Raw genomic sequence first — 70,709 nt, 5'->3', positions numbered from 1 at the left:
GAGAACGAGTTAAACGTCCGCAAGAAAATTACGATGGAGGAACAACGGTTTGTATTAAATAATCTCATGTGTGTGTACGTAATTTTGGAATGTTGCGTTTGCAGTTGTCACTTTCGACTTAGAATTGGGGCGATTCGTTGTGCTTGATTGCCAACTATTTCATTTGTTACCCAACGTCCGAATTTTCAAATCGCTAGATCCAACTATTTTTCGTTCCTCGTAACTGGTAGTTAAGCAAACGGTGGTTAGAGTCTACCCGTCGAATATGTCAAGCGACGGAGACGTGCTTCGGTAATTGATCGACTTTTCCTGTTTCTGTATTGAAAAACTCACATGGAACAAGTTACGTTGGAATTGGATAAACGAATGGACTTTGGTTTAGAGTTAATCGATGTTGCAGGTTTTTAATTTTTTTGATATTGTTGCGCCACTTCAAAAAATTCGAAAAAATTTCTGAATATGGAGGAGTATAAAAGACATCCTCTGCCAAAATTCAGTGAGTGACACCTTTGAAAAAGGGTTAAAAAAAAAAAAATTTAACTTTCTTTTTTTCGCTAAAAATTGGTTTTTCGTTTCAAAATCGTGATCACATTTTTTTTCACACCTTAGACTCCTAAGAATTAGGAAAAAACTCATCATTGATTAATTTTGAATTGTATTATAAAAATAAAAATAAAATCTAAGAAACAGATTTTTTTGAAAATCTCGAAAACCGTTTGGGTTAAAGAGCTAAAAATTTAGGTGAGTTATTTTTATTCGATGCCAAATCGATCCTCCAAGTGCGAGTCAAAAAAGCCGCGGGGGCAGATTTCCCATATTAACCCGGCTATACCCTTTAACGCAAAATATGTTTTTCGAATTTTTTGATGTTAAGGTTCACGCGATTTATTTTTATAACTTCTCAAATTCTAGTTTCGGTGGAATATCATCGAGGTATACTCGTTAAATTGTTTTCCGGAAATATCTAATACGGAAAAATTGACCTTAATTTCTTGCAAGCAGTTTCCGTTTATGCAAGATACTAGACACATTTAAAATACAATATCTTGATGTTTCACCGTGAACATATAATTACACCAAAGTTTCAAATTGAACCATTTTTTTTTCAAGATAATCGATACCAAAATGTCAGGTTCGAGCTTTACAGGAAACATGTTCTCATTTTTCGTTTCGTGACGTACGGATCTCGTTAATTGTAAGATGTTGTTTTATTTGGCGCCTAGGAAATATCAGAAAATTTTGCATTCACCGATTTATACGCGTCTTTTACGCGTCTCTTATGGATTTTCGCGGTGTTTTTTGGTCAAAATCAATCGACGCATTGCACAATCTACTTTATTTATTCTAAACGCAAATCCGTCTGTCGACGAAATACCGCGTACAAAGAATACCAACTTACACATCCTCGTTTGCGAGTAACCGTACTTCGTATAGTATTCTGTTTCTTGTAATATTAATCAATTTTCGGTATACCGAAACTCTTAAAAACTTTTTCAAGACTCTTAATGTTTGAAGCGTCAACGAGACTAGATGCCACGAAAGTTGCACCAGATTATATTGTTTCGATTATTCTTGTTGATTGATATGCAATTACTAATAAAAATTTCTACTTTCATTAGAAAGGAATACCGCTTAACTCCAGACCGAACATTTTGCCATCGATTATCTCTAAGAAAATGATGAAACGCGAGATTTCGCTTGGAGTGTACGTGAACGATAAAATATTATCAAAAAAAAAAAAAAAAAATTACTGCAAAATTGGCGCACTATAGGTATAACACCTCGAAGAATCGGTTGCAGATAATTGGTGGTAATTTATCCGTCCTGGACGTTTTCTGAATGAAAATAGGTGAATGTACCGTAGGGTGTTTCAAAAAAAACAAATTTTTTTTTTCTTATGGTGTCTAAAAATTGATAGTATACCTAAAAACAAAAATTTTTGCGCCAATATGAGCTCTTAATATCAGTAGTAAGGTTTGCCTCTATCCATTTCTATATTTTCCATTTAAATAACACGAGAAATTTTTTTTTTTCATTTGTAAATTTTTATTACTTTGGAACGGTTCATCATAACGACAATCTGGAAAAAGGGGTTTGTAGGAAATTTCACGCTCTACAAAAAACGTCTAAAGATCAAAGTTCCTCAGATCAACCGTTTCAAAGATATCAGCGATCAAAAATAACACTACTCAAAAATTTCAAATATATTCCAATAAAACTGAAAAAAAATATCTTATGCCCTATTTATATTATTTTTTATGTAAAATTACTTTAATTCTGTTAACCTGAGACTGTAAACTTTTTTTTTTGCTAATTAATTCAATACTTAACGCACAAAAAGCACAAATACATAAATATAAAGGTTAAAAATATCACATAAATGATTTTTGTGCCTTTTGTGAGTCAAGTATTGAAATAATTAGCAAAAAAAAAAAGTTTACAGTCTCAGGTTAACAGAATTAAAGTAATTTTACTTGAAAAATAATATAAATATGGCATATGATATTTTTTTGTAGTTTTATTGAAAAATATTTGAAATTTTTGATTAATGTTATTTTTGATCGCTGATATCTTTGAAACGGTAGATCTGAGGAACTTTGATCTTCAGACGTTTTTTGTAGAGCGTGAAATTTCCTACAAATCTCTTTTTCCAGATTGTCGTTATGATGAACCGTTCCAAAGTAATAAAAATTTACAAATGAAAAAAAAATTTTCCCGTCTTATTTAAATGGAAAATAAAGAAATGGATAGAAGCAAACCGTACTATTGATATTAAGAGCTCATATTGGCGCAAAATTTTTTGTTTTTAGGTATACTATAAATTTTTGGACACCATAAGAAAAAAGAAAATCTGTCTTTTTTTGAAACACCCTAACGTACCTCTATGGAACGCTTGAGGAAACTAGCATGTGAAAAACTGAACGAAAATTTCTCCTAAACTGTGACATGGAAATATCGAAAAAATATTTGTCCTGCATAGTTTCGAATTCTTAATGTAATTCAATCTTTCTATCGAATTCGTTCACTCAGAAAATAGATAAAATGCAAATATTGAAAAACAACTTTTTTTTTCATTACTCGTGTTATAATTGCTGGCGACACCTAATACTTGGCATGAACAAGTGTTTCGGTATGAGAGTATTCCGGACCAATTTTGAACGTGATCCCCACACGAGACGACCCGCCACTCTAAACCGATTACGATGTAATTAGTACCCTCGAGGTCTCTCTTGAGTGGAGGAAATAAATAAAAATCGCGTGGCGCAAGATCGGGGGAATAAGGAGGGTGTGGAATCGGTTCACACTTCAGCTTTCTCATTGCCTCTTCAGTTGCGCGCAAGGCGTGTAGACGAGCGTTGTTATGTCGCAAGATTATTAACTCCAGGCTGCCTCTAAGTCGACAAACTCGACATCGGAGGTGTTTTAGAGACTCTAAACCTTGCAATCAATAATCTTGCAACATGACAACGCTCGTCCACACACCTCGCGCGCAACTGAAGAGGCAATGAGAAAGTTGAAGCCTGAAACCGATTCCACACCCTCCTTATTCCGTCGATCTTGCGCCTCACGATTTTTATTTTTTTCCTCTACTCAAGAGAGATCTTGAGGGTACTGATTACACCTCGGACGATGAGGTGAAAGGAAATATCAAGTCCTGGATTCGGGAAAAGTCGGAAGAATTTTTCAGCGACAGAATGAAAAAACTTGTTACACGTTCGGAGAAACGTGTTAGTCTTAACGGTGACTACGTTGAAAAATAAATGATTTTCAGAATTAAGTATTGTACTTTGATTTACTTTAACCGAACTTGTTATTTCTTTTCGTTCGCGTTCTACAAGCATGTGTGCAATACTTTTTCGTCTACTCTTGTACTTCGGGTGGTTGAAGTTTAAAACACTTCAAGCCGAAGTTGCAATTTTTTCTGTTGTAAAAATTTTATCCAATTTTCGCAGATTCGGATGAAAATGAACTGCGAAAAAAATCTGGAATAAATTATTTATCCGTAAAAATCGGCGAACAATAATTAAAATCATTAGTAACCAAAGAACGCTTTGATTCTTAAACGTTTAAAGTTCGGTTTCAATGAAAAGCCGAAATAAAATTTTGAACATCGGCTTCGCTTTGTTCTCGTTCGTGGTTAGAAAAATATTGTTATTTATCATTATTTATTAATAATATTATCACTCAGCCTTCACGCTATTTACAATTTTCAAAGATTCACCGTACATTATTGTAATTTTTCGTAACCCTTTTTGCCGTTTCGGGAATTATAAAATTTTCTCCGGGTACTGCGAGCTACATTTCCACTGATCCGCATTCACGTGATGCAACGTTTACCGGGCTACAGCTTTGAAAGTATAAATTCCACGGAAGCGTGCCCACAAAAAAAGTTATTGGAAAATTTCGCACTCGACAAGTTGGTGATGATCATTTTTGCTTTTTCATCATCCGTAAACTATACATTTCGCAATAACCATGTTTGGAGAAGTTTAACGGGCTATGAAACAAAAAGTTTGCATTGAACATAAAAAAGTTTCGGATAAAAGATGTACAGCATTTGATTATCTACAAGAAAGCTCCCCGCTGTTCTTGTCGTGAAATGCGCAATCCACGAGATATTTGATAATAATACGGGTTTTCCAAGATGGAGGCTGAAGTTCGACATCTTCCACTTTGCCAACTTGAATTTATAGTCAGGGGACACCCCCGAACATTTCCCAAAAAAAATATCACTTCTGTAGAAGATCGCCGGAAAACAGTAGCTGGCTCCTGTACTCTAAGAGTGACTATCGTGCGTGCATTTCTCGCTCTCTGTCGGAGTCCGGCGGGTTATTCGGATCGACATTTTTTGTGAGTTTTTTACACACATGATCCTGAGGATTAGATCGATCGAATAATTTTTGACCAAGCCCTACACCTATGAGACGACTCCGGTAATATTTTGCGCACCTTTAACGACGTCCGGCGCCACTTTTCCACCAACCAAAGGGTCTCTCAATATTATTATAGAATTAAGAACATCGATACCTACTACAACATCGAAATCGCATTTGTTGATTGATTTATTAAACCTCTTTACGGCTGTGTCGTGCCGGCTTCGACGAACGAAACGTCGGGAAGCCAGACTTCCGAATCAATTAACAATAAAGTTTACGCAAATTAATTACGTGGCAATTTTTGTTCCGTAATTAAGCCGGCTTTTATCGCCGTCAGCGCTCCGACTAACGGTTAGTTGATATTACAGGACAGATTCGAAGTCCAACGATGCGGTTAGACCGAAGTATTGTCGGAATTTGTCACAAAAATTCACGAATTTCTATTTGGACCGAGGTATGATCGTTCGACCACGTCCACGATTTGAAAAATTTGATATTTTCTTACCATATCACGAATGCGGAATTCATTATTTATTATTATTAGCAGTTGTTATTGACCATCAACGATTTTTGATAGTACAAAATCTTTCCTCTCGCACTTATTCTTTCACAGTTTTGTTCCATCGGAGACAATGAATATTAGAAATATTGAATAAAAGAATGATTTTCAGAACGATTAATATTAGGCATTCGATTGACAACGAAGTATTTGCACATCCGTAACCGAAAATTTACACCAACTAGCACGTAATTTTCAGGATCGAAAAATCCTGCTGTACTATAAAATTTTAGCGTTTTCGGTTGTGAACCCAACGCTACCAGTGACGAGGAGTACAGCAACTTTACGGCAGAGATCGTGATTTTACCTCCGCAAATGAGGTTTACCCAACAATCATCATACGTGAAGATCTTCTGCTGCCTCGTGCTGTTTCTGGTGGCTGTAATGGGAAATTTTACCGCCTTAGTCAATCTGTCGCGCAGAAAGCACCAAAAGTCTGCGGTATCTCTGATGATGGGACATCTGGCAGCTGCTGACCTTCTCGTTACCTTCTTCATGATACCGCTTGAGGTCAGTACATGTCTGAATTCCGTTTAGCCCTTTACTCGGAAAAGAGGCTGATCCACGTTGCCGCCGGTGGTGGAAAATGTTAATGTAAAACAATTCGGTCAAGAATGCTTCGCGAGGAGCAGCGAAAATGGGTGGGAAAAGATATATAATTTTTTTTTACCATTAGGAGAAAGGGTCGTCAGTTCACTCCAGCTCAAAGCTTGAAAATTTTTATGCATAATACAGAATTTTTCAGATTTTTGAATTTAGTCGGTCAATATGTTCGGTTTTGAAAATCGTATATGACTCGAATCGATTCGAAAAATTTCTAAAAAAAAGTTGGTCAACGTGGAAAGTCAAAACAATCATATAATAAATCGCTAATCAAATCAGAGAGGTCAAGGTTCAGACCCGGGTCGATTTGGTAAGAAATGCCCCATTTATAAAATAAATGAACATTTTTTGGCTCGGCGATTTTCCGGGGAAGATTCGAACTTCGGTTGCAGGTATCGCACGGAAAGCCGAGATTTTCCGCAATCTTGTCACTCCTCCTACAGACACTTAGATTCGTCCAGACAGGGGCCTAACTTGTTCTAACATTTTGGCCTCCGATAATTGTTGTAAGTCACTGTTGTAAGCGCTGTTACTAGGCCGGACTACAAAGTGTCTAGGACGAACAAGTGTCTGGAAGGAAAGAAACGGAAGGCAAAGAAGCGGGGTCCGACCACCCTTGAATCAACCTGTCGCCCGATTTAATATTGACAGCACTCGTATGTCGCAGGTGTGATAATTAACAGCATCGCAGTTTATGCGGTCAGAGCAGCAGCGTGTTTCACACGGTCCCAGAGGTTTTCACAAATTGACGGATACAGTTTTTGACAGAAAATAATGCACAGCGTGGTTTGAGCTTTGATCGCTCCGACGTACGCCCGAAGCAACAGAATCGATTTAGCTTTACCTCTAAATACGTACCCGATGTGTGAAACGTCAACTGCACTCGAGCACGAAGTTCTACAGCCGAGTTACATTTATAATTGGTTTGTCGCTTACCCTGAGCTTTCGGAATAACACAATAAACGAAAACATTCCTTCCGTAACTGATTGATTCCAGAATATTACACCCGTAATTCTAATTCGCAAAATAACTTACGTCAGAATACAATTTTTAATTCATTGGACCGTTAGATCATTTGGTTCTTTTCCAGACTTACTTCGTGCAGCGAACGCATCTACGGAGGGCGGGTAAGGAAGGCAAATAACCCCGGATTTCCGAACGATACACACTTAACTCGTGACGTTACCCAAATTCCATTGGATCACAGTTTCTAAATTGACACGTTCTCGACGAGTGATATCGGCCTCAACTGCAACTATCGGCGTCCATCCTTCTTTCAATCAGCCAATCAACGAGCAGACACAAAAATTAACACCTAGCCAATCAGCGCACGAATGGATTTCACAATGCATGCGAGCTTTGAATTAACACAGAGAGTTTGACACCAAAATTTTTCGAGATCGGACAAAAGTGATCAGTGTTTCGCGCAGGATAGAAAGAAGGGAGACGAAGTCGAGAAGGAATGCGTATATGCGAAATATGTCAATGCCGGGTTTCAGGCAGCTGGGATGCTGAACGTTGCTGATGCGCTTCGTTCGGATTTACTTACGGAGCTCCTTGATTTCTAACAATTACACCATCGTGAACGAATCTCTAAATTCCAGGGCGGATTTCATCTGATCGTTCAGTGGTTGGACGGTAACTTGGCCTGCAAGTTTTTCCTTTTCCTTCGTGCTTTCGCTCTCTATTTATCGAGTAACGTCCTGGTCTGCGTCTCGTTGGACAGGTCAGTGGATCGATATTGTCACCACAATTATTTTTTCCTGATCTTTGCTGTCCCATTGCCAGATATCTCTGTCGGAACGAATAACGGAGGCCGGTTTGCGAAATACCAATCTCAAAATTGAGAACAATGCAAGAACTTTTCAAGTGGTTACATTTAGCGATAAATTCACCAAAGGAATAGCTTGGCATTAGTATATCAATAAATAATGCACAATTTTGTTTTCATGAGCCGATTTGATCGTTTCAGGGGTGAAAATCACGTGAAAACTGTTCATCCCTAAAAAATAAGGGTATACGTCTCCTGAGGGTAACAATATTGAGCATATTATCGTTTATTTAAAGTGGATATTGTTCAATTGGTTTCGTATAGAAATTTCACGTTAGTATTACAAAGTCCGAAAAATTTCGTTTATGGGGATGAATCTTAGCGGTGGGTTTTACCCCTTAATCGGCCAAATCGGCTGCAAAAACGAAAACAGAAAAATACGTCTACAATGCTTCTCGATGTGCAACATATCGTAGAATGAAAAAAAATCCTTGAAGTACACCTCCGGTACTTTCCTCGTTCGTCGTGCCTGCTTCACGTTTTATTAAAGAGAAACCAACGCGATCTGACTGACTTGAAGTGATTTAATAGTAATACGGCCGAAGCGGTGACGGTTCGTTTTCGTTATCATTCAAATTTCTCCAATTTTTAAAACAACGGATAACCGTTATCCTTCGTCTTGATATTTTTGGCAAGGGTCAAGTTTCGCAAAGAGATTTTTGAACTACCAACGAACTCAACAAGTCTTTGCAGTAACGATCAGCTTACTTTTCACTACAGGTACTCCGCGATTTTACACCCTCTGAAGAATTACGACGCCCGTCGTCGCGGCAAGATGATGCTGTGTGGTGCGTGGATCTGCAGCTTTTTCTACGCACTGCCGCAGGTGCGTTTTTCACGTTTTCATTCTATTTTTTTTATTTATTCAGGTCTTTGTCACGCGATTAATCCGCGAAAATTTATAGCGCTCCTCTGATGTAACTTTCATTCCGGATATGATTATCTGCGCTCGGCGAGTACTGTTTCTTTTTTAACAAAATCAATGAGTAGACTCTTTTTGTTGAAAAATTTTTCAAAACAAGGTAATATTCGTTGCGAATACTGAAATTATTCAACACGTTGACTGGCAACTACGAGTTATCTCGTTATCTCGTAATTACTGTTACATAAGCCAACTACGAGATAATTCGTATCATGTTTTTTTAAAAACATTAGTGAAAGTTTTTAATAATATAACTTGATCAAATCAAATTGGCTATCTGGACCGGAATCGTGATAGATTCCGTCGCAGTCAACGTGTTAAATAATTATCTTGAGATTGATAAATAATTTCATTGAACAAAGAATACATATAAATATAAAATCTCGAATTTGATTACCTAAATTTAATGAAATTATGTTTCTTCGCGTGTTATCCTCAAAATAATGAAACAGCTTCGGGTACATTCAACTGGACTACTTCACACGGTTTACTAAATCCGTTCGATGGATAAAGATTGGTTGAATTTACCAAATCTTGAAAGTTACCAGTTGAATACCGTAATCAAGTGACATGTCCACAGAATGTTTTGTTGGCAAGCGGTAAAATACTGTCAGTGATATCATAGATCGACAGAGTGAATGTTTAGAGACAATATCCTGCAGGTCCTTTTCTGCAGGAATATCGTTCTGCAGAATCCAGTCTCACCGAATAAAGTGGGTTTCAGTGTTGATTCTAAAGAATCCAGAATTACAGAAATGAATTCTGGTGGGGGATGATCGTTTCTTCGGAGTTCGTTTTAATAGAAAAACTTCACTCAAGCAAGCTGTGACACCTTGAAGGATAGAATAAATTAGACATATCGTTATGCAACTGCGGCAGTACTAGGATGTTCAATAGAAACGCATTCGCGCAATTGACAAGGGAAACTGCACAAAACCTTGCCCAGGTGTTGCCTACATGTACAAGTGCTTATTGACTCACTAGTAAACTCTGTTTTTTCGTCTGTGTCATTATTCACTTCGCACTTATGTAGATTCTGTACTCCTTATTTGTTAATGTTACCAATCCAACTGAAATACGAACGAAACACCGGTTCAATGTTATTAATTTGACGATTTTTCCGATTTATATTTTCTTCTTCGATTTTGACGTACTTCAGCAACGCCTCCAATTTTAGGATGCTTGCACTTATTTTTAAAAAAGTAGAACAATATGTCGTTTCTTACTGATCAAAAACTTCTCCTGTGTGTACCCTGGAAAGTAAACAGTAAGTGTACTTACTGTTATTTTCTGCTGAGCCGCAGCTTTTCATCTTCCACGTTTCATCTCATCCGGAGGTCACGGGGTTTCCCATGTGTCGTACGTTAGAAACGTTCACCAATCAGGCGGGGGCGATCATCTACAATTCGGCATGCCTGTCCGCGACGTTCGTAATACCGCTGGTAGTCATTGTTTTCGCTCAGATAACGATATTCTACGAGATAGACGGCCAAATTTGCGCGAACGAACAAGGTTGGTAAACCGTTTACGACATTGGTGTTCCTGCATGCAGTGGTGCACGAAATTTAATTATTTTAGGCTTAAGCTTGGAGGGCTGCTTTAAACAACATATAAATTAGTCTAAGTAAACACTGCTGACAACTGGTTTTACGTTGTTTTTCTGTTCGGTTGAAGTATCCTGTGAATTTATTTACGATGTTACGTCACTCTGTGTAACCCAGTCCTACACGTGAACCAAACAGACACGATACGCGAAACACTTGGAACTGAAGTTCTTCGGAAGGAAAATTCATTTTGGCAGATTTTTCTTTGATTTCATGCTTATTTCATATAGATTTTAAAAATACAGTTTGTACCGAAACATGGTGCAGAAAATATACCTGAACGAGTAAAAGAGAATAAAAGTACAAAAACGATACCGATTCTACAATTTTAACAGTCAGTTATGAATTGAATATCGCGGGACAAAAGCACGGAAAACTACGCGGATCAGCTTTGCCATATCCACGCGGTGTGATAGGATACAATGCCTTCTCGGAATATGAAGGGACAAACGAAGAGACGATAACAAACGGTAACTACCTCACGAATCAACAATCCGCGCAGCTTCCTTGTTTATGAAAACAGTCGGAACTGATGGAGATGGAGAACTGTGGGATGTGAAAGGCTTTATACCACAGTTTCGATGCGCATTTCGAAATACGGATCCTGAACTACCGCGTAACGGATCTTATACGGCAGTAGCACGGTCTTACATACAGGTCTGGTAACTCCGGCACTTTTAAGTGGTAGGGGGTGTCACCGTTAGTGAGGCACACGGTGTTGTTTCCTATCTATCCGCTAGGGGCGCCATTGGCCCGGGGTATGATAGATATAGATATATACCGATAAGATAACCTGCTCATCGAAGTTTTTGACAGTTCATAACTCAGTGTAAAGTGTGTAAACGGTGGATCATCTACACAGGATCTCAAACTGTCTTAAAAGTTGCGAGCCCTCGCTTGATGTTTATGGATTTTATTGACTTAAACATTTGAGGATTCCGTTAAAATAAAACAATTGTCACGCCTGCCATGGAATGCTAGTAAACATCTCAATCATTTTTTATTCGCATCTCTCTTCATTTTTGAGTGTTATTCAGGATTGTTGATTCCGAAAAATCAGCTGTTCGGATCTGATTTATGATTGGCTCACCCCGAGGGGGCAGCGCTGCAGACGGCGAAGACGAGAACCACGGTTTTGCCTCATTATCTGAGTCATTCCCCACCCTACTAGTTACCAGACCTGTATGTAAGACCGTGGGCAGTAGTGACTTTTGTTACGCGTGGTTCAAGGTGAGGACCTCAACTGGCGTCAAAGTGACTTGTCATACTTTTCCAGAAAAAATGTTCTACGTAGCGCACTCGTCAACTATTTTCGCCTGTAATGTATAATAATTTCAGTACTTAAATATTTTATTATCCCGACTGCCAGAATATCAAAAAAGAAACCTCGAACTAGATATCTAAATTTTTTTGTAAATTTGTGCTTATCCTCAAGTGGATAAAAGAAATCCGTGAACGAATTGTTCCTAGATGGCCAACAAAGGGTTAAGCGCCGCCTGATGATTCCAATCTGAATGTCAGAAAAAAACTATTGCTAAAATTTACGCACGATATCGGAGAGGAATCTGTCTCTTTTTGCGTTCAGTTATTGCCAGACTGACATCAGCGTTCGTTCCTACTGATGCCAGTATGCACTATAGAAACTGTTATCATTGTGATCAAATCATGATCGTGATTCGTGATTCGTCAAGCGGTTGGTACGCTGCATGATGTAGGCTTATGGAAATATGACATTCTCATTCATTCGTCTTGGATAGTAGAACAAAAGTTTCTCCAATGGCAATACATAATTAGGACAGAGTAAATCATCCGCATTAATTCGCAAAAATCGTTGTTAGAAGAAATAATGGAAGTCAAAATAGTCAATACCTGGGTGTTAGATTAACTGTTCGTTTTCGTGTGTATGATTTATGCAATTTTGCGACGAAATACATTTCAATACAAGGAATCCGATTAGACGGTGTAAAATGACGAACTGAAAGATGTTCGATACGGTGGTTGAAAAGTCCTCGTATAACCAAGGCAAATTACAGAGGCTGAATAGAAAGGCTGAAAGAGAACTGGTGAAAGAGTTTTGTTTTTCTTTCCGTCGAAAGATTATTTTTGTACTAGACAGCTCTTTTTACACTACTGTGTGAATTTCATATGTGTTGGATGTTCTTTTGCTCGCTTGCGTAATGGCGCATTTGAGGAGCACAAGACCAATATTCGATTATGTCACACCGACGTGCTTATGGTCGACACCGATCGCCACCGTCATCATTCGAAGACATCATCTCGGAAGTTCAATTGGCATATTGTAACGCGCAACTTTACGCGGATCCTTGTTCGCATCACTGTTTGGAATTTTTTCGATGCGTGCAATTCGACTCCGTCACTTTGTTATAACAAACGTGGAGTCATGTAGACAAAAAGACGAAGAAAACAGTCAAATCCTTATGAATAATCGCATTTCAAGCGCATTGACGAATTGAAGGTCGTGGTCGTAATTCCACCTGATTTCAATTGCGTGAATGTGTACGTAATTATTCTATCGGTCGATGTAACACATTTTTCCACGTTCCAAGCGACAGAACTTCTATGGATCTGGTGGTTCGGATCAAAGACAAGACTACATTCAACTACACAGATAGTCTGAATTATCACCTCAACTTATTGAAAAGATTTACCATTGATGTGAAATTTGTGCGATTTTATATCGCGAGCATGAGTGAGAGAATTTTCCGTTGATTTTAGCGCTTGTTATGTTTGAACATGGGAAAGTGTCGTGAAAATTAACGTTATTGACTCCTGAATCGGATCCTCGAAACGTTTGAACGAATAAATTTAAAAGTTATCCGGTATCATTTCATGCCAATTCGGAAATGTTATATTGACACACGCCTAGCGTTGACTAACTTAAATTTGATTTACAAAAAATTGCCACACTGTGCATACCCACGAATGGTTCACTATACTCTGGACTCAATATTGTTCAAGTTTAACCCTCAAATACGTCTGAAATACTCTCAAATTGTGTTTTGAATTTGAAAGAAGATAAACATCGCAAAATAACCGTTGAAATGGAAGTGATGTAAGGTACGTACAAGACCGTCATATACCTCGAATCATTTTTTTGTTTGTTCAAATCGTGAAACACACGTGGCTTTTATTATTCAAAACCCATATAGGTCTAATAACTAAGGCTATACGGTACATATCATCACTGTTTCCTAGAAATTCGGTCCATTGAAAAAAAGTTAGGGATTTGAAAGACCCGGTTCAAGGTACAACACTCTCCCATACCCGCGAGTTCACATTTTTCAGTTTCCTTGATGATTTCTCGAAATCAAACGATCATTACCGTTCTGGAATACAAAGAAATAGGAGAGTTTGTGATCGTTCTTAAGTTAGTCAACAAATTGAATCTGTAGCCTGCAAAATCTTCTCTACACTACCATCCTCCAATTGAGCGTAACTGGAAAATCTCTTCAAAGCAATCGGAATGATCACGACGCTTTTTTTCACCACCCGTCAAGACGGAGCTACTTTAGTGTGAAATTTCTCAGATACTGGGGGACCAGAGATGGGGGACGGCAAGAAGATCACTCTCCGTAGATCCAACACTTGCTCTATAGAGCAGGCGAAGCGCAAAACTTTGCGTATGACCGCCACCACGGTACTCATATTCACCATTTGTTGGGGACCGTACGTCGTGACGATATTTTGGTGAGCGACACGATTTCCATTTTCTACGCAGTTTCTATTACGAAGCAATACCTTTCAGTTGTTCATACTCGTGTGGTTTGCGTAGCGCATTAGGATATTGGATTTTCGTTTAATCAATTGCAACATAAAGTTAACCATGGCCAAGAACATCTTTCTCACGATCGATGTATGAATTCTTTACGAAGCTTATCCCTCGTGTTTACTTACTCTCATCCCGAATGCTAGTTTTATAGGAAATCACCTTCGCTCGTATGTAAATGGGTATAAATTTTGTGACCCGAAAAACGGCATGGTTCGATTTTGAACATCTATCAGTCCCGCGTGGTTTCAAACGAATGCCCGAAATACGAGTGCGATCACATTGCGTTTGCTCGGATAGATTGGCAGTCTCACTGATACTGGAAAACTAGCTTTACATCGATTTTCACTCATCCAGTTGAAAATAATCAATCGCATGCAGAGGCGATGACTTCACTATCTTTAAGACACGACACCGCTTACAACGAATGTTGGAACAAACATTGATCTTTTCGCGATCTGATTTTCCTCAATTCTTTCTTCAGCACAACCTTCTCTGCGTTCTGCTCTACGCGTTCATAAGATTGAAATGAAAACTCACCATTTGACATCCAAGAAGTAGGGGCAAACGCGTCTTTAGATTCCTTTCAGAACCTCCTCAAATAACGAATAATAAATTTTCTCGGGAACTTGGACAGAATTGATCAGATTCAATTTATCAAAATTTGCAACGTTTCGTTGGTTTTATTTATTTTCCAACTTCATCAGGCAAGTTTTGAGGTTAAATCGTCGTTAAAATCCTCTGGTCCATAACATCCAGTCAAAATTATGTTTAAATAAGACTAGACAGATACATACATTTTTGTTTTTTTGATAAAATTATAAACTCATTGTGCCAATAAATTAATTTGAATAAAATGAAATGGACAAATATGATGATGGACAAATACACATGTCAAACGTAGTGACTCTTAAATCACAGACTGTACTGTATGTATCTGTCTAGTCTTATTTAAACATAATTTTGACTGGATGTTATGGACCAGAGGATTTTAACGACGATTTAACCTCAAAACTTGCCTGATGAAGTTGGAAAATAAATAAAACCAACGAAACGTTGCAAATTTTGATAAATTGAATCTGATCAATTCTGTCCAAGTTCCCGAGAAAATTTATTATTCATTACATTTAACATGGATGAGAACCAAGATTTGGACTCCTCAAATAACATTATTCTGCTTTGAATGCGGGAGAACGGTTCGGTTCAACGAATTGATATCTATGACGAGATGTTCTCTCACGATATTATGAAGGAACGGTTAAACGCTGCCCACCCGACCCCATTTATGATCGATGTATCAGTTTTTCTACAAGTCAAATTTGGCTCACATTATTATCCTGTTCGCAGGTCCATATTTAACGAAGAAATTTTCGCATGGATGCAGGACTGGCATTGGAACGTGTTATTTTTCGCAGCAGCACTGCCACCGTGCCTGAATCCTTCCTTGAATGCACGAAGGGAAATAAATTAGAGAAATATATATCTTACGATATTCCAATATTGCCAACAAAAACGCTGGAGTTGGAAAAATATATGTCACTCAATGTTCTCAATACTGCCTACCAAGACGTCAGAAATTACGGAAATTGATGTATCATTAACGATTTTACACAAAACTGCCAGCAAAACACATACACACGCGCGCACGCACTGAATCCTAGATTAATTGGATTCAGGTTATCGCTACACTTGGCGTTTTGTTCTCTTTCCGGCCCAACTTTCGTCCCCTCTTCCACGTCCCATACTTCTCACGAACCAACTACCCGCAACAAAATCGCACATAATCCACATTCGGTTCCACAAAATCAGACGAGAGAGATTTTCATACGGAAAGTAGAAGCATTACACAAAATTCGAATCACGGTACCATCAGAGACAAAGAATATTCCAGGAAGTTCGGAGTAGATGTCGGTTAAAATCACCCGAACGCACTGACACATGACCCGAAACAGCGTCAAACCGAAGATCGATCACACGAACATACACGCACGAGGGAAGAACCCGAACAACACAGAATTTCCACGAACATCCAGACATACAGCATCCATACAACCGTCGCACGCAGGTACACGAACCGTTCATAGACGACAGAAATGTAGTGAACCGTGAACCAAGCTTATTGGATGCACCTATTACAGAATAAAATCGCGGAGTAATGCACAGAAAACGCATGCAACTGAGGCAAATCGGATCAGTAGATATCACGCACATGCTCGACATTACACTGATACACGAACAAAGACGTCGGCTAACACTGATGCAAAACAGACCGGCTCCGCCGACAATCGGAGCACTCACAGACATTGGCACGAATAACCGAAATTGCGAACGAATACGGAATCCGATAGATTTTGAGAAATCGATATAAAGTAATACACACGCTCAAGAACCGCGCATATACGACATTCTGGCAGTAGATCCCGCACACGACTAACTACCAATGAACACATATCAAGCGATTACTACTAATACACAACCACCAACGTTGGCCATGTGAACTATACAAACATGTGAAATTGGTACGTGGGTCAACCGAACTAAAACACACGTGAATTTGTCGAAAACCTACGAAAATGAGGGATGGGTGACGAGCTAACGGACGAACAACTATCAGGCAATTTAAGTCCGATTTTAGAAGGGGACGCAACAAGTTGTTGCCGCTTAAACCGCGGTATGTGGCAAACCGCGCAGAATTCGAAGCAAACTTGTTATACAAATTCAAAGATTCGCAATACAGAGACAGACTAGAACACAAAATACGAAATCACGTGTAGGGAGAATTTCGAAAAATCACACCATACCTTATTACACTCGGAACATTATTTGCAGAGCATACACCGCAATAGTAACGCAACAACGCTGCGAAACGACACAACGCTGCACGCAGAAAAGGAACACAGGGACTACGATATGCGGAATCACCGCCTGACGAAAACGACGAGACACAGCGCAGATCCGCAAAACTGCGGCCAAGAAAGTGATATAACACACACAGGGCGCAAGAAATTAGTTTGAGAAAGTTCCGAGGTAAGATTAATCTAGAGTAGAGAAACAAAAAGTACAAAAAGCAACACGATCTGTGATAGGGAAGTAATTTCGAGTTATAGAATTTACGGAGACCAGCTCGATAAGCTGAATTTACACGAACGGAAAACATAGCATTTTGACACATAATTTACAAAGAACAGGAAGGGGACAATAAAAACACACGGACGAGATTGAACAATTCGGAAAATAGGTTTGAGCAAACAGCAATTAGTTTAATAGATTCAAGTACACGAACACACAAAAATTAAAAATAAGATGAAACGTAGATAGATTCAAGGCGCATGCGCACACGCATCGAATAGCTGACTACTAACTGTCTTTCTCCCCTTCACAGATTGGCGGAATGGCACACCAACGGAGAGACGGAAAAAGACACCTCGGAATATGGCAGACATGCAACACAGCAACCACACTCATGATCAAATTTACCATCGAAAGACACAAGGCAAAAGGAAGACATCTTACGTTATCAAGCACTTGAACCTATGTTAATTAGATTTAGTTTAACGCTACCGACCGGAGCGTGGCCGGTCGCCACGAGGGATCTACTCTTTGTAATTTAGTTTTAAGGTTTTGAAACGACACTCTGCTTCTCGCCCCCTCTTCCACATCCGATATCTCGTACGGCCCGTACGAAACTACCAACTACCCCCTGTAATGTTTTGCGATGATACAAGTACTGCCAAAAAAAAAAAAAACTAATGAAAATAACAAATGCCGCACTATGTTCAAAGTACTGACAACACTTCTCTCAGAAGCTAAATTGTTACTTTAATGACAGTTAAATAGATGGATTAAATAATCGAAAATGTGTTATAAATCAGGTGTATCCGATGAATAAATATAATGTCAATGTATATCATGGACTCCACCCTTTATCTTCCAACGGCGATTTGATTTGCCAATGTAGTCGACGACGGCTTGATCACTCATCAATTTAGGCCTACGCCAAATTTCGAGATTTGCAGATCGCCAGAATTTCACGTCGCTTCACGAAAGAGCATGTCGATGAAATTCATTCGGTTCTAAAAGTTTTAACCCTTCCAGTCACGAAGTAGGTTTTTTTTTTTTTTTGCACGAACAATTCCAGATTTCGCATGCAATGTAAAAACAGAAAGAGGGAAAAAAATATATATATGAAAAAGGGTCCTACTATAGTGGCTCGTGTGACTGAAAGCGTCAACATGATTTCTAAGAGATTTCGATAAATTCAAGGGACATTGAAGACTTTACTGCCGGATTATCATAGGTTTGCAAAGACTTTGCAAGATTTCAGGGGATCTCAAGTGATTTTAATGACTGTAACGTGATTTTGTAGATTCCACGACACGGGATAATCGAAAAGTTTCAAAGGATTTCACGGGATTCGGGAGGATTTCTATATATTTAAACAAATTTAGGGTCAAGTTTCTTTTTCAATTCATGTGGGTTTCGCTTTCCCAGTAGCAATGTGACAAAAATTAGTAGGTGGCCATCTCTTTGGGCGTGGCTCATTCCGCTCCACCTTCCCACACATATTATATATATACATATTTTCGAAGGCTGAGAACCAATAGGGCACAACTCACGAAAACTAGGGGATGAGCCAGAATTGGGGCGTTTCTCCAACTACAACACGGAATTTCCGGAAGTCGAAACTCAAGCAGGCTGCAGCCAGAAGGACGTATAACCATTTTCATGTCAAGAGGAGAAAAATAAAATGCGATCCAACTTGTTTCCCGAAAACCATGAAATAAAATTATGAATGCCGATGTATGAATACCACAGAAAACGAAACTTTCGAACTCTCTCTCGAAAATTTTAATTACAAAAATCACACGTTGAGTTGATAGTGCCAGCGTGTGTATAGAAGAAATATGTGGGGCATTTTTCGTGTGATTTATCTGAACCAAAGTCCATATCATATAAAAATAAACTTTGCCACATGGTTTTGTCAGTCGATACGAGGATGTAGGAATTTACTTATACTTTTACTCCCAAGTCGTTCGGTCGTTGGAGACCGAAAAATATATTTCAAGATCGACAACGTCATCTTCGGATTTCCCGAAAGTCGCACCTGAATTGCTGTTGAAAATTCTGCAGAATACATCTCCTCCCATGTAAAAAAAAAAAACTTGTTCAAATTTGAATATGGGACTGAATTTCGTGCGAAAAGTGTGAATTTTTTTGCTCAATCGAATCCGAAGAATGAAAAAACCCCAACCAATTCGAATTTTTCAGTACGTAAGAGCACTCCGCTGAACTAAAGGAACCAAAGTACCTACACAGTTTAAAGCTCCGTTTGTTTGATGGTTCCTACTTCCTAAAGATCGATCAATATAATGTTTGTATCCGAAGAATACAGTTTTAAACTGATAGCGCCATTTCAAATTCAGAATTTGGATCGACCCATAAAATCATCAGAAACTATAGAATGAACAAAACTTTGGATCGTGTACTTTGGCTCCTCTAAATTGGTCGAGTCCGCTTTACGTTCTGAAGAACTGATGACTTTTTTTCTTAGAAATGAAGTCAGCAAAAAATTCGTGGCTTCCAAACTAAATTTGGCCTAATAATGAAATTTATTTACGTTTTTCACACTGACAAAGAAATGTTCTGAAATTTACAGCAAAAAAATGTAGTTTCCTAAAAATTTGGAAAACTTAGATAATTCTGATTTTTTATCAATTTTCAGGAGTGGCCATACTGTTTTGTGTATTACAGATTTGAAATTCACTTCGAATTGAAACTTTTTGTCCGGAGATGATCAACGGCCATCATTTAAAATCCACCTTGAATTTCGTCGCATCGCGAATGTGATTATTTACTTTTATTCATTCATTGTCCTAATTTTTTGATCATCTCACTCGGCTTGTCATCGTAATTATAATTATTTACTGAATAATTTGACAATGGAAAGGTAGTTGGACCGCTCAACGGTCGAGTGTGAGGAAATACTTTGAAACGTAACCATTAATGTGAAATAATATAAGACGTTTTAGTTCGTAGATTGTTTAGTATTTAGGGGATTTAACTCATTCTGAATGAACCAATGATTAATTCACCGTACGATTTTCCTTAAACTTCAATCGTGAGTAGAAATAAAGGAAATCTGTTACACGACAGTTCTTCGTCTTTGAAAATACCCCTCGTACATGTAAGATGCAGAAGGATAAACTGTACTCTATGATACTGAAGTGAATTCAGATTATGCGTAGAGATATTTTTCCGAGGATCGCGGGCTACGGATCTTGATGCGTACAATGACCTATTTCTTTTATTCAATTGGAGAGATTGTGCACAGGAGTTTTATCCGCTTTACGATTGAACGGTCTGGATGAATTTGAAAAATAAATTCCGCACTGGAAGCTGGCGACACCCACTCGGTCGAGGATGCGGATATCAGAGAGCATAGATGAAAATAGGATCTCGAGACGACGTCGCCATGACGATCGATGTAAAAACATCCGGGGGATTGAAGGAATTGCAATACAGCCGATTTAACCGTCTCTGATTTCTAGAACGTCGGTAGGAAAGGAGGATATATTGGGAAATAACACGTATTGAATTGTTTGAAAATATGCGGAGCTTCGTGAGTGACTTTGAGAAGTTAACCTGAACAAATATCACGATTTGACGGACGTTAATTTTGATTCTTAGCTTCCAATTAGCTGATTATTATTGATCAATCAACTTTTCAGGCACTTTGGACGATTCGTTGACAACGATTCCGTAAAGTGAATATAACGAAACTTATTCCAATCGCACGTTCGAATCTGAATGGTGAAAATTTCATTTGCTTAACGAGTTCGCACATTTTTAGGTATAGCCGGTTAAAATGAGCTGATAAGCTGATAGCGACGTCTGTTATCACGGCTGAAAGTTTGAAAACAGTGTCTTTTCGCAGTCTGCCGCCATGTCTTATAAAGTTTGATTCCTCGCCATGCGTTCGACAACGATAAGAAAGAATTCAAAAAAATTCACGACCTACCCTGAAAGTCACAGTAACTAATTCGATTAGAGATCATCAAAAAGCACGATGAACCCAACCCTCCGAAATTAAAAGTGCAAATATGCAATCTTGAATACGAATAAAGCTGAACGAAGCAGTAATATTAAACGCTAAAACTTGCGAAAGAGTTGACGTTATTTAATTCCGTTAAGAGCTCATCGATCGCGTTGCTCCACTGTCAGTAACAATTCTTGACGTTTTTGAATTTTCACAAGTTTCGTGGTGTACAGTCTTGGGCTAGTGAACTCCACAGCCCGCAGCAAAGCTCCCCGTATGTTATTGATATACAATATACCTAGATCCACGGAAGAATTGAATAAATTATGACGGAAATTGTTGAGAAAAACATCAAGAAATGCACGTGAATGGTGCCAGAAGTTCTGGTTCCACGTAACCAGCTCGGTCATTAAAACGTCACCACGCACAATTTATTTACCCTGCGAGAAAATAGTCTAAAACAAAATCTATAAATTCGCCCTAATTTCAGATTTAGGTGTAATGTAACGAAGTTGTGTTCACACCACTTTCACATCCTGGCACGCTCGTGCCATCATGATACTTAGTCATCGTCAAGTGTTTAATTTTTTGTCCGTATCTATACGGCTGCTGTGTCAACTAGTATTATTGTGTAAATGGTAAATCTCGACACTTGAAAACGAGAAATCCTATTCAAGATGTATCCGCTTTTCCATCCTTTATACTTTCCTGTGAGATTTATTTGGAACGACGTTTGCTCATTACGAACAGAGGACCCTTTTATAACTTTATGGTCAATCCTAGATTGCGCTTTATTTGTTAGCCCTATTGTACACTGTAAAGTTTGTCGGGTTTCTCGGGAGCTGCTGGTTGTTGGTTCTTTGCAGAAAGATGTTAAAAGTGAGTTTATTTGTTAAATTCGGGCTATCTCAAGGAAACAGGGACAAGAAAGATAGGTATTGCCTACTGAAAGAAAACCTGGCGCAGTAGTGGACTGCATTTCAGGGGGGGAAAAGACACGGAGAGGAAAATGAATACGCTGTAAGGAAACAGTATGAAAAGCGAGGCGTGTCACTATCAACGTCAGGCGGTCACGACGTTGCTTTATGCACTTCGTTTTCATTTCCTCCACGCGTTCCTTGATCTCGAATAATAACGCTACCTTGAATAAAAGAATAAATTTTCGCACGGTATTGCTTTCAGGTTACAAATATTCAAACCTTGTCAAAATCTCACCCTTACTACAAAAAATTGTCATTAGTTTTTTTAACTCTGAACACTAAAAATTTTCAGGTCCTGTTAAACGAAGCAACTTATTTAAAAAATTTTATCAGTACTTTGAAAAGTCTTGAATCGACGAAACATCTTCGTATGTTCATCGTGTCGCGAATTCAAATACAGAAGATGTAACCTGAGTCACATTTGAAACTGAGAAAATTCAGGATAGACTTTCATTCTTGCTTCGTATTCTAAATTGCTCATATAATTCTTACCGATTGGAATCCAATTAGGCTGTCATATAATATCCCGACTGAATTGCTTCTTCCGAAATGTCTGTAAACACTTAAGAATTCTCCTAACTCATTCCTGCGTTCTTCAGCAGCACGCCCACCTGTGGGTTCAATTCACGATTTTTCACCACTGAACAAGTTGAATTTCGTAGAATAGCGCTTGGAACGTATGAAGATCAGACTCTGCAAACAATTCCTTTATTAAACATTTTTCAAAAGCGGCAGCATGTTTTTTCCAATTGTTATTTCCGAAGCAATTAAACCGTCATTTCAATAGTAATTATAAACTGCAGGAGGAAAAATCTGTTGTATTAATCTCGATTAAAATCCAAAATTTCGTTGCACAGCATTTAGACGATTAAGTACGCGTGTCGTTGTTGCAACAACGTCAAATTATGACCAGTTCAATCAGTGGAAATAATTTACGAATGACTCGTACATTGAGGCAAAATGGTAAAATGAACGAGTTTTTCTGACCACAACTGCTAACCCAATTTACGTTTCATATCGAAAGCTGCGTTATTAATTACGATAAAATCTGAAAAACCAACAAACTGCACTGTAACGGGTGGGCGTGAAATGGTAGAATGGCCGTACGATAGAAGGGTCACAACTATATAAATACTATAATTATTGCAAAATTTGCAAATTTGGAAGGTTGAAATATAGAAAACTCAAAAGGTCGCAACGCGAAATATAGAATGCCCAAGTAGAGAATTATTAGCATTCTTACGATTCTACGTTTCGGCTTGATATATTCAAAGTCCTTCTGACCGTTAAATATTTTCACTTTTTACACGTTGACATTTATACAGACGTTGAGTTTCGTGTAATACGTTGCATTCCTGTATTGTGAAATTCTACGAATGAGATCTTGCAACCCCGCGAAAATCGCGCCCCCGCCTATTGGGCGTTTATTCCAGTTTTTTACCCCCACCTGTTGCAAGCATCACCACCGGGTCGAGATCATGTTCCACGTATCGGTGAGTTTGCGTAGACGATAAGGACGCGAGGGGATGAAAACCAGGGAAATTGGAGTATCAGTTGTTATTCGTTGCGTGCGTCTCTGTGGCACAACACTGACAAGCAAAGAAGCTCCCCTTGATCTACGCGATTTGAGTGGCGGAAAAGTTTTCAAAGTTTTTGCGGGTTTTTCCTGATCGCGGTTACAGCTGCAGTTGCACTGTGCGTATTTCTTTATCCATCGACATTCGGTAGTTGAGAAAACTTTTCATCCCCCGCGGCGCGGTTACGCTGGTGTGATTTTTAAGGTGAACGTGAAATCTGTTGTCAACGCTTCAATGGAAGAACAACGGTGCGTCTAACAATAAGTTAATCTTACGAGTCTGTAAATGTAATTTACGAATATTGCATTCCCGAAAAAGAGAAAAAAATAGAATTCTTGTGCAAACTATTTTATTTGCTGCGAAGCGTGTGAATCTCGAAATTGCTAGGTTTCATTTTTTTTTTTTATTTTTCATTGTTCCGAGGCAGTGTCAAACCAAATAGTTGATTCAGCCTATTGATCGAGCGTTTCGGGCATTATAAAAGCAATTGAATAACTATCGTATTCAATCATCCCTTTTCCTGTGCCGGAAAACTTTTATAGATCAAATGTATACGCAGCATTACAATTGTTTGTAAATTTAGGAATGAGACAAAATTTATACGATTTAGCTACTGCAGAAGAAATGTTGAATTATATCCAACCTAATTCGTGTAGGTAATTAAAAATGATAAAAAGACATTATTATTTATAAGAATAATAATAGTTGATAGCCTGAATATCCTTTTTCTATAATTCCGGTTGCTGCGGCCATGGTTCCATGGTTTCTTGTACTTCGAAAACATATGGCAAAACAATTTCATATCGTTTTTGTAACGAGCACTGAAATGCACAGCAAGAACTTAAAAGTGCACCCACTGCCGCCTAGTGTATAAATAATCCTTCGATGAAAATGTAAAAAATTAGCCTGTGTGTTAAGGATGTAAAGGCGCGTAGGTCGAAATTGTGCTAGGTTAATGAAAATTCTACAAATTGTTCTCACTTTTATTTTAAACACTTTGTAAAATTTGAAAGCGTTCGTCCGAACCATATCGGAGGTATTTTACATGGTTTGGACAATCGCTTCCAATTTTGTCATACAGCCAGTTGGAAAAAACGCGTAAGCGCGGAACTCGCCTTTCATGCTTGTCAGAAATCACTCACTTTCCGCACTTGTAACTTGAGACTGAAAGAAAGTTTTGTGCTGGACGGAGTTATTTCATCCTCTCTAAAAAGTCATCATCGTTGTGTCGCGTTATTCTCAAACGGGCTTACAAGGAGAAAGATAAATGCAGATAAAACCAAGATCGTGTATTGTTGATAAAACGAAGTATTTTATACCGATCGCATGAAATCTTTTAAACGTCTCTGATTGACAATTTTCACCCAACTGTAGCGCGTAGTTTTGAGAGTATTAAACAATCCCGTCATTTGTAAATATTTCAGCATCTCCGGTTGCGATTCGAATTTGACCAACGACGAGAACTGCGACTTGACGTCGGATAACGAAACACTTCCTCTACGGTTGAGATTCACTTTTATCTACTGCCTGATGTTCGGCATAGCTGCAATGGGAAATTTGACCGTCTTCGTCACTTTGTCACGACGAAGGCACCAAAAGTCTCGAATGTCTCTGATGATGCGGCATCTGGCAGCCGCTGACCTTCTCGTTACCTTTCTCACGATACCGCTTGAAGCAAGTTACTGAATTCCATTTACGCATTTCAATACAATTTTCCGAAAAAAAAGTTGTACGAACAGACCTTAAATCTGGGAAACACTAGTTGGAAGCAGAACATAAAGTACATGAATCATAAGAATTATTCGCTAGGTTAACCAAACGATTTTACAAATACAGCAGAACCTCGATTAGCCGTACCAATTGGGACCGAGACTAGTTCGGATAATCGAGGTTCTACTTTAATCGAAAGAGAAGTCTTGGCGGAACTTTCGTATAAATAGAAAATGTAACTTGTTCGGAATACACAGTCTGATTAACGGTGAATACCTCCGTTAAAAGTTTGAAAAAGAACTTGACTTATTGTCTAAAGTATCTTTGCATTGTATTCAAGGTCTACTCGTACAGCGGTTGTGTAAATGCTTTTTTCATGAATTTTACTACCAAGGTCTTTGATTTCGAACAATTATGCCACACTTATCGAACCTTTGTAATCCAGGTCTCATGGCTTCTGGCGGCTCGGTGGATGGCCGAAAACTCGGCATGCCACTTTTTCCTGGTCCTGCAGGCGTTCGGTCTCTATTTATCGAGGAACGTCTTGATCTGCCTTTCGTTGGACAGGTCAGTAAATGAATGCTGTTTTTTCAGCACTTGCTTGGGAGGTTCGATTTTTGAAGTCTGTGGACTTTGTATCAAGAATTCTCCGTACCAACGATCGATTCATTTCACCGCAGGTATTTGGCGATTTTTCACCCTGAAAATGTGAGCGACGCCCTTCGTCGCGGCAAGATAATGCTGACTGTTGCTTGGATCTGCAGCCTTATCTACGCGTTGCTACCGGTGCGTTCCTTACTATTGGAATTATTATATCGTAAATTTCTTGGTCTTCAAATATGGCTGCCCATAAAAAATCATGCTATCTATTCGGCTACTCAAGCGAGACTGTGCGTACAATAACAGGGGACGACTTACTTGGCAACGTAATTATTCGTTTGTGAATCTCAATCAATTATTTTTAAACGTTCTACCTAAGTTTTTTAGTACACAGTAGAGTTTCTGTTCATTTGAAATAGAGAGACACATTGTCTCACATTTGCAAATTTTTTTTTTCATCTTGTAATACAATGGTCACAGAGTATACTGATTTTTACTTCACCAACATCAACCAAAGGTCGCAAGCTCTGCTCTGAATAAAATAATTTGCAACGTAACGAGTTGAGCGGAATTGGAAGATTTGAATTACACTGAGACAGTGTCGGCTAGTCGGAATTACGCTTCTGGAAAACTGGCTAAGGATCCGGATACGATTCGTCAGCGATGTTGACTATTGTAACCTTACACTACGTACACATCTGACATATATACCTTGTTTACTAAGGTATCAGTTATAATTAGGGTGCGCTGATTTCAGGTACAACGAACAATTCCGGATATCACCGGCTCACTCTACGCAGAAACAACACGAAAGTTTGTGAAATCTCTTTTATGTATTAAATTTTTGTTAAATGAATTCTTGACCTCAATGTTATAGTTCGTTAAAATGCTTGGATATGAAGGTCTGTGAAAAACGTAGAACAAACGGAGACTTTCCCCAACGTTTCGGCCCTTACTGTGGGCCTTCCTCAGGGTAACATTTATTATATGTAATGAACAAAGCTTAGACATATAGGAACACATACAGTTGGCGCATATTTAACAAGATTAAATTTTAAACATTAACCATAAAAATTTGCGTGAGTAAAGCATTGTAGCAGGTACTGCGGAAATCGTCTCCATATAGACTTTATAACAATCCATCTTGTGTATAAAAATCAAATGCCATCAACAACGCGGTAGACAAAATAAAGCTGAAGATAAAATAAAAGAATATAAAAAAAGAGAGCAAAGACTTGGGAATTTTGATGATATTTTGATGAAAGCTTATCAGTTCGTCGCTTTTCAGTAGTCAAAGGGTTTCTCTGGGCCTGCATGTATGGAATTGAACCATGCTTTTAGTCATTGCGGTTCTTTTTTACGTTATTGCAGATGTTCGCGATTCATGTAAGTCATCCCGCCTATACCAAGTTTCGACAGTGCGTAACATTCCGAACTTCCGTCAATCACGCTGCGGAAATCGCTAACAACGTATTTTGTGTTGTTATCGTATACTTCGTACCCGTGACAATCATCTGTTATACATGCACTAGGATATTGTCCGGGGGAAGCAGCAATATTCGCGGACCCAAGCAAGGTTGGTGGATCCTTCGCTATCTTAGTTATACCTGTATTTGTGTGTGTGTTCGACATTGGATGAATTTATCCAGACAGTGGGTGCATGAAATTGAATCCTGATGAAAGAAATTTGGGAAGCTGCTTTGTATCGGGTCGAATGGCATCAACTAGCAATTTCCACCTAACGGTGGAAGTTACCGCACTTATTCCGGAAGAAATTGATTTTCGCACATTTCTTTCTGATTTTGTGTACCTCTATTTATCTTGAAGAAACTTTATGTCAATTATGCTGAAGGCTGGAAAATATAGTTCAACTTTCATCGGTAAAGTGTCGATTATGCGTCGCCCCCGTATACAGATTTTCCCGTCCTCTAAAGGTTAAAAATGAAAAAATTCCGAAACCCCCGAAACCAGACATGCGTTCGGAATTATTTTTGTGTGAAATTCCTCAGAGGTCGGGACATCAGGAAGCGATGAGATCAGCACGGTCGGAATGGAAACTTCGCGTATGCCAAAGATAAGTACCATAAAACGCACCAAGGATACAACGCTCCGCGTGACCATCGCCGTTGTGACGGCGTTCGTAATTTGTTGGACTCCCTATGTCGTCTTGACGTTATGGTGAGCGTTCGATTTGTGTGTTTCATGCTGTTTTTTCGTTGAAGAAACTATTACGAGTCGTTTGTGCTGGTATCGTTCGTGTAGTTTACGACCCACTTCACTATCACGGTCCACTATTATTTCCATTTAAATGTATGAATTATTCTACTTTGAATGCGGCCATTACGCATATTGTTCCTTGGAATTTTTTTTTTTTCGATTTTCATTTATCACCGGTGCACGAACGCTCTAATTTTTTTAAATAATTATACCGTGGCCAGATTCACGGCTGCGCGTCAATACCGCAGAATCTTAAAAGGACGCATTTCATGTCCAAGTATAGAATTGCGATTGTACAGAGGTACATAATCCCACACACAATGGAATACTGTATCTCGAACATTTTTGCCTCATCTAGTCGATATTATGATGAATGATGTCAGAAGCAATAGCTCAATTCGTGCGGGGTAAAATATTACTTGCGACAAACCTTCGAACTAACATCGATATTTTGATGATCTTATTGCGAGCTCTGCCATTTGTTTTACTTACACCACTTCTGTTTTAAACCTCTTGGGTTGATGCATTGAGACGGTAAAAGTTATGGATGGACCGAAAAAAAGGCCACATAGAAATGCAAAAGGTTCAGAAAATCGAAGTAATAAATGATCCGTTTTACAAGTAGAAAAACATCAATTCATTTCAAATAATGGAGAACGTTTCCGTATGAGGTATTTCTATACTTGTTTCACGTTTCCCGATTAACTCGACAGAAGACAAAGTTTCATGGAATTTTCTAACAGTATTGGTCCAACTTGATTGAGGGGCCGGGGGGTACAGCTTAGACGGTCTAAAATCATATTTTAGGGATTAATGTTGTTTTTAAGTGACAACCAATTTAATACAATGCTTTATTAGAACAGAAACGATACTGCCTGCCGTCGTACAAAACAGATTCGATATACGTCACACATACATACAAAATATATAAACATGTTGGGCAACGACCGACCTGTTCTGTTCATATACATCGCTTACTTCCAACATCATACCTACTTCCAGAAGTTTTTTTAAAGAAAAGGACAATGCTTGGAGAAATTTGATTATTCACAGTTTCAAAAACGGTTTAGAATTTTCTCACTCTAATCGGTGAGTTGGCGGGGGAAACACGTAGCGTATATAAAAGTATACCTCCTAGCTTGTCTTATTGCTTTCCCAGCTGGCGGCTGTTCTCCACTCTTTCGACCGTGCAGCAGAGAGATCCGGACTCCTGCTGTTGCTTTTTCTATTCAATTAGGGCTTCAGCTCGGTACACGGACTGCACAGTCTATATGTATAAGTCTATGAGCGCACCTCTCGCGGCACAATAAAAATTAAATTACAATTGTGGGAGAATGGGCGTTACAATACTTTGCAATAAAAAGAGTATATCACGTGTGTTTTTTTTTATCATTCTGCTTCCATCATTCTCAATGAAAATTTTATTGTCTACGAAAAATTTGAATTTTCAAACTTTATGGTTCGGGAGAAAAAAGACGCTGAAGTTAGCCCCGGGTTTCGGTCGCATGTTGCCAAAATCCAGGGATGAACAGGAGCCTGAAGTCCCCGAACTATAAATTTCGATGATTCTCACGTTATAGCATACGTCAAGAAGTGTCATTACTCGGATAAACGTGTGGAATATGTGGAAGACAGTTTCAAACTCCCGAGAAACAACGCAATTTGGGACCGAAACTTGCGGCTAACTTCAGCGTCGTGGAAAAAAACGATGCAACGGCGCCCCCTGAACCGTGGTACCCTAGGCTATAGCCTCGGTAGCCTAGTGGATAATCCGGCGTTGATCCGATAAATATCACGGATCGAATTCAGCTAATACTGTTTTTACCAGACCTGCTCTGGAAGTTGACTTTTCGAGCGCTGTATGTCATCTCCGAAATACACAATAATCGCATACTTGACTGTATGTGTTTCATAAACGCACATGTTCGGTTAAGTATCAGATAACTGGACAGATTCCAACTAAACTATACTACTATAGAAATATAACCACACTGTGCTCGTCTGTATTAAACTCACTCCATCTTTTTCACTTTACTAAAAACTACTCAAACGCCATCTGATGCCGCTATAGTAATTTTAGTTTTAAAATTATTATATTCCTCTCAAATTCGACTTCCAGATCAGTTTTTGTAAAAAACAGACAGTCGTGATTGCGACATTCGCTGTAAGGACGAGTCTTCATACGAATGTCTCATAAACCTTGCGCTCATGTCGCAACAACACGACTGTCCGATTATTTGCTACTTATCCCACATGTAGCATAAATAACTATTCCTTGTTCGCAGGTACACGTTTGACAGAGAGAGTTCGCCGCGAGACGATACGTGGCTCCGGGAATATTCATTTATCCTGGCTATAGGAAATTCGTGCGTGAATCCGGTAATATGTGGAAGCCACGTCATAGATTGTCGAAGGGAACTAACGCGGTGTTCTTGCTGTCTCTCGCGTGCTCCCGAAGAAAATCATGACGTGAGGTTGGAAGAGATGGAAGACTCACCGTACGAAGAGCTGTTGCGGCGACACTCTGAGACTAAAAAAGTGCGTTTCGCGTGAAAAAATAAAAAAAATAAATGGGTGCATATACTTATGTACGCGCGTGAGAAGTTATACGTCTTTGGCATCATTAAAAAAACAATGAAACAAATAACGGATGTCTAACATTATATTTAAATAATCTATTAAATTTTTGTCACGAACTTTTTATTAAATGTTCTATTAAATTTATTTCTTTATTTTGTAAATATTAAAAAACCAATAATAAATATTCAACGTTGATAATTTAATAATATTTAGTATTAATTATATTAAATAATGATATTTTAATTTATATCAATAAATAATATACACAAATAGTAAATAATATTAATCCAAATATTCAATTTAAATCACTACTGAATATATTTTATTGCCACATATACAATTCGCACTTGTATGAAAATAAAACACGTGTTGTGACTGCAAAAACTAAAACCATGTGGATAAATATTATAAATAAATATGAAAACAGTGATCAGAGGCGACAAGCGTACCAACATTAGCTTTTTTTCGAGACTTAATGAATTCGGTTGAGTGGGCAACTTCATCCTGTTAATTTTGTGTTACAGTGATGCGCGCGCATCTTGAAATTTCACTCTCATCAGTTTTTCATAACGCGCCTAAAGAAGTATAACTTCAAAAAAAACAAAAAAATTAGACGACTAACGAAACTCCCGATCCGTTCGAATCTGTAAAATTTCCAAACTCATTGCCAGACATTTATACGAGGAATTAATTTTTTTAATTTATCTACTCGCTCTGAGTAATTTTGTGACTAATTGCTGCGCGTTCCCACGTCTGGTATTGAGTAATGAATGTTCATGTAAATGCTAAGGTATTATACGCGGTTCCTCGCACTTGACGTCTCGTATTATATATTAAGCTACATAATTTTATTACACGAATATTATTGATGCAAAAACTACCCTCCGTTATACCTACTGTAACTTTTATGTTACAAACAAATTGAGCGGTTCTCCGATAATACAGCAAAATTCAGTGAAACACAGAAAATAAGATGCGAAAATGTCGTATATTCACAAAATTCCTGTTCTCAAGCTTATGTCTAGAGAAGGACTGCTGTTACAATAATCGTGGTTGGTGCAGCAACCATTTAATTCATCTATTTATAATATTCTCTTTTAAAATATGTAGGGTAAGGAGGGTAAGGAGGTACCTTCGTTACACTACGGACACCATAAGGTCAATGTGATAGAAAACATAATAACCTTCACAATTAAGTGGCTGATCATAACGGATCCTGTTACCGTATAATAATATCGACTGGCCAGTATGATTTTGCATCTTCTTGAGTTCGATAAATGATTATAATATCAATCCGTGTACGATATTGAATGTTAATTGTTCATTGTGAATCTACCGGTACAATTATTGTTGATGGTTAAAATACATATATCCTCTTACTCGTAATCGTTTCGTAAAAGTTTCGTAATCGTGCCGATTTGAATTGACAAGATTCATCTCATTTCCTCCGGAGATATCGAAATTTTCGACAAATCTCTGCCGGAGACTTTTATGGCTGTGAATTTTAAGCATTAAAAGAGACCTCAGTCGAACAAGCAACAGGTTATGTTTTTAAAACTAATTACAACTTCTTCATTAGACAATTACCCTAATTTTACCAATTTTCAGCAATCCGTCCGTTTGGTAAGGAATACATTTGTTACACGCATTCAGACACCTCGTTGTGATACAGAGATTTAGAGATATCCGATTATAGATCAGACGTCTCGCGATGTCATCGGTGAAGTCAGAGTTTATCTGACACCACAGTCCTCCGTTCGCAGATTATAAATGTTGACAATCTTTTGAATAATCATAGAAATGTGCCGTGTGCGATTATTTGATACAATAAATGAATGTGCAGCAAACGTATATTGATTGTTATACCCTCCGGACCCTAGGTGTCCAGATTATTCAATTCCTATTTTTCCTTTTATTGTCTAATTTCATTTGCTTTCATAGATTTTGGATTGGCAATCAGTTAATTTGATATCCGTATTATTATAATTGATTTTGCATTTATATCGTTTCTCGCATACCAAAAATCATAGTTCAATGGTAAGTAAAAGAACATACAAACATTCTGGAAACGGTCACACGCGTATATTTTAGAACCAACGCATCCTTTTACACGCCAGCAGGCTCAGGAATTTATATTCCCGTAGATACGTGCAGCGCATTTCACTTTTGAGTAAGGTTTATTGGTTCATTTATCACTGCGGAATATTTTTTCTTCGATTTTACCAATGTCGATTATACCAAACAGATTCATGCCCTTTTTTGGAAATCGCTGAAGCAAAGTCATAACATTGACGACCTTTTCTTATACGCTTTTGGCCAGAATCTACTGCGCATCAAACAACGGTTCGTTAGAATAGCTCGTCGTTAGAAAATTTTCACCATATTTTCGACCATGCATCAACGTATGCAGACGTGCAGCATTAAAATCTTTCAGGCAACAAAAGGCGTCTGCCTTTCAACACGAAGCTTCTGGAACTAAGATAAGCCAACAAAAATTATTTCTTTTCTATAAAATGCACGAAAGGCAAAGATCGAAATTTCATTGGCCTTTCCAGAAAAGCCGAAATGGACGTAATATCGAGTCTACCCATGGCTCAAGATCAAAATCCCAAGAACAAATAGGTATTCAAGGTTTCAAGAGAAATGTTCTGGGGATGAGTTTCACCCGTTGGCCCAGATGACATAAATTCGGAAAAAAACCAATTAGAAATCGTGTAATGGAAATAATGGCAAGTCTTTATTTACAGTGAGTAATTTTAAAAAATTTTTCAATTGAATAGAGTCAGAGAGTAAGAGCTGAGGAGGAACAGCTAGAAGAGTGCGAGAGCCAGTGAGAATAGAGCACGCGTCAGAGAGATGAATAGTTGAGTATTCAGAATCGAAGGGTGAAAGTAAATAGAAACAGTCGTAAAATCAAAGTAACTATAAAGAACCTGAGATTCGAAGTGAACATATTAGTTTTAAAATGCAGAAAGAAACAATTTCCCTCCACATTTTTATTTCTCATCGCTGACGAGCTTGTAAGAAAGGTTTTCGTTCAGGTCGAAAATAACTTTATCCAATTTCAATTAATCTTTATGTTTTTGGACCTCTCGTGTCCAAAAAAAATGGTTTCAAAGAGATCTCGTTCTGCCCGCGATGAACTCTATCAGAAACGGATTGATGTTGAAAAATTTAAAGCTTAAAGGATTTCACAGCGAAATGATGGGCAATAAAAATGTCCATTACCGTACGGTTCTACATTAAAACAAGACGGAAAAACAGTTTTTTCACAATAGTTTTCGTCACCATGAAAAGGGAAGAATCTCTCGATCTGTTCTAGAAACTTCCGCGATGATCTCGAAAGCGGCCGAGTGGAAAATCTGAATCTGATAGAACTCGGCAGCTGAATGAAAAAGTTTCGAACGAAAAAAAGGAAAAAAAAATTCTGTAAGACAAAAACTTTACACATTTTTTTAAAAATAAATATATAACTTGAGGAGAACATAATCGTTTATTTAGAAAGAGTATATCCTTGTCGGTAGAACATTGAAAATCGATTTATTTCCAGTAGAACAGGAACTTCAGATTGAACGATATGTGGCAATTTTTCATACCTATCATTTGATTGCAAAATCTTGCAAGGTTCGAATTTTTCCATCCAGCCATTTTTGAGATCATTGCACGAATTTTTTGGACAGACCAATATCTTTCTCATAACCTGGTTTTCGGATTCTAGAGGTTCAAAAACGTAAAGTTTCAGGGAAATTAGAAAAAGTGATTTTCCACAGAAATCGATACTTTTCTTACATCTCAAAGGTGTTGAAAAGTAATAAAATAGAAAGGTAAGCTATAAATCTAACGGTAAATGAATTATACACTGAGAAAACTTTTCAGCTCCGGTTACCGCTCAGTCCTTAACTATTTTCATATTTCACCAAAATCGAAAAATATACTTCTAGGTACAAAATGAAAATTAGTTTCGTAGCTGCTACCAGAAAGTCTAGTATCCGTTACTTTTCTTTCTCATTACGATCACTGTCACTATATCGTTCAGTTGCGAGAAATCCATGATTCTTATGATTGATACGTATTTGATGAAATTCTCTTGTAAGACGATTCAGGTCATATTTGATCCGCAGCAGATGTTTTATTTCTATAATATTTTTGATAAACAGTTCTAAGATGGGCTGAAATTCACGTTATTGGGGATCACTTTTAATTTGCAGGAAGAACAGCTTCAGACTGACGATAAAATTTTTGGCTCCGACTTTTATAATGTCCTCATCACATGCATTCGAAATTTGATAGGTGAAAAAATGTTACGTGATTGATAAAACACCGGCAATCGGGTTTGCCAAAACAACTCTCGGAACTATTAATTGTGGAATGTCACGTGGTTGATAATAGACCGGACTTTGGACTCACGACTCGGATAAAGAATGTCACGTAGTCGATAACATAACGGTGGGAAAAAAATATGGGGTGGTAGATATCGCACCAAACGCCGCTCAAGGTTAACCAGAACATTACCGAACACTTTTTAGACCTTTTGGTTGATCGCTGTGACGGCGTCGTGGATTTCAAGTTTCCCGCGGTTGCGCATGCGCGGTAGGTCGAACCTTGACGCCGAATCAGCCTTGTATTCCTACTTTTATTATTATTCTGCAGTATCGCAATACTCTGTACCTGGCGCTCAACAATTAGCTTCCCATCAGTCGTGGAGAAATTAGGAAAAGATTTTCTAGGATTTAAAGAGATTTTTAGAGATTTTTATTCCACACTGTAATACGATTGTATCAATTCCAACAGATTGGAGAGAAATTAAAAACATTTTACGTAATTCTAAACAATTCCCCGGCATGTGGTTTTGAAAAGATTCAAACGTATTCGAGGATTGGTTGACGAATGAGATGAGAGCCTCGAACGACGCATGCGTGAGCCTCGTCAGATTTTTACGCAAGCTAGCCACCTTAAGCCACAGCCGTGAAACGCGACTTATGAAGTTACGTAGATGTGGCGAATTTTTCTGTGTTAACCAGATTTCAATTAGATGTTGCAACTGAGTCGGAAGAACTTGGAAAATTTTTATTGGTGATTGGAAAGCGACTGCAATGATCACTGCCACAAGTCACCGTAAGAACGTGATTCCAACGTGAGACAAAATGTCATCTTGATGCTCGTTTCGAGTAAGTTGTTGCGCCAGGAAATGGTAGCCGTGATTAAGCGAGAAGAGAGGGTTGGATGAATGATCGACACACTTTAGCGTGAAACGAAAAACATAAACTACATATTATTTGTAGGTATCACATAACGATCTCTAGTTCGATTGTGGAAGGACACGCAAGCTGCAAGATCCTTCCATGAGCGCCTGTGTTTATGTCTCACACTCAAGCACAACAAATACACGCAAAAATTTACCATTTACCTGGATCATATGGAAAAGCAGCGAGTGATTTGATCGACGTTTATCGGACCCAGACAGCGTCTTTACTGCAGTGTATCTCCGACTAGAGCCATGACACGTTAGATATCCACAGACGACGCGTGTATTATTCTTCAATGTACACATATGGACATTAATTCGGAGACGGCTAATTTTTCGGTAGAATGGAACACGCTTGTAACGCAGATTCAACTTGCAGTGCCGCTGTAGACCGGCCGCTACTTTAAACATATTCTCTCAACTGATGCGATGTGGACTAGCATTTCAGAGATGTTTAATTTGTCGATGAGATTGAGTACCAACGGTCGGTCGGTAATTGCAGGCCAGTGAAAATTAGGGAACGACCGTTTGACGAAATGTCTCACGTATATTCAACCACTCCGAAGCTATGCTTGTACACTTGCAAAAATTGTGACGTCCGGAGCTTATCGCGTATTAATTAATGCAGATCAGATTCAAACCGGAAGTTACCTGTGCACCGACCGCGACTCTTGATCCTAGAATAAGTCATGACTGGATAGAAATAGCGTAAGAGGTAATTGAAAAGGTTTATGATCAACGATAACAATTTATTCCAGCCAACGATTGGCGTGAGAAAGTGTGAAACAGAAACAAAACAAGCGATTATAAAAAGTCAAGATTTCTTTGCATCGAGGTGAGGAAAAATCTCCAAGACTTTTTCCCCCTTCCTCGATCAATCAGTCGTGGCTTGAGTCGGTCGATTCGGAATCGATTCGACGGTCTTCTGCTCGTCCTTGTCCTTTTTCCTCAGAGCGCGGTTCCTGAGGTTCAACATCGTTCTCGCGATCAGCCAAATTGCCGCTTTGTCGCACACGCACCGAATCGCGTTGATTGTACCGATTAGCAGAGAGTGCGGAAAATAGCCCGTTGTTCGAGATTCGATGCCCACCGTCTTCAATAACGACTCGACGAACTTTTCCGGCGACGGTGCCATCCAAGTTGACCTCCTGGAAGGGAATAAAGTCAAATTAAAACGACCGGCTCGACCTTAGAAGCTCTAACAATGCATGTTATAGAATATGCATTCGGAGCGGAAGAATGAAAATGGCTTTTGTCGTTCTGTATATAATTCTGAATGCAAAATAATCCTTTCAAATCGATTACAATGTATTCAATCGAATTATTCACTAGAAGCGTATCGATTCTCAAAATTTCCATGACATTTTTCCGTTATACCCTAACTGGTGTAAACACTTTTTACAGATTCAGAGTTTTTTTTAAAAGGATTCCGAAGTTATTTCGTAAAGCTGCAGTTTCGGTGCGTTTGTGATTATTCTTGTCAGTGTGATGATATTTCGTACGGTATTTTTTTTAAATTCTAGGTTCCACATACTTTCAGCTTTTCTAAAGTTTTGCTAAACTTTCTAGGTGTGTTTGACTTTACTAAAACTTCCGAGAAACAGTGATCTTAATTATTTATCGTTCACGTGACTTTGTTTTCTAGACTTGAAATTCTTTAAAAATCTCTGTAAATCGGTGTGTACCAAGTTTCCCAGAACAGTCCATATTCATAACGATTTTTATCATGTTTTAGAATAAATTGCAATGAATTTGTTCAACTTATAATGCGAGAATCAATCGTTTCGCAACGCATTTCTACCGTCGTTCTGAAAATGTTTGAAAATTGCGGATAACAATCTTCTAAACTGTTGCAGTTCCATTTGACATTTAATGAACAAACATAGCGCAGGTATTTCATACATTTTTGAGATAAATATTTGCAAAATGACTGTCTCCACGGTACCCAGAACAAAGACTAAGAATTCCTCTCTGGACTCTGTACAAAAATTCAAACGAAGCCATTTCAGATATCGGTAAGCCTTCGGTTCCGGTCAGGCTTCTTTAAATTTCTACGAGCTTATGAGCTTACCTGATTTTCGACATTTTAGTGGCAACCGGACCCGGAAGAACGCATTGCACCGTAACACCACGTGGCGCAGCTTCGACCGCAAGATCGGCACTCAATTTGTCAACGTACGATTTGCTCGCCGAATAGACGGACAAATAGGGACTAGGAATGGCCGCTGACGTCGAACTGATGTTTATTATCACCCCCTTCCGGCGCTCCATCATTCCTGGAAGTATTGCCCGGGCAACCCCCGTCACTCCGGCAACATTGAGCTGCAGTATACGAGCGATCGTCTCCTCTGAGAGATTCGTGAACACTTCCGGATGCTCGTAGCTCGTGCCCGCGTTGTTCACCAAGACGCCAACCTGCGAATCCGATTCATGGACTGAGAAAAATTTCATTTCTTATAGCTAGGATAGAAAGTTCCAGCAGCCTGGGTATCGTTACAATGACAGTTTGAATTTTGTTTTAATTGAAAGACAAATTTCAGTAGAAGCAGTAACCATTGAGTGTATTTATAGTTGTCGAACTACATTTTCTGGTGGATGTAACGTCGAATCTGTTCCTTGGTGAACCAAAAAATTTAGCATGGACAACTAAAATAACATTGAATAGTAACAACAGTGTCACACTTTGTTATAATTTGCAATGTTATTCGAATGTTACTGCAAATATCGTACGTACACTCAGTATATTTTCCTAGGTAGTACAATGAAATGTAATGTATTTCAGGGAACTCGAAAAGGTCCCGTGTGGGTTTTAGGATGCAGAACTAATTTTTTCGTGATAGCATTTTACTTTTGAAGCGAATAGACGGGAATACATTCAATAATACACGGTGTGTCGTTGGGTGGCAATATTCTTTTCACTCTCATTTGAGAAACTTGCAAATAACAAGCTGAAAATTTTTGTAAAAGTATATTCTTTCCAATGAAATTTTAAAGGGTGCTATCTCTGACCTCGAAATTTTCCTATCCAGACGATACGGACAAGATATCATTTTTTTTTTTCAAATTGTGACCACTCAGCTAAATTTAATGATACGTCATTAATTCTGAAAGCATTCCGTAGAGAATTGTATTAAGTTCTTGACAGAATCACCGGCCAAACGAAATTCGTAGCTTCCACGCTTCGAAATTTATAAGCCTTAAAGTCAAGTTTAATTTTATGTAAAAATTTATCCTTAAACGTCTTCAATGGTGAAACTGTTGATCTTGCATTGAATATTCAGAGAATATAAGCGATACAAGCAAAGTCTCTAGCTTTAATGGTTTGCAAGTGATATCTTTTTATACAAAAATACATCTGCGAACTAGGTTTTTAGTTGGTAGCTTTCAGTATCAAGTAAATATTATTAAACGTGGTAAGGTGGTAAAAATTCAAGGAAAATAACTCTGTCTTCGTGTTAGGTTGAAATGGAAAAACTTCAAAGTCCGGAATCAACCTTTAAAAATAAGAGCGTATGGGGATAAAAATTTAGAAACATTGGAAAATAAAATTCAACTATTCAAATATGCAAAAATCTGTTTCGCAAAGTCTTTCAAAATGCAGAAAGTCGGGGTACAGTAAATTTTGAAGAAAAAACTCAATTTCTGAAAAATGTTCAAAACATCTCAAAATCGTGGAAAATGTTTTTGTTCGCTCAAATAAAGGCTGTTTGAGTAAATGTTTTCATTTGAAAGTGAACGGGTTAAGGGGCACACCTAGTGTGATAGCCTAAGAAAAAAGGCGATTTTTGGGAATTTAAAAAAAAAAAACTACTGTATCAATTATTTTAAAATTTTAAGGGTATATTTATACATATTTTAAGAATACACAGTTAAGTTTTTGAAGAAAAAAATTGAATATTTTTCGAGTTACACGCGATCTCTGACGGCGCTGAAAAAAAAGATCTTCCACTGTTGCAGTGATTCCGGCTTTCTCCGTGGATGAAACCTAAAAAAAAAAAATTCTTGTTAAGCTGGAAGATATTGTCCGTACAATGACCTACCAGTTTTTTGATCTGATCAAAATCGAATTTTGGCAGGCCAAGAACGACCAAAATTTTGGGTAAAATTCAACGTTTTTTTTTAAAAACGCCGCCATTTTGTCAATTTTTGATTTTTTTTTTCGACCGTAGGTCATTGTACGGACAATATCTTCTAGTTTACCAAGAATTTTTTTTTTTTTTTAGGTTTCATCCACGGAGAAGGCCGGAATCACTGCAGCAGTGGAGGACCTTTTTTTTTCAGCGCCGTCGGAGATCGCGTGTAACTCGAAAAATATTAAATTTTTTTCTTCAAAAATTTTACTGTGTATTTTTAAAATATGTATAAATATACCCTAAAAAATTTAAAATAATTGATAGACTAGTTTTTGTTTTTTTAAATTCTCAAGAATCGCCTTTTTTTTAGGCTGTCACACTAGGTGTGCCACTTAACGTCGCTAACTTCTACCTTGCGATAAGAATATCGTACCTCGAGCTCCTCGACGCACGTTGCGATTTTCGCATACACGGGCTGCCCTTGCGTCAGATCGGCCTCGAGGACTCGAGTCTCGATTCCAAACCGCTGTTTTATGTCGGTGGCGACCTGCTCTAGCTTCGGCAGTGACCTGGAGACCAAAAGTATGTCCAAACCTTTGGCAGCCAGTGCCTCGGCGAAGGCCTTCCCGATTCCGTCCGTCGCGCCCGTGACGACGGCCCAACGACCTTGGGAAGCGACGTCAAGTCCAAGGCCAAGCTGCGGGGCGATCAGCTTTTTCCAGGCGAGGCCACTCGCCCGAATCAGGATCCTCAGTCCTACCGCTGCCACCACAACGATCGTGATTTTCTCCCAGCAGGACAGCACCATTTTTTGACTTGTTACGGGCTTTTAATTACGTTTCGCTCTATCCAGGCCTCGGCACGTTGCTCGTGATCGTAAGACTTCAACTGCCCCGGCCAGAACTCGCTTTTATACTGATAAGCCGCTATCAGGCACGTGATCACCCGATTAGTCGAACGATGCGCCGTCGCAGAACTGGGCAAAAATTATAGCTATAATTTTCGTAACGATACAATTACACATTGATAGCCAGCCGGATCTTCTACACACCGAAAATTGTTCGACGAACTCGATTTTCGTGTTTTTCATTTTTCTTTTCCTCCATTATATGCTCTACAAAATTAGACTTGATTGAATATAAATTGAATGCACCGTTTCAGGCTGGTTAACCATTCCTTTATAATTCAGAACATGGTCGTGCAATGTATTTTTACAGATTTTCAATATTTAGATTTTGAATTATGAATGATACTCTCTTAATGATTGCTTTAGAAAAAAAAAAAAACTGAAAAAGTTACCCACACTTTGGTTAAACTGGGTCATTGCAATTTAAACACGGATATTATGAAATTAAAAAATACCTAATACTATTTGCCTGATTCAACCAAGCCATGAAGTTTACTTGAGACGCGGAAGTTCATTAAAATCAGTCATTTGTAATTCGATGTGATCGAAGACTATTCACTAAGTACTTGTGAAATAAATTCGTGTCATTTGTACCGAACGGAATACTTTTTTTGATTAGATAATACGAGCATCGGTTGATTTTATCTTAATGTTTCACTCATCGTTGAAAAAGTTAATTTGGTTCAAGAAATTCAATTTACTTCACGATTAGGAGTTTTTGGTAGTCATTTGATTTGTCGCACTAGAATTTTCAGCTAAATCAAACCACAAGCTCGTCCATTGAAGTGAATTCATTGGATTGCAGTGAGACCCTCACTGAGAGAACAATTTGCACGTATAGTTGAAATATTATAGTCGTGCCGACAATTTTTACGGTAAAATATACTCAAATTATCGTTTGGCGCACTATAAACACAATATCAATTTTACCATACGACCATAATACTACCATAATACTACAATTAACTATGTTTTTTTTTTAATGTTCACCGTGTGTAGATGTTCATCAGAATTATTTTGGTATCGTGCGGTGAACTCTGTTCTGTAGTCTTCGATAGTATAGAGTATGATTCAATTAACTAATTTATAATCAACTATTTACGGATAAGTATTTAGACCAACCGAGATGATTCCTGCAACTTTTGTCAGAGTTGAATGCACCGTACATAGTTTGACTCGACTTAAATATGGTTAACGCTAATACAGTAATTATTCAGACAAGATCATACAGAACATAGTTTGAACAACTATACATACATTGTTGAAAATATTTAAAAATCTACGACATATTTGCAACACAAAAGTGTAGTTGAATCACAAAATTCGTGTTATAAAGTGAATTACAAAGTTTTCTCAATAAATGTGCATTAAGATTTTATCATTTTGCTTGACTTAGTTGGAAATACGCAAAAGGGTATTTTGAATTTACCTCATGTTTATCGCACTAATGTTTAAATATGGCCAGGTCTTCATTATTGTACCGTTAACCATAAAACTTTTGTCAGATGTAACGATAAGTTCATAGTTCGGAACAACATAATGCAATAAGTTCTATTAACTATAAATTCGTATTGTCCCCTGAGCACACTATTTTTTATAAGACTACTACTGCTAAGGTCAACCACGTTTTTCTCTGAGTGCTTCTAACCGAATGAGTGTTCAATTTTGTTAGGCGGAATGGAGTGCATAAGCATAGCGAGGTGAATCTAATGAATAAGGAATCAGGTGCTTGTTAATACGCATTAATTTCTTTTCGTTATTTTCAGTGTGTCATGCATAGCTGGGGAAAATTGGTGACAGGTGTAATTGACTTGGTGAAAGTTTATTTTTTAAATTTTTCTACCCGCCTCAACGAAGCGTATTTGCAAATGACTGTCCATAAATTGATGAAAGTCTGTAGAAATTAATCGAATAACTTGGCGAATATCTGAGAAGGGTCTTGGAGATAGTTCGACAGAAATCTAATAAAGGATTTTGCCATTGTGAATCACTAAGGTCAAGCATCTGAAGAGTTTTATTTTTTTCAGAAAATACTCGGTTAATCAAAGTGAAGTTGAACCAAGGTAGGTAAATGTTGACTGACGATTCGGTGCTTTGCAATCTCATGAAATTTTAATTGACGCGTCCATTATGAGTAAAGCAGTAAACAATGGTGAATAATAAAAAAAGAGAAACGTAATAGTTTATAATGGTAAGTATGAACTACTTAAGTGACTATCAGACATAAATTAAAATGCCTGGAAACTCAAAACTCTTAACTTAAGACTCACTTCGACGAAGCTACCGCATTAAAACTGCATCGTGAGACACTTTGTACAATTATTCATATGGGAATAATGTATGAGACTGAAGTTGGTGACGTTAACGTAACGAAACGTCAGGGAAAAATTCATTATTGCACAATTTTAGAATGACTTTCGAGTAGTTAGTTTTTCAAAATAAGAGTATGTTGTTTTTTTTTTATATTTCTCAATTTATGATAAAAATCACTTTTTTCTCGACGCGACTTATTTTTATAGAACTTTTTTGAAAGTGATTAATCGTCATCATATCGATCCATTTTTACGTGAACAGAAAGGCTTCACCGGTGCACTGTTACCTAGTAACTTGAGTAAAGCGTTACGATTTTACACGATCGAAACGTCGAAATAAGTTCCTGAAATCGTAGAGTAAAGAAAACCGAAACAGGTGATAATGCTTGAAAATATTCGGAAAGTAAATCGAGTTTCAATCCAAATGGAAAAAGTGTTTAGTTTTATGCAATCTGATAAAAAAAAATTCTGCATGACAGGATAAATTTACATTCGTTGCAGGAGTGGAAAAAAAACAATATTTAAATTGTTTAGAATAGAAATACAGATGTTGAAATCAAACCTGCATTCAACTTTTATGCGTACTCACAAAACCCACTTTGTTACTATCGAGCAAATTTTTCGGTATCACTGTTATACGGAAATTTTTCATCCAGGTGACGAGAAAGAAAATTAATCAGTGCAGTTGGAACGATTCTTCTAATAGATTCTTAATATCGGATTAGATATAAGTTTTTCGGGAAGATTGAGTGATGACCGATGAAAAAATTTTCACTGAACAATAAAAACACAGAAATTCTATTAAAATGCACCAACTTCCTCATAGATTTTTTCACCAATTAACCACGACGTGACGAAGGATTTCTCACCTTATGGTATATTTTTTGCCCGTATCTCGAGGCTTCCGAAAAGGCGAGAAACTGTACCGAGTGAAACGACAGCGGTAATGCCATAAAGCTTCGACACCGTAAGGATGAAAACGGAATCGACCCGTCGACGGTGCGCAGCGAGTTGCCCGCAGAAGCGCACTGCCGAAGCGCTTGCGCCAGCAATGTCACGGCTGCGCTTTTACCTTTTACTTCAACTGACTCGGCGTCGCGACGCCTCGCGGAGCTCCGTCCGTCCTTCCTTATTTCTTTGGCCCACAATTATTCTAGGTCAGGGTCCATTTTCGCTGCAGCACTAGAGAACTTGATCTCGCAAATCCACGCGACGATGATTTTTTTTCGAAAATCTCTTTGGTTCATATTGACTTTTCTACTCAATTTTTCTCTTGACCCAAACTCACGAAGACATGGAGGAATTTCGTTCAGCACTTTCTCCCCACTAGTATTTTGTATTAGTTTCTTGTCTGGCTGCGAATTTGTCCAACATTGGTACGGGTGAATTTAATGATATCTATAAGAATTATCTGAAATTCATGCACGCAGAATACGTACACAGTAACAATTACATATTTTAAAGACCTTTCTCGAGCATGTGAGTTATTTTTTATTGATTCCTCGAATTGAAGTTTAATACAGGACATTGGAAATCAGAAATTTCATATTTTCGACAATAATATATATTTCAACTAACCGTACGATATAATATAACCCTTGGAGATTTTATTTTATATTTTTTTTTACTTATTCAAACGTTAAAATTAATCCTCGACAAACACCGCTTCCAAATTTAACCGAACCACGATTATTTTCACAGTAAACCACGGTAATATTGATAAAAAGTAAACTCAATTCGATATAAAATCTTCAACTTTGGAGATTTTTAAGTAAAGTGTGTTAAAAAATGCAGGAAAATTTTGAGGGGAAAAAGTTGACGAACTAACTAAGACGACGGTCTAACAAAGCATTAAACACACTAGAGATTATCCCACATTATGGTCGAGGAAGATCGCTAAAATTCGCTGGAGGCGTCGCGACTTTCTCCGTGTCGTAAAGTTTGCACGTGCTGAACAGAAGAATAAGATGAGAAAAAACACAAGAAAAAAAAAAAAACGAAGAGTGAAAAAACGAAAACGGAATTATGCTTGATTAGTATTCGTCAATAATGATCCTCACTCCGGTACACCAGCGTTAAAATACTTCACACAAGCGGACACACGGACGTAGAAACGGGACTGGTCTAGTGCGTGAAAACAAGTCCCGTTGCACGGCACTCGACCGACTGAAGAAGAAGTCTCGTGTTCGACGAGATTGTCCGTACGAATTGGCGGCAGTAGGTCAACGCGCTGGAAACGCCGCACCTAATTCTCATCGGCCTCAGACACCGGGTTCATATTCGTTCTGATCTAATTTCAGGTATGAGGCCAAGCCTGGGAAATGTTAGCGTTATTTTGTTCCGGCCCGGATAAACTGTTCGTTTATTGAACACAGGCGTATCAGTGCAAGAGATTACCATGTTGTTATGGAAACAGGAAAAAAAAGAATGATCTTATTGAATGACGATATTAACCTGTGATATCAGAGCGAATAGACTTTTATCTAATAAATTCAGGGGTTGTACCTAGTCAGGATTTTACAAAAACCGATTTTTTTTTTTTTTATTTCGTTCTCGTAATGTACATGTGTTCGAGTATATAGACAGATAATTTCGTGACGATTGAAAAAATATAAATTAATATATAGTATAAATATATAAAGTGGTTTGGAAACTTTAAACGAGGTTTTATCAAAACCATGTTTTCAAAGTCGGTGAACAAGATTTATCAGAAACGGCTGAACTCGTTGGTCTCAAATTTTCACACGAGCTTTATGAATACATTTTTCAGTCCTTCATCAAAGGTTCTTGTCTCGCCGGTAAATATTTTCTAATTGATAAATAAATCAATCCAAATTTTTTTATGGTAAATAGAATTTTTTTTTCGCGAAGCCGCAGTTTTGTTAAAAATTAACGTTTTGCTTATTCCTTCGATTAAAATCCAGATAATACCTTAGATTAGCTAAATCTTTTTTGTTTCTTCACTTCACATAATTCGGTATAGAAATATCTCGCTGACCGCCATGACGCCTTTTTTTATAGGTGCTCCCGGAGAGCGGGTATAGCAGCTTTGAATATTATATTATTTTTTACAAATAAAAAATATCAAAATGAAGTGCGATGTTATTCCAATATGTGTATAAATTTTTGTATTAATAAATTGTAACGTCTCTTTACGAAAAATCCTTGAAAAATCGCTGGGTATAACCATTTAATGAAACTTGTTGCTAACTTGTGATGGATAAATTATTTTTAATACGGATTTACGTTCAAATAATGTCATACGTCTTTCCTTCGACAAGTTCAAAACAAAAAAAAATTGAACATATCTACGTGATTGCTTGGTAGTTATTTTGAGGAACACGGAAATGCAAGAGGCAAGTTACGCAGCGGCAATTAAGCGGCAAAGCCACGAGTTTCTCTTCCTTCATATTTGCGGGCTGGATAAGTTATAAGTAGAATCGTAAACTCTCATCCACATGCGGAAGCGGATAAATATTCGGGATGATTTGCACCGCGTTTAGCGCATTAGATGTACTCTTGTGTTTTATTTGAATTGTGTCAAAATCGCCGCAATTAGAAACCGGGATTATTGAAATACTCATTTAAGTGGCTCCGCCTATTTGCTTACCAATAACTCCGCGCTTGGCCTCCGTTAGAATTTTAATTCGATCTAAACATTGAACTGCAAAGCGGGAAACATCATCTGTGACTCGACCCAAAAATTGGGGTTATCGAACTCGAAGGATCGGTTCACTTTCGCCGAATCCATCGCTTGTGTTTAACGCATAGAGAAATTTTTAGCTATAGTTACTGTACATATACACAGAGCTTCAATATTTTTATTTTTCACCATAACCGGTTTTGCAGTTGTAACCAGAAAATTCATTATACTTTACTTTATTTTTTTTTTTTATCGTGGTTATTCGTATGCACGTCTCCGAGAAATGAATTCTAAATATAGGAAATCGCAATTAAGACCGTTATTTCATGAATATTGATAATTGACGGAAGATGGAAAAAAATGTATTACGTCAAAATAAGGAATGGCCGGAATGTGTAAAATTGTAAAATAGCCACTAAACTTAGAACAGCATGAATATGTGAACATGATCTTCATAAAACATTTATTTTCATCTCGTCAGAAATGGTGTAATATAAATAACGATTATTACGACTCCCTCTAGCCTCTGTTTTTTATTTTACCATTTTGTCCCTCATCTATTTTTGGAAATCAATACAATCATTTCTGAATAACTCTTCACTGGGACAGTGGTGATGAAATAACGGCCTACATCGAGTCGGCCTCGTGAGCTAACAGCTTAGTCGTTGCATTCTCGTAAAGCCGATCGCAATTGTAGTCGTATTGCACTATGACAGCACTTCGTCAAGTGTCAGCGAATTTTTTTACCCCGTCAAGAAAACTCGAATTTCCGAGTACACCTATGTACATTATTCGGCGATGCGTTGTGCGGTAGAAACGTCACGAAAGAGCGATAGGTGTGCAATCGCAATGACTTGCGGACATTGAACTGACGATGAGCTTATAATGACATCGTTATGAGGCCGATAACAATTGGGTCGAAGGAACACGGATTGCAGACGCCTTAACTAATTAGACGAAGATTTGTGAGGCACGTTTGATGTTGCCACAAAATTGCAGCTTATTCGTTTCGGAGGATTTTGAACCTCAGCTGATGATGAATACTTTTCTATGACAGTGCTCCGTTTTGATTGTGAGAAGGTCAAACGTTAGTGCGCGCCTGGTGGCCGACTGTGGAACCTGCTGCAGATTCCGAATTCAAGCAAGTGTGAAAGAAAACCGTTCTAATATGAAATCGGTCGACTCATTTTGTAGGGTATTAATTTTCTCGCGCAGAGTGCGTTAATGAACTGTCGCACAAAATGTAACGTGAGCCTTATTTCTTTACGAATTTAACACAAATTCAAAATGCTGTGCACGGTAGGTGTTTAGTGCGATGTTTCTATTTTACATCCGCGATTTTTTTCTTTCACATAGGTAGCCTGCGCAGCTAACGGAAACGTATCGCTCGCTGCGCAGTGAGAGTTGCGGCAACTTTCTACTTCCACCTTTCTATACGCCGCTTATACACGTCAAATCGTAAGATTTCCAAGTTAATTGCTGTCTCGACTGTAAATGTCGTAACGTTAACCCTGCGGCCATAAGGATGAATCGTCGAACTTGATCGAAGCGAGGAATTTGGAAGGTGAAGACGTAGCTTTTAAAATCTGCTGAATTTGACCCACGTTAAAATTTAACGACATATTTTTAAACGAAAATTCACGGAGCACCGTGGAAGAACTTGTATAGTGTCAACCCTCAATCATTACTCTTTCACGTTCCAGCGGTTCGGAAAAAGGAAGCATCGCCTGTACGAAAAGTAACGTACGAACTTGTTCCACCAAATCGTTTATTTGTTTTTTTTTTTTTTTTAATTTATCAAAAGTTTTTCACGAATCTTAATCTCCAAGAGCTTTTCGAGTCCCCTGATTCGAATTCAAAGTCCAAAAAGTGACTCTTTCAAAATGTTGCGTTCAATGTGGTGGACTTACAACAACGTGCAAGTAACTAATTAAGCTGGGTTCACATTAAAATTGATGTCCGACTGCTTTTCACTCATGGGCCGTTAGGTTATAAAACATTTAATCAACGATCCGGCACCTAATTTAATGAATACCTGAAACTATGACATCTGACTTTTGCTATGAGTTCGATCCTGTTTGCCTTACATTTCCAAGGACTGAATTTGTCTAGACGGTAGCACACTTATCCAGAGGCTGAATATCATTCGACTACAAAAAGTCAAAGTGTTGTCCAATTAAAAAAATGTCGATTCATTATTACCAAAAAGTAGAGAAAATTTCGGCCATTTTTTAATGGCTATAGATCATCAAAAACCTCGATTTAAAGTTGACATGTAGTATACTTCATGTTTACGAATGTTCTCTGAAATGCCAAGTATAAGGCAATCCAAATATACAGTCAACACAGGCTCATAATATCCCTATTCCCAGTTAATTTGCAATAGTTGACTGAGAATTTTTATTCGTATTAAGTCAACGTATAGTTAACAGTGTGCTACCTTGAGTATTTGCTTTTTAAAGTATCGATTTTTCACATTCTGTCAAAACCAAAGTGCGTATAAATACTTTGAACAAATTAGTCTTCTAAAACGCAGCCTGAAGATATAATGGCTTTCTGATTCTTGTAGCCATCACTAAATGACATATATTCATGTACAAAAGTTATTAAAATTATGTAAATGGAATATTCTCCATGAACTGGACTACTTTCTTGATACCACTCACAAACGATTTCTGCGTGAAATTGGTGTAATGAAAAAATGGGAGTTTGAAACAACTCATTTTAAAACACTGAAAAACTTACAAAGCATAGTTTGAAAAAAAATAATATTACGAATTGAGGTATTTTGAAAAACTGTGGAAATTTTTCGACACAAAGTGATTTCCTTTCACAAGAAATACACCAAGTATATCTTTCTCGTTTTCGAACACCCATGTTATAGAACTTCTCTTATTATTGAGCCGTTCTACTGAATGGGTCGTTTTGGTTTTGTTTTCCACCAAATTCTGTAGAGAGACATATCAAAGAAGCTCATAAAAAATGTCCCGATACCATTGTTAACCACGACACTTCTCCAACCAATTATTTGTCTTCACAAATGTTTATTAATATTTTTTATATACCTGACAGCTTAACATCATCAATATTGTCATTATAGTTACAAAATCTAATTACAACGAAGTTACAGTATCAAACATTCGTTATACTGAGCGATTTCTTTGAAGTTTTCTGTCGCTTTATCAGCAGATAGGCACGCGAAGTTACATTTTAGGTCTGCACTTTAATTTCCGAAAACAAGGTCTCTATATGAATTATAGTATCTGACGCGTACTCTGCAAAATTAGACAAGTTATCTTTTCAGAAATGGCAGTAAAGACTTAAGATGTGACTGTAATGCGATATAATGTGACTTCGGTTGCCTATGTGTTGGTGAAGCGTCGGGGATCCTCAAGAAAATCACCCGGAATACACGAAATAGAGTGAGGGCCCAACTCCCAAATTGACAAAGTGCGAACAGACCATTACATGGGATATCGAAATTTCCAGAAGTCAAAGCTGCGAATGTCCAAAAATTTCGAATGGTAAAGACTCTGAACCTGAACAAGCTCAATTGTATATGCCGTTTATATGTTTGAAGATTAGTAACGTTTGGACTTTTACCCACTTAGGATTAACCGTTCGGGGTTTCGACCATTCAGGCTTTTAACTATTCGGAGTATCAAAATTCTGTGTAATGGTATCTCTGAACTTTAACTATTCGGAACTCTGACCTCTCACCCAGACAAATGAACCAACCACGCATCTAGATACTCAAATCAGTGTTCTCCACCTCCACTTCGTCGGCGTTACCGGGAATGCCTCGCTTTTTACCAGCCTTGACGACGGGTCGGTCGGCTGTCATCATCCTGTTATGGTGAGCCTGATGAACGGTCTCCAAGTAGTATCGCCTCCACAGCATTGCCTTGGTTTCAGTATCGCTGGTCCAGCTCTGCCAGTCGCTACGACTAATGGAGCCGGCGGATTTCGCCTCGGCTTCGTTGACCACTCGGTGGATCCAGTTCGCCCAATCACCAGCTCTGTCGGCTACGCGATCCAGCCATTTTCCCCAGTCCCTGATCTCGGTCGACTCAACTTCGGGGGGATGATCGCGGAGGAACTCAGCCTCTGAGCCGTGCAGCGCGCTCTTCAGCCAGGCGGCTGCCTTACCGGAAAAGACGTCGATCACGTCCTTCAGGTTCTCCGTGAGCGCGTCCGGGCTCTCGAGCGTCACAAGTCGTGACAGTTTCTCGTACAGCGCCCTCTGTATGCGGTTTTGAACCATGTCTGTCTCGTCACCCTCCGGTGCCTCGGTTACCATGTCGAAGACCGCCTGGATCAGTCGGCCGAAGGTCACGAAGGGCAGTTCCGTCTCGAACAACTTGCCGTCGCCAATGCCCTCGATGGCCTGCAGCAGCCCGACTTCTTTCAGCTTTTGCTCTTCCTCCGCCTCCTTCTGCTTCTTCTTCGCCTCCTCCTCGGCGGCTTCCTTCCGCTTCTTCTCCTCCTCCTCGGCGGCTTCCTTCCGCTTCTTTTCCTCCTCCTCGGCAGCTTCCTTCCGCTTTTTCTCCTCCTCTTCTGCGGCTTCCTTCCGCTTACGTTCCTCCTCCGCTTCTTCTTCCTCCTGCTGCTTCTTCTTTTTCAACTTTTCATCTTCTTCCTCTTGTTCCTTCCTTGCCTTCTCGGCTGCTTCTTCCAGCTCCTTCTTCTTCCTTCTGTCCTCTTCCTCCTCAGCCGCCACTCTAGCCTTCTCTTCCTCTTCTTTTTTCTTCCTCTCCTCCTCTTCCTGCTCTTTCTCCTTCTGCTCCTGCTTTATCTTGGCCTCTGCTTCCAGTCTCGCCTTTTCTTCGGCTGCTTCTTTTTCTGCTGCCACCTGCGCGCTGTTGTCTTTTGTGTCCACGGCTTCATCTGTCATTTTGTCCTTCTTGCCTTCCTCTTCCGCCTTGACGGTCTGCGTACCGGTGTCCTCGCTTGGACCCTTATCGGTTATGTCTTCCGTGCCATCTTTCCCCTTTTTCTGTTCCTCATCCTCCGCCTTGTCTTCCGCTTCTGATTCTTCCTCTTCTTTCTCTGCCTCCCCCGTCATAGGCTTTTCCTCCTCCTTGTCATCGTCCATATCCTCCGCAGCTGCAGCTTTCTCTTCTTCGGCCCGGGCTTTTTCCTCCTCAAGTTCCTTGCTATGCTCTTCAGCGACCTCGAAGAGCACGCCGGATATCCAGCAGGCGATTATATCAGCTAAAAACCTCATCTGCTGGGACTTTAGGTCCTCCTGTTGGCCCTGCGGCGTGTATTCCAGGACAAAACTCAGTCGGCGGAGAATTACGCTCGCTATATCCTCGAACTCCTCGACTGGAATTGGGCATTTCCATTTCAAAATACTCCTCACGAACCGCTCGGCCATCAAATACTGGTGCATCACAGCCTCTCTGTCCAACGGCGACTGACACTTGGAATTTTTCGGCTTTTCCCGGCATTTTTTTCGCAAAATTTTACCCGCGTTCTTTTGATCTTTGTGACGCTCTTTTTCACGGAAATAGTGCTCGGCTTGTCTGTGAGAAAATTTAAAGGAAAAGTTTTATAAGCGGGTTCAAGTCAGAATTTTCTATTTACATATCAAAGCGTTTACTTTCTTTTGAATCATTTCACGACCATTAGCTAGTTTTTCTATGTCTCTTACTCGTAGCTGTTTTTTCTGTAAATTGTCCTGACTTTATTTGCACGCTATTTGTTGTGAATGCTTATATTTCGTTCTACAACTTTCGACTCTTTCGTAACGATTGAAAAAGAGTCATAACATCAAAATATACGAAAAAATGCTATCCTGAAACATTTTTACATGAAAACAAACGATAAATATTTAACTGTCAAATGATTTTGTTTCTGTAAAATAATTCCAATAATTGCCAGATGCACGCAATAATATTTAACGAAGAGTTCATTATATGTATGAAGAGAAATTTCAATAAAGATTACTCGGGTGTGAGGCAGGAACTCCCTTCGACCGACTTGATGAGATTGCTGATCATCTCAGGTGGCAGGCTCTCCCCTCGTTCCATTAGGGTGCCAACAACCAATCGCCTGGCCGGTTGAGCCAATTCGTTGATCCGATCCGAAATTGGGCGTACTCTTCGCATAACGGTCTTCCCCAAACACTCCATCGGGCACTTCCGGCTAAAAAACAACCGTCAGCTTCTTTGATTAAAATCGCGTCTATAATTGTAAGTTAGGCGGGTTCTGATTTATTCTTAACTGCATAGATTCATAGACCTTACGAGAATACAAAGAAAAAAAGGTTAAGAGAAAAAATATTCGAAAGCTATTACTGAAATCACTAAAATTGAAATCAATTGAAACAATACTAAATTTGATAGACAATTATGAAACAATTCATCGCGAAAACTTAAATAGTTGGTAATTTGTGCATGACTATGAATTATTATATGTATAATACATCACTTGTCTCGTGTAAAATAGTATTACGTTGACTCTAAATTTCAATCAGTGAAAACTTACTGATTTCTAATTATGAGGGAATTGTGGAAAAAACCAGTGCATATACAATGACGATTCACTAATGTTTAACTGACTTCCAGCGTACCTATGTAAATTCATACTTTCCAGTAGTAGGTATACTTGGAACTGGGAGTATTCACTGATTCAAATTTGGAGCATTTCGTCTAACTGTAGTATTGAATCGTGGGTGATATTGGTCTTAGTTTCCCTATGAATCGCGTTATAAGAAAATACATGCATAACCATTCTAAATCTCAATCAATAAACTTTTGACCTTGATTAGAGAAATATTTTAACCCTTTTAGAATTTCATCCCAACGAATTTGTGGGGGATAGATTTTCAAAAGAAATTAGTACAAACAACTAAAATGTCCATTTCAATGTTACGTCTCAGATGGTTTTTCCATGTTACGGATGATATTTTCTTTCAGAAATTCAGCTCGGTTAATTTCATCCTCACTGCTCAAACTTTGATTCAAACATTGTTTGGCCCAACTGACCAAAATATTTCGAGACCTAATGTTTATACATAGCTTGACATACGATATTTGTAAATCACGATTTTACCTGGGGGTGGCCAACATGTCTACGTATTCCTTCTTTGACAGGCAATGCCGCGGGACAATTTCAAGTTTGGAAAGATTGCAGGGTGGAGAATAGATCATGACAGCCATAGTTTTTTGGCTCTTCGAGGTTCTCGCCATTTTATTACGACAACAGTCAGCTTCGGACTTGACAATCTGTTGGGAATTGCAAGAATTCTTTTGCTTTGCAAGCATCATTTTCGTTTCGGATTAACTTACAGTTGGTTTGCGAGCATGTTTTTCACAACGGGGTGACTTGCCGCTGTTAGAATTTTTACTTTTTCCCGTGGCCTTTGGTCTTCCCGCCGTTTCGTCTTTCCTTCCAGACTCGATGTCACCTGCAACCGGAGTCGCCTTTTTCACATCGTCGGGTTCATCTTCGTTCTCCTCCATTTCTTCGTTATTATTTGAATGTGATTTGGTTTGAATTTAATTGCCAGAACGAGGGTTTTAATCGGTAAAATTTGTTCGAAAAATAATTAAAAATACGTCATATTGAAGATTATTACACTGATAATTTTACGTCAGTTAAGCTCGTCCAAAACTATTTTTTTTTCCACTGCTCTGATGTTGTTGAGGTTTGTATTAAAAAGAAGATAGTCATTTGTTTACTGGTATTTGGTTTTCTTCAAATGCGTGCCCAACAGATTAATTCAGCCCATATTCATTAGCATTCGGTAAAATCATGGTGAAAATAAACTAGTCACTAGTAACATCTAGCGGATTATTTGACAACTTGTACTCGGTAAATGCGACCCCTACTGTTACCGACGCGTTGCGTATCGTGTGTCGCACGTCGTGAGTTTCGTGAGGCGCTTACAGCACCAAAAAATAGTTCCTTCACACTAATGTATAAAAGTTGGCCTCGGAAGAGGTAATAAACTATCCGCTAAAGGACTGCGATTTCTTGTTGAAACATGTCTGACGTAAAGATAAATGTTGAGTATTGGTAAGTTGACTGTGAAATCAGTCGCAATGTTGATTGGTGTAGGTAAAAAAAACATAACCTGTCTCGGTAACGTAACCTAAGATTCCTAGGTACTTCTCGTTTGTCTTAATTCAAGCGACGATGCAACAAATTTTTTTGAACTTTATGTGGGACAAGATTTGTCTGCTTTTTTGCACGGAATCATGCGTAGAAACAAAATCATTTCTGTGATCAGATCCAGCGGATTGAGACGAATACCAGTCACTTTGAGAAGCGGGGTACTTTCAGCTTCCGTCCTTTTAGCGTTAATCTTAAAAAGTATGCGAAATCAAATACGTATATGTTAGTTGAGTTTTTTTTATTTGTTTTCGGTTCAGAAGTTCGAATTGAGCTCGCTGCAAAATCGAAAGTAATTAAAAAGTTAGGAAATGGATTGAAGATTTTTCAGTTAGAATTAATTTAGAAACGTTCGTGAGAATTGGAAAGATTATATTCATCTAAGCACAGTTTGATTATAATTGTGATTAAGTCACTGATAAGAAATCTTGAAAAATCTACAGCGGTTCTTGCGGGCATAGAAAGCAATTTTTGGAGATGGCAGACGCAATTCGCAAGGATGTTCCCACCGCGGAAGTGTCCGGAAGCGAAGGAAGACAAGGTTTGATAGTTTTGGAATATTTTTATGCGTCTCATTCGTTTTAAATGAGAATTACTTCATTTAATTTTACGTCCTTTCCCTTTCTTCAGCTTCGTTCGAAGTCCAGGTGAACGGTGAGCTGGTATACTCCAAACTTCAGACCATGGCTTTTCCCGACTATGAGGCCGTCGCTGATCTCGCGAAAGAAGTTTCCCAGGGTCAACCAGCACGGAAAATCAAAAAGGAGCAGCCCATAGACTGTGTCATATCTTAAAATAGCAACATAAGCGAAAGCGAGAGAGATAGAGAGAGAATGAGAGAGAGAGAGAGAGAAAGAGAGACACCGAGAGTCTTATTACTTACAAGTCCTTATTGTTATTTATTTATATAAAAACCTTAGAATATTATTACTGTATAAAGTTTCTGACCGATATCAAATTAATCCAACATCAATCGCGCGTGTTTCATTGATAAGCAATCTGGTCACCGATTCTTATCACTTCGTTTCCGTCACACTCTCTGCTCAAGTAAATACCGAATCTCATTTTACCATGAAATTCTTCCGCCAACGTTCTCAACGGTTCCACAGTTTTTTTCCCGGTGTTTTGATCGACGCAGATCATCTGACACCTCGTGCACTGGCCGTCGACCTGTTCAGCAATTATTGGTTACTCGAGCGCAAGAAATCATTATTTGATTTATCAGGAATCTGAATTCATCCTCACCCGGAACATCGTCTTCCCGATTTTTATGCTCGTCCATTTCATCTCATCGAATGGTTCGCAGCCATCCACGACTATGTTGCCCCTGAATCTGTCCAAAATTGTGTCCTTATCGCACTCGGAATCCGGGGTAATTTTCTCCGCCAGCCACCGAATGCTCGCTTGGTTTATCAACAAGTACTGAGCTTGACTCGAGAAAGATATGTCCGGTCCATTTTTCACTGAAATTTTGCGTAATTTAAGGCTTACGGATATAACTTCCATATTATTTTTCTTCTTTTCCGTTCATCTTTGTACCTTTTGCCTCGCTGTTTTGTTTGACTAGTCTAAGCCCGGGACGACCCAAACTTAAACTTAGCCACTCCGAAACGTCAGATCCACAATCTGTCCCTTCCACTCTATGACCGCATATTTTACTCCGACAAACAGCCCCTGCAGGCCTTGGGTCGTTCACTGCGATCTTCAAAGGGACTTTTATCGAAGGCATGCCTAAAACATCGAAATTCCATTAATAATGAAACGCCGGGATATTCGATCGTATATAATAACGATTCGGAAATATACAAACCGATTTTATATTGTCAATAAATCGAAGTAAATGTCCTAATTTATAATCAGTTAAGGGTAATTGCGAAAGTTTTATCAATTTTTATACAATACACAAGATTCAAGACTACCCACGTTTTTATGGATTTATTTTTTTCTATGAAACGTCACTAAAATGCAGTAAATAATATCTAATTAGAAAAAAGCATAATCCAAAATGACCGAATTTCTGACGAGTGTAAAATTTTACTCAACTCGACTGCCCATCCTGTTATAGAGACATCAGAAAATATTTATTAACGTGAAGATAACAATTTTCGAAAAAAAGTTAATGATAAAATGCTGAAATTTGTTTGATACTCTCTGTGAATATACAGGATTACAGAATGACGTTTGCATAACTGTTGAGAAATTAAAAAATCCAACGCGAATGAGTATCATTTTTCAGTAACCAAGCTATCCTAAACTATGAGGTCAATTGCTTCACTAGTTCACTTGAATCTTGGGTTCTTTTTTTGTTTCAACAGCTTACCAGGATAGTTGAGTTCCAAAACATTGTCAGTCCGCCTTATAACGGGCCTTATCAAGCAGAGTTTGACCTCCTGTTTCTGTGTCAAACAGACGCCCGAAGCTGTCGTGATCATCCATTCTCTGTCGTAATTCAATCCCCTGTTCCCAATGACCCACGATTCCGGAATTTCATACGCCGCACAAGACTTGACTGGGTATATATATAGTCTCCTCAGCTTGCACTTCGCCCCCTTTTCATCCCTGCCATCCTCTTCCTCTTCCCCATCTTCCTTCAGAACAATCCGAGCATCCGTCGAAATTCCGTCGCCGTTTCTGACCACGTTCTCAAAATACCCTTCATCCAAGTCGTGCTGATCAGAGCTTGGACGAATCGTCGCAAGATCGCTAGTCGAAGAAACATCGCCGTGTCTAATCCTGACTTTCATCCTGTGCGCCCCCCACCAGTCGGGGACTTTCTCAACTTCCGGTCCATGTAGGAAGCACTTCTTTACCAACTCGATTAACGATGTGACTTCCGACATGGTCGACATGTAGCCGAAGGAAACCCTGATTCCACCTGTCGGTTTACCCTTCACCAGGTCTCTCTCATCCCCGCAGACGTGTCCGGCGCTGAAGTGTTCCTTCAGCTCCTCGTTCGAGAGTTTCAGGTGCCTCTGGCAGGCACCTGGGTTACAGAAGCATCCGGTTCTCACGTGGATCTTGTGAAGATTAGACATGTTCAGGAACTCGACGAAACCCACGGTCTCACCGTTCGGTCGAAGGAGGTTGAAGGTCACGACGCCACCTTGAGTCCTCGCGTCCTCGTAAGCTGTGTCTGAGTACAATTTCGCTATCGGCGATCCGTTCGAATGGTGCATCACAAGCAGAGAATCGTGCAGGCACTTGGCTAGGCCGAATACGTGCTGGGATATTTTCTGCATAGGAATTTTTTCGAGGACTTCGAAACCGTGTCGCAGTGACGCTATCGAGAGGAACGGCAGCGTTCCGTCCTCAAATCTAGAAACACAAAGAAAAACGTATCGTCAGTTTACTTTCCTACTCTTAGAAGAATATAAGTATACTTATGATACAGGTTTATCTTTTTATTTGGCGTCCAGCATTTTAAGTTATTAGCTATTAGATTTTTTTCAAAATTCGCATCACCTGCGGCTTACGGAAAATCGTTATTCGTATCGCGTAGTTTCAGTAATTTTCACAATAGTTTTATGTAATTGCAACGTTGTCATTTAGTTTATTACCTTATATCATAGATATAAACGTTACACGGAATAGTTTCCTTTCAGTGAGCTTCCTCTCTAACCAATGGAGTTCCGGCTAATTATTTATAGATTTTCTATTGCAGGTCACGGTGTTAGCCATGGAACAAAAAATTCATCGGTTGGTAGTAGCTTCCGTATTTTGTTAATCGGGGAATCTCTCTTCTCTCATCGAATTTTCTTAACATCGTACAGTTTTTGTCCCAAAAAGATATCAAAGATATTTTTCAAACCACGACGAAATTTTAAGAAAATTTGCCGATCCTTCAAGTATCATCAATACGTTTGAATAATTACTTTTACTGGCATGCTGAACATTAAAAATGGACTAGAATGCTCAAATCTTATACGAAAATCGACATATACAGCTAGTTTGCGAAAGTTGTACAAATAAGTCCGCGTTTCGTTTGAGTTTTTATATCCGTAACGTCAAGATTCAATCATTTTTGAACACTTATTGATTTCATTCTCATCGATTTTCACCGGAAATTTACAACGAGTTATGTCACTGGGGGCGGCTGAGAATAATTGATTGTTGAGTTACGAATTCCCAAGATTTAACTAATTTTTCAGCTGTCTCGTACCCGGTTTTACCCCCCTTAACGAAAAATGGCAATCACCTTTCATGGAGAACGGGTCTCTTGGAGTGAAACATGTCGGAGCTGAGGCTGATCTCTACGGTTCCACCGCCGTAATAAACCTTCCTGAGAACACCGGCCGACGAGTTCCTGACTAAAAGAGCTCCAATTCCGGTTGGGTATCCGAAAATTTTGTAAAACGACAGGCAAACAAAATCTGGTTTGAATTTGGCGAGGTCGAGATCGTTCGTGGCAACGTAGGAAGCAGCGTCGAGCATGGTGAACCACTCAGATCGTCGATCATGGACGAGATAATCGAGCGCGTTTTCCTCGGTGGTAATCTTCACCCATTCCAGAGGGTATTTCAATCCGGAGAAATTACATTGAGCCGGGTAAACGAAGAGGGAGTTTAACTTCCGGGTCTCCACCTCCGGCTCTGTCCTCCGACTCCTTTCACCGTGAAATATTTTAAAGGCCTCCTCGTGCCCTAGGCAGAAAACCTCCGCTCCTCTCTCCGCCACCGCTTCCCTCATTCCCAAAACGGAAGTGTGATTATCCTGCAGGTACACGAACTTTCCGCATCCTCCGCCTTGGATCTCGTCGTATTTAGAAAACGCGAAACTCTCGGACACGAGCTTCAACGACGCTGTTGCGCTCGATGTGAATATCACGCTGTACTCGTCACAGCTCGTGTGAAAGTGATCCAGGATCCTGAAATGGATAACGAAACTATCAGAAAAACTAAATAATAACAATGATTATTGTTATAATTATATACAGGATTTAAGAATTTAGATTATATAAACATTTTTACTTTTCTTCTCTCTCTCTGTAATGTCTGACCATCATAGTTAAACAGTGTTGATATTCTCAAGGGAGTAAATTGGATAGAAGCTATTTATGACAAGTTCTAATAAGAAGAATTGTAACACTGAATGTTAAATATATTTCGGATAAAAAAAAAAAAAAGAAAATCGCAAAAAAAAAAAAACGCATAGATCATGGGCGAAAAAATTTTCTCATCACTCTGGTCTGTTTTTCAGAAATATTTCTCTAAAAATTATAACAAAATGACGTTGTGAATAATGTCCGTGAACGTTTTACAAAATAACCTGTAAGGAGTTCACGTATGGTAAACATTTTCACAAGGCTAGAGCCGAGTTCAGGTGATAGTTTATTATGCGATCCGCATGTCCATCATATTTCCACAGTGACACGAAATATATGTGGAGTACTCCGCGTCAAATTGAACGGTCAGTTTCTCTGACCCATTTTAATCCGATTGCCCTTTCACGTAATCAAAGTACATATTGAAGGGATGAACTTTGAATTTTTTCAGATTTTTTCGACGTAGGATTTCTTTACGACAACTCATCCAATAAATTGATTTCAACAATTTTTTGATTTTTCGCTCCTACGTAGCTTGAAACCTGGAAGACATGTGAAAAAAGTTCCTTCACATAAAATTGAGGTTCTCCAGTGAACTTCTCAAGAGTATTTTTTCGAATTTTTCATACCCCGTTTCACTGTAGTTTTGACACAAAATGCGCGGAAATTACTCGTAACTGAAAAGTGCTCCGATCAAATGGGCTACAATTTATAAACAGCGTGCCTTCTTCGATGCGAAACAAATATTCACACAGTGGCGAGAATTCGGTTCGAACTTCGCGGCGCGGCAATTAATTTGCTTACCCTGCGCGTGGCGCTGTTGCGCACTTGAGCGCGATCTTCAATTGTTGCGCTTGTTGTTTATAACCTGAATTGACGACTTTTTCTCGAAGAGTATAGTTCGGTCTATCATTTATCACGATTCCTGACATGATCCGTGAGTTCCTTAGCATATTCATCCAAGGTAAGAATTCAAGGATTCATCATTCATAACGTCATACTACAGTACCTACGTATGCATGAAAAATTTCACAGTTCCATGCAAACTATTACTTGCAACTTTGGAACGACTTTTTCGCCTGCTACGAAACTTACATACAATCTTTGTTATTGAAAAAGACATGCTGCGTAAAAATGTCAGCCAATTCGATCAGAGCACTGTTTCGTTACGGAAGATTTTCGAAGATTTTTCACAAAAACTATACTTTAACGGGGCACGAAAAATCGCACAAAGTTATTTTTAGAAATCTCATACAAAGATGCGAAGTTTTTGCATAAGAACTTTCTCCATATGTCATCTGAATCTCAAGCTATCTTGACTTGAAAACTTGAGAAATCGTCAAAAGCTGATTATTCGACTGGCTGTGGTAACAAAATAATTGGTCAGGAAAATCTGAAAAAAACTCATATTTGATGCTTTTAATACGAACTTCAAGTGAGTAATAAGGCGAAAACGTCTAAAGTAGTCGGGGAAAAATCTCGTTTTTTCGTTCCATTTGACGTGGAATCCCCCGTATTCAGTGCGTACCTGAATCTGATCTGGTCAATAATGTCCAGGGTCAGTTTGCTGGCGGATCCAAGTGAGTGTGGATTTCCATAAAGGTTGGAGGAGAGATCGTCGGCGACGTTTTTGATTTGGGTTTTGGAGTAGAGAGTAGCGCCGGCATGATCGAGGTAGCAGTTATCTGAAAATTAAAGAGGCTCGATTAATTTGCTCTGCGCGCAAAGCAAATAAGTAGAAATGATTTGAAGAACAATGTAAACAGATCGTCACTACAACGGATGATTATCGCACATATCATCGTGTTTGATTAGATTGCGTTGTTTGGAATTTATACTGCGTATTGACAAATGTCCCCGCGATTAAGTTAGATAACCTCTGATCAATCCATTCTGCTTTCGATTGCGGAAGACCGATTCTCGTGTAAACAAACTGATCACTTATCAAATATCTTATAAACACATGATTATTTCAGAGATTATTTGACCACCAGCTGAGTCGATACCGTAGATACTTAACTGATGTTCCGGACAAAGTAAACTGTATTAATTTTACTTTTTTCAATTTTATTACGAGATGTTTCGTTGAGCGTTACCGAATTATTTATATTTATATGCCATGGCGATTCTCTTTGAAAATACTTGAATTATAAACAAAAACTGAGACATCGATGCTTCGTTTCAAGTTGATAAAAAATTAAAAAATACATAATTTCAAGATATTTCACCGAAATTTGTTATTTCAACAAACTATACTATCAAATTGGCCCTGAAAACCAAATTAAATCTGTTTTCGCGAGCTTATAGGAAGTTGTCATGGAGTGAAATCGAACGATTCTATTAGATTTTCAACCACGTCAAAGTGATTTGAAACGAAGCATCGATACCTCAGCTTTCATTTGTAATTCTAGGATTTTTCTACCTCTACAATTTGACAGAGACCTTCGTAACTCACGAATGTGATAATTTCACAACTACTCGATGTAAAAATATCTTCTAATAAGATTACCAAAAATTATCGAGTTCTGGCCAATCAACCTCCTCGAGATATTAAACCCAATTGGGAGCAGCTGCCTACCTTTGAGCCGGTCGAATTCGGTCTTCAAATATTCTACCGTCTCCCGATCGTAAACTTGGACGTAACATTTTTCACGATTTTCTTCAGCCATGCCTCTCGGATCGGTGCAAATTGTTGGACAGCAGGCTCTTCGTTGTTTGCTAATGTCGTTTTGACACTTGGTCGTTTTTTCCCAGGTTATATAAGGCAAACCTTGTTACCAGTTGTTTTGACGGTTGAGCGATCTTTCGCCGGACGAAGTAATGATCGATGATAACGGTAATTACGATCACGAATCAGTGTTTGCTTTTGAGTTACACGGTTTTCTTCGTAGCATTTTCGTTGCGTACGTCTGTGACGAGGAATCTAAACCTCAAGTCGAAGAACTGCTTGCACTCACTGCACGTCTATGCTTCTTGAGTGAGATTCTTCATCTGCACCCCACGTGTAACGAGTTTCACTTTTTATTATACCTGAAATACGGTTTGGCACTGCTTTCGGCCGTTGCTGCTGCTACTGCTGCACTGAATATTGTTTTAGTTCCCCGTACAAATGCTGCAACGAATGCGCGCAGTATCGGCGACAAACAACTTATGCACAAATCCATCGCGCTTTGATAGCGATTTTTCACTTATCTAATTCAGGTTCATGTTTTTGTTTCTTTGTCATTTTTAACCCATCCGATACAGGCTCAAGCTATTATCGTTGTTGGAGTCATTATTGAGCGTCTTAATATATCTCGATTCAATGTATTTTACCAATCACTCAAATGCCAGGGGGGAATAAACTTCAAGAATTATGTATCAGCCGTGCTGTCCGTTAAATAATATCCGAACCGTTGATACGATTTTGACGAAATAATGGCGTATAAATAACGATGGCACCCCTTCTCGATGAAGGGAAAAAAAGATAAACAATGTAAATTTGAATGAGGAAAGTTGTTCAAAGACAATGTTATCATTCTGCTCATTTTTCATGTACAAAATTGAAGTGATTGTTCAATATACATATAATGAATCATAGAGATAATTCGAAGAAGAGATTTGAAAGAGGCTGCAAGTACCATTTTGTCGCAAAAATATTTTTTTGAGAAAGCATTATAGGCTGAGGCCCATTTTTTGCAGTGAGAATTTTAATTTTTAATTTCATTTTGAAATTACACTCACAGCTCTTTTTAATTATCTTCCTCATTCCTTTTCGAAATAAATTGTGTTATTTTTAGTCGAAAGAAATGAAATTTCAAACATGAGGTTTCGTGATTAATTGAAGCATTCGGAAACAGATTCATGTTACACAGAGTAACCTGCAACGAATTCGTTCAAAAACAAGATTAATTGTGATAATTTTGTAAAATAATATGAATCATACGCTGTCGCATTAAAACAATGATACTGTAACTCAGTTCTCACAAGATTAAGTACCTATAATCAGGCGTTATTAATTGTATTTTATAATCCTTTTTTTTCTGATTACATACCCAATTTCAGTTAAATTCAATCAGAAATTCACTCCAACTAACTTCAGTCATTATAAAATGACACAAAAAATGGAAAAACTCTTCCGCCATTCGAAATATAGAACGATTGAGAAGTGCATCGAGGAAAATGATCGATAAGATAAAATAAATTCTATTCAACCACTGGCCTATTTTAATAATAATATTTATCTTATTATTATTATTTTGTATCATGCAAATTCATTTAACACGCCAAAAAGCAAATAACAAGCCAATTCATTTTAACAAACAAATTCATATTCTTTAAAAAAAAAAAACGACCTTACGTCCGTCGTACCACCACATTTCTTCCCTATTTTTTTACTGCTTGCTAACTCCACCACATTTCTGATAGTAATCTTATAGTCTATTTCCTGCCCTTCTATTCCCATCCAGCCTCACGCTAATCGCTATCGCCCTTACTCGGCTAATTCTATTCCCCACTATTCTGAATTCTCGCACCTTTCTTGCATTGCGCTCGTTGTATCAGGCACAGGTATATTCCAACTTTCATCAAGTACACTTCAATTCCAACGGTCGTCTAATCAACTTCCGTTCGTACGTCCAGCCAACTCAACTTTTAATTTCAAATCCCAATTTCTTCTGTTTTAAAATACACTTCGTTCACATATTTACGCTCCTCACTAGATCAATAAATTGCCTACACATTAAATTGAGCTTGTCCCATCTCATTTATTGCCACTTTCGCCTCATAAGAGACGAGAACGCATCCAAAGAAACCAAAAACAACACAATCGCTCGTCAATATGAATCCCTCCGTCCCGTAACATCGAATAAGGATGAATTTTGAAAACTAAGGTCACGAAACAATCCGCGAAATGTTACAAGTCTGTGAGTGAGGGAATTTAAAATTGCCGCATTTATCAACTGTGCAGTATCGATTTGTTGTGCAAACCGTGAGGTGGCGTTCTCTAGTGATAAAGCTTAAAATGACCTCGTATGCACATTTATATAAAAATTCACCAAACTTCACATCACTATTATAACAACGTTGCGATAGTCATAATGGAAATGAATAAATTAATTTAAGCTTTTGATTCAGATTTTCAACTGACGATCAGCGAGTGACTATTTTTCTACGTATCATTTATAATCGGAATATTATAAGACGCCCAGTTGATTCTATACCGAAATATGTTATCGTTAGTGATGGAGGTCAGTTACCGTATTAAATACCGGTAATCAATCAGTTGGAAAAATTATCGATATAAACATAAAACGATCTCTACCGAAGTGTCGATTACGGAGACGTGTTAACGACTGTGGCTGCAGTTCGTCCGAAGAAGTGAACCACCATGCGTTGAATTAAATATGAATGCCGTTAGGGGGAAATTTTTTCTTGTGAATCATGTTCACGAACTCTGTTGGATAGATAACCGTTCAAAGGTTATCGCTGTATCTGAGCGTGCAGTAAACCGTGTAACAAGTCAATACGGAGTAGAAACATTATCAAAATATCGTGTTTAGTCTTCGAAATTTTTTTTTCCTACTTGAAAGTAATATTGCGTTTGAAACGAATAAAATTTTAGAGAATCTCATGAATTTATCCCATTTATTTGCACGATTCTTGGCACTGATCCATGACATATTCAGCACAATGTGTATGATTTTGAAAACTGCGGGTGATTCGCATAAATTCACGAAATTATCACCGAGAAATTTAGTTCAGTCGATCGGTTGTAAAACTTCACATTCTGAATCAGAATTTTATGTTTAATGGGTTTTCTAACGGATTTGTTCAATGATCATTGTCATTCATTAATATTTTCTTTTCTTTGGAGATTGGAAACAAATACTATCATCGCGATTATCTGAAATTATAAACTCTGATTTTAAATAAAAGTGCAGTATATACGAAATCAGTTTTTAAATGTGGAAGTACATAAAAAATCTTTTTCCCCCCAACGATTTTTTAAATTCGCTTCAACGTTCCTGCAATTTTGGGACATTAGATTTTTTCAATCCTTCCAACTAGGCACACCAAGAAAAAGTGGGTAAATACAGGAGCTCGTTTCATTCTATATAAATAATTGATTGATTCAAGTAAACGTTTGTTTCTTATTTGCAATTGAAGTATAAGTTTCATTTTAAATTAATTTTCCTCACGACGTGGATGAATGTACGAAACCAATTAATCACTACTAAGATTATCACTAGTACATGATTTCATATTTACTTTTCCGTGTAGAATATACACGAAGAACAAATTTGCTCAAAGTATTTTTTATCCGTAAATTATCGATCAATAACTTCAAAAAAAAAAACGTGTAAACTTTTCACTGAGGAAACAAGAGATTCAGACCAAAAATTCACCTTTAAACGTTACATACAAATACTGTATAAAAAAAAAATTCCTTCTATCTATAAGCCACTACTACTAACGGACTAATTATAAGTGAAGGCCGCTAAAACTTTATGACCGTGTCGTCCCCTTTTTTGTTCGTGGTACGATGATTATCGTTTTAAAAAAAGCTCATTAAAGATGCGCGTATATTATACCGTGAGTTTTTCTAACAGTGGAACGATCTTTCCGCCTGCGATAGGCAACCGGAGATTCAGCGCATGTTCAGGTTGAGCACCGTATCCTGCCACCTCATTATCGCGACAAATAACTGTATTCGATGACAGTCCTACTTTGAACTGCCACATTATTGTCTTAGGTGAAAGTCCGAATTGAATTTTTCACCGTTTTCCACAATTCTTAATATTCAGGTATTTACTTACCTACTTTCGGAAACAACGTTCGACGTTTAGGATGGCCGTGGCGGGATGCGGTGCTCAACCTTGACATGAGCTGTAACTCCGGTTGCCTGCCTCAGGCGCACGGAGCCTTCCGCAGTTAGAAATGCGCAGGGTATGCATATATGAACACGTATATCGATTAAACTTGTATCTTTTTTAGCATCCTTGGCGAGTTTCGAGTCGTGGTTGGTATATGATAAATAAAAAAAAGCGAAAAATAAAACTCACGACTAACCATGTCGGTATAATGTACAACTCGTTGCGCCGCGGTAGCCGGCGAGCATTCATGCGTGCATGTTTGTGTGCATGTCGGGTAACGAGGCAGCGAAAAACGTGTGCAGGGGTCTCTGTTCATCGACGCGATGACGAGGCAAACTAAAAGCCCGTGTAAGGTATATAGAAATGCGGTGCAAGCTGAAGTATTCTGGATTTTTTTAAATTAAAAATTGGTAACGCAACCGTAAAATTAATTTGAAAGAATGGATACAGTGTAAAATGCAAATATCACGGATTGTGATGACAAATTTATTACAGATCGAGACCTTCTTGTCATTGTTACACGTGTTCCAATCCAGATTTCTTGAATTATCGATAAACTAAAAAATTTTTTAAGTCGAAAAGGAACGATTTTTTTGTTTGGATTTTTTCTTAGTTATAAATTACTACAAAATGTTCTTCACGTGTTTCAAAAATCTACTTCTCAGATTTTGTCTAAATCCTATCGTACCTTTTTTTTAATTTCATGATTCATGGCAATTTTCGTTTTTAAGTGGTCTACATTGCCGATTTCTTTTATGCACGGGGTTCTAAAAAACCGTATAGAAACGAAAAAATGATTAAATGAAGACTGAAAGAGTGAAACTGACGTTAATTGAGTTGAATGAGGTAGAAAGAGTATTTCAACAGATTTTTCTACATCACACTATTATACCTTTTTTATGAATATATTGCAATACATATCCAATTTCAATCATTATACCTTTTTTTCAACTGGATTCACCAAACTCTGGAACTTAAATTTTTGCTGACCTTTTGAATTAACAGAGAAAACAAATCGTGTAAAATAAATACAAGCGAAAATTCTCACATACTGTTGCTTTGTTTCAAAATATGTTTATCTTACTAGAAATTGATGTCACGTGATTTGTACAGATTTTTAACGAAAGAAAAAACGAGCCATTCTTTACTGAAAATCGACCAACTATACGAATTTGTCGTTAAAAAAAGTTACTCCATAATAACACTCGTCTCAGATTATTAACTATATACGAAGAAACAATCTGTGGATTTTATCAAACGTAGCTAACCGAATGTTTCTTTGATTCAAAAAAATATCACTTGATTTAACAACGACGTAAACAATAATTTACGTCGTTGAATGAAACGACGTTTATCTGACGATGTATCAACAAAACATTTACTTTGTTATACCTATTTAACCGTGATATTTATTAAATTTAACTAATTTTTTCGTTTAACTTCATCCGTAGAACTCAATTCCGTTATTCATTCGGAACGTCCTCGAGACTTGAGACTTTTTCGTACGGATTGTACACCTGATACATCTTTTATCAGATTGCGAAATTTCGCCACCTGCATCCCTGCTCCGGGGTCTAACCGACCTTTGCGAATAGTTGCCAGGTACCCGGCGTGTTAGCTTCGGTCTTGTAAACAGCAAACGACGAAAGCTTGTCGGATGTTGAGGGAGCAGCGATGTGGAGAATTCGAGGGCCTGGACCCCCTTCTTTGCTTGCTAGCATGTTCACCTGTCAGCTCTTACACTCCACGTGTTCAAAGCTCTACCCTCGACTTCTCCGAGGTAACTGCACGAAGTGTCCGACTAAATTCCTTCTCTTGTGAAAATGTTCCGAGCATCCAAAAGGAGTGTGATTTAATTGGGATACGAATTTAGTGAAAAATTTATCGACGGCCAATTTCGTTTCTTGACATATATAATTACTATAACGCCTTTGTAGCGATACGTAATTTTAAAATTTGTTAATCTTGTATCGTTAGATTTCACAACGCGATTGGAATGAATATTACGAACTTGAAACTGTATATGTTTTTTCAGATACTATTGACCTTGGAAAAATGTGTAATATAAAAGCGTTATTGAAGCTCAACAGCTTAAAAGCTTATAATGGTTGGAAACCGGTTTCGCCATTCACCAATTCTTGCAACTCTTCGCCAATTTCGAAAGTTGTTTAGTTTATCACCCTTTGTGAACCGATGTTCCAAGTAATTTTTCAGAGGCTTTTATGTATTTGTGTTTCGTTTTATCATATGGAAAATCTCGAGTAACAATTCGATGAGGAATGATAGCAAGTACAGTTTAAATCTCGAAATTTCCGAAAGACATTCTTCCAGAAGTTGAGATGTACGAACGATCGTGAATAAAATGTCTAGTAGTTCCAACCACATACTTTTGAGAACAACTGTACGAAAGAGATAAGATAGGTTATTTTAACAAATTCACATGAATTCGTAATCAAACACGTAACGATACTCTTTCATAACTTTTTTAGAACTGATGTACGATTTTTGACGAGTAAAAGAAAATGCAAATAACAAAACTAATTCGTACTTTCAGAGTAATTCCGTAACGCTGGATAGCTGACAAAAACTCCTACAAAGTGACAATTAATATCTCTGAAGGTAAATTTTATTGACCGAGGAGGTTTCGTTTTGAAAATCTGTTTCAAAAAATCCTTCGAGACCTTCAGAATTCGTTTATATTTTCATGGTTCTGCAGGTTCAGTTCCATTTTCTGCCACTTCTCACTACCCCTCAAATACACACCGATCTAAAACGACGTATAATCGGTACTAAGAGGCGTCGGGTAGGGGTAGGAAAAAAAAAATAAATAAAAAATGAGCAAGCTCTTGGAAGTCCCGTGGAAATCACTGGAAGCCCGGACCAGTCCACGGCGAGTGTGAAGCATACCTTGATGTTTCATCTGTCGGAGAGACGATGCATCGACTCGTCGGCAATGTGCTTGCAGCGGGTACCGAAGTGCCAGCTCTGCGGCCGCTAGTAACGAGGATTATTTTCGGTATCTCGAGTACGAGGCATTGTTAGGCTGGCCTCTCCTATTTTGGCAATGATCGGCGCATCCGGAGGCACAAGATCAGTCTCAACGTTGCGATGCACTTTAACCTACGCGGAATCGATACCGCGACTTTCAACGTCTCGCTCTCACATTTTCGGTCCGTACATTAGGACAGCTTTCGCTCTTTATCGCCCCATTTACGCGGACCAACAATTTTATTTTATTTTTTCACAATCGTTGACAACTTTTTTTGCCGCTCTGATCTCGGCTTTTTTCCTTGACCCATATTTTCCTGGACAATCAAAGATTGTTGCTAAAAATGTACCAATTCTTTTACCCAACACGTTTGTTAGTGTTTAAACTATTCGAGACTTGTTTATCGGTAAGGTTTCCAATGGATTTTTAAGACGATTGGAAACTTCGATTCTTGAAATCTGTCCTGTTGCCGATATATGAGCCACAACGGTTCGCATATCATTTTGGAAAATGAAACGATTCTGGTTGTCGTATTTTTTTTTATCGTTTTGCTATAGTTGAGTTACTCATTCTTGACCATTCTTTCAATCGACCAGCAAACAGATTTACAAATATAACGAAATGTGGTTGCAGTGAGTTT

The 70,709-nt window shown here is 38.3% G+C and overlaps 6 protein-coding genes across 15 annotated transcripts; 3 read left to right on the top strand and 3 right to left on the bottom strand.

Annotated features, from left to right (window-relative positions):
• Positions 1-5,886: 5,886 nt before the first annotated feature.
• Positions 5,887-15,655, top strand: LOC124180685 (adipokinetic hormone/corazonin-related peptide receptor variant I-like). Its single transcript, XM_046566430.1, has 6 exons — positions 5,887-5,946; positions 7,645-7,766; positions 8,592-8,697; positions 10,179-10,305; positions 13,946-14,105; positions 15,532-15,655. The coding sequence occupies exons 1-6, from the start codon at positions 5,887-5,889 to the stop codon at positions 15,653-15,655; spliced, it is 699 nt and encodes a 232-aa protein (XP_046422386.1).
• Positions 15,656-25,307: 9,652 nt separating this feature from the next.
• LOC124180684 (adipokinetic hormone/corazonin-related peptide receptor variant I-like) lies at positions 25,308-26,997 on the top strand. Its single transcript, XM_046566429.1, has 4 exons — positions 25,308-25,451; positions 25,933-26,054; positions 26,168-26,273; positions 26,965-26,997. Exons 1-4 carry the CDS (start codon positions 25,308-25,310, stop codon positions 26,995-26,997), a joined length of 405 nt encoding a protein of 134 aa, XP_046422385.1.
• Positions 26,998-36,857: 9,860 nt separating this feature from the next.
• On the bottom strand, positions 36,858-44,451 carry LOC124179778 (very-long-chain 3-oxoacyl-CoA reductase-like). 7 transcript variants are annotated; one of them, XM_046564509.1, is made up of 5 exons: positions 44,291-44,434; positions 43,984-44,195; positions 40,636-41,178; positions 38,201-38,544; positions 36,858-37,277 (listed from the first exon to the last, which is right to left on the bottom strand). In XM_046564509.1, exons 3-5 carry the CDS (start codon positions 41,008-41,010, stop codon positions 37,004-37,006), a joined length of 993 nt encoding a protein of 330 aa, XP_046420465.1. In that variant the 5' UTR covers positions 41,011-41,178; positions 43,984-44,195; positions 44,291-44,434; the 3' UTR covers positions 36,858-37,003. The 7 variants fall into 7 exon arrangements, with proteins under 7 accessions (XP_046420465.1, XP_046420466.1, XP_046420464.1 ...); XM_046564510.1 differs by having other exon boundaries at positions 44,011-44,195; XM_046564508.1 differs by lacking the exon at positions 43,984-44,195 and having other exon boundaries at positions 44,291-44,451.
• A 5,415-nt stretch (positions 44,452-49,866) lies between these two features.
• Positions 49,867-54,936, bottom strand: LOC124180682 (axoneme-associated protein mst101(2)-like). Its single transcript, XM_046566428.1, has 5 exons — positions 54,360-54,936; positions 54,124-54,296; positions 53,017-53,214; positions 51,722-52,592; positions 49,867-51,676 (listed from the first exon to the last, which is right to left on the bottom strand). The coding sequence occupies exons 1-5, from the start codon at positions 54,531-54,533 to the stop codon at positions 50,810-50,812; spliced, it is 2,283 nt and encodes a 760-aa protein (XP_046422384.1). The 5' UTR covers positions 54,534-54,936; the 3' UTR covers positions 49,867-50,809.
• Positions 54,932-56,127, top strand: LOC124179723 (migration and invasion enhancer 1). Of its 2 annotated transcripts, none has more exons than XM_046564412.1 (3): positions 54,932-55,014; positions 55,629-55,726; positions 55,816-56,127. In XM_046564412.1, exons 1-3 carry the CDS (start codon positions 54,989-54,991, stop codon positions 55,977-55,979), a joined length of 288 nt encoding a protein of 95 aa, XP_046420368.1. In that variant the 5' UTR covers positions 54,932-54,988; the 3' UTR covers positions 55,980-56,127. The 2 variants fall into 2 exon arrangements, with proteins under 2 accessions (XP_046420368.1, XP_046420367.1); XM_046564411.1 differs by having other exon boundaries at positions 54,952-55,089.
• LOC124179721 (molybdenum cofactor sulfurase) lies at positions 55,843-65,492 on the bottom strand. Of its 3 annotated transcripts, none has more exons than XM_046564410.1 (8): positions 62,805-63,479; positions 61,755-61,911; positions 59,381-60,049; positions 57,506-58,500; positions 56,725-56,916; positions 56,431-56,648; positions 56,134-56,355; positions 55,843-55,974 (listed from the first exon to the last, which is right to left on the bottom strand). In XM_046564410.1, the coding sequence occupies exons 1-7, from the start codon at positions 62,893-62,895 to the stop codon at positions 56,170-56,172; spliced, it is 2,508 nt and encodes an 835-aa protein (XP_046420366.1). In that variant the 5' UTR covers positions 62,896-63,479; the 3' UTR covers positions 55,843-55,974; positions 56,134-56,169. The 3 variants fall into 3 exon arrangements, with proteins under 3 accessions (XP_046420366.1, XP_046420365.1, XP_046420364.1); XM_046564409.1 differs by lacking the exon at positions 55,843-55,974 and adding an exon at positions 65,476-65,492 and having other exon boundaries at positions 56,058-56,355; XM_046564408.1 differs by lacking the exon at positions 55,843-55,974 and having other exon boundaries at positions 56,058-56,355; positions 62,805-63,866.
• Positions 65,493-70,709: the final 5,217 nt, after the last annotated feature.

The sequence above is a fragment of the Neodiprion fabricii genome, chromosome 4 (assembly GCF_021155785.1).
Source record: "Neodiprion fabricii isolate iyNeoFabr1 chromosome 4, iyNeoFabr1.1, whole genome shotgun sequence".
Lineage (NCBI taxonomy): Eukaryota > Metazoa > Arthropoda > Insecta > Hymenoptera > Diprionidae > Neodiprion > Neodiprion fabricii.
Note: the sequence above shows the minus strand (reverse complement) of the source record. Positions and strands in the feature narration are given on the sequence as shown.

What these genes read in the sequence shown, in the direction of transcription:
- LOC124180685 (XM_046566430.1), top strand. Translation starts at nt 5,887, where the DNA reads ATGATGGGACATCTGGCAGCTGCTGACCTTCTCGTTACCTTCTTCATG. An exon ending in TTTTCTACGCACTGCCGCAG is followed by an intron (nt 8,698 to 10,178) that starts GTGCGTTTTTCA and finishes TTCACCAATCAG; the next exon opens with GCGGGGGCGATCATCTACAA. An exon ending in AATTTGCGCGAACGAACAAG is followed by an intron (nt 10,306 to 13,945) that starts GTTGGTAAACCG and finishes GAAATTTCTCAG; the next exon opens with ATACTGGGGGACCAGAGATG.
- LOC124180684 (XM_046566429.1), top strand. Translation starts at nt 25,308, where the DNA reads ATGTTCGGCATAGCTGCAATGGGAAATTTGACCGTCTTCGTCACTTTG. An exon ending in TTCTCACGATACCGCTTGAA is followed by an intron (nt 25,452 to 25,932) that starts GCAAGTTACTGA and finishes TTTGTAATCCAG; the next exon opens with GTCTCATGGCTTCTGGCGGC. An exon ending in TTATCTACGCGTTGCTACCG is followed by an intron (nt 26,274 to 26,964) that starts GTGCGTTCCTTA and finishes TCAATGTTATAG; the next exon opens with TTCGTTAAAATGCTTGGATA.
- LOC124179778 (XM_046564508.1), bottom strand. Translation starts at nt 41,010, where the DNA reads ATGGTGCTGTCCTGCTGGGAGAAAATCACGATCGTTGTGGTGGCAGCG. An exon ending in CGTGCGTCGAGGAGCTCGAG is followed by an intron (nt 38,545 to 40,635) that starts GTACGATATTCT and finishes TCGGATTCGCAG; the next exon opens with GTTGGCGTCTTGGTGAACAA. An exon ending in ACTAAAATGTCGAAAATCAG is followed by an intron (nt 37,278 to 38,200) that starts GTAAGCTCATAA and finishes ATTCCCTTCCAG; the next exon opens with GAGGTCAACTTGGATGGCAC.
- LOC124180682 (XM_046566428.1), bottom strand. Translation starts at nt 54,533, where the DNA reads ATGGAGGAGAACGAAGATGAACCCGACGATGTGAAAAAGGCGACTCCG. An exon ending in GACATGTTGGCCACCCCCAG is followed by an intron (nt 53,215 to 54,123) that starts GTAAAATCGTGA and finishes GTTGTTTTTTAG; the next exon opens with CCGGAAGTGCCCGATGGAGT. An exon ending in AGTTCCTGCCTCACACCCGA is followed by an intron (nt 52,593 to 53,016) that starts GTAATCTTTATT and finishes ATTTTCTCACAG; the next exon opens with ACAAGCCGAGCACTATTTCC.
- LOC124179723 (XM_046564411.1), top strand. Translation starts at nt 55,058, where the DNA reads ATGTCTGACGTAAAGATAAATGTTGAGTATTG. An exon ending in AAGATAAATGTTGAGTATTG is followed by an intron (nt 55,090 to 55,628) that starts GTAAGTTGACTG and finishes AAAAATCTACAG; the next exon opens with CGGTTCTTGCGGGCATAGAA. An exon ending in CGGAAGCGAAGGAAGACAAG is followed by an intron (nt 55,727 to 55,815) that starts GTTTGATAGTTT and finishes CCCTTTCTTCAG; the next exon opens with CTTCGTTCGAAGTCCAGGTG.
- LOC124179721 (XM_046564409.1), bottom strand. Translation starts at nt 62,895, where the DNA reads ATGGCTGAAGAAAATCGTGAAAAATGTTACGTCCAAGTTTACGATCGG. An exon ending in CGAATTCGACCGGCTCAAAG is followed by an intron (nt 61,912 to 62,804) that starts GTAGGCAGCTGC and finishes TTTAATTTTCAG; the next exon opens with ATAACTGCTACCTCGATCAT. An exon ending in ACAAAACAGCGAGGCAAAAG is followed by an intron (nt 56,649 to 56,724) that starts GTACAAAGATGA and finishes GCAAAATTTCAG; the next exon opens with TGAAAAATGGACCGGACATA.